Here is a 60,948-nt window from a genome sequence, read left to right on the forward strand (position 1 = left end):
TGCACCGTGTGCCCGTCAGCTAACAGCAGTCGTTTTACTGCTTGGTCAGAGAAGAAATAATTTCATCTATCGAATTCTTGCCGCACGAACTGGCAGAAAGACCGTATTACAGGAGAGCATGCTGGTCAGGCGCAGATACGAGGTCAATATGGACAAGACTTCCTGGTCTTTTCTATAAAGCTATAATTTCTTTTCAGCCAGGAAATGAAAACTGTTGAAAGATTCAATGTTGTCCTGTCTTTTAAGGCTGGAATCTCCTTTCAGCCAAAATAATTTATTCCATTTGTCAAAGCTCATCAGACTCTCAGCGTGAGTCTTGCATAAATGGATTCATTCCTGGCTGTTTCATTTGCACACTCCATGAAATTTTTTTCCACCTATTTAATTTCATCAAGACTTTCTTCACAGAGACTAGTAAACTTGCTGCAAGGGCACTTAATGTAAAAGACACTGTCTCTTTCTTATATTCCTGTGGAAAAAAATAGGATAAACCACAATACGCTTTAATAATTCATATACTTAGAAAAATTCCCATTTTAAGATGCTGTTCCTGAAATGGGAACAATATGGAAGCATATGATAAATAAAGCAATAAAGCCATGCTTATGGGTAACAGATAATAAAGTGCTGCCAACTTGGATACGCATTTTCTGTTTAAAATCTCCCATGGTGAAATTCGTAATATTCCGTATTCTACAGTAGTGGTGTAAAATCCTCCCATGAAACTGCAGTGTCTGGGAACATTACTACGGCATCGTTGTTGTTATTTTTCTAAATAAAGTGCCTCTCTGTTGCAAGAAAACTCATCAAGTGGAAAATGTGATGAACACGTTATTGCAAAGGCACAGGGTTTGGGAAACCTAGCTGTGTTTTCCTTTGCCTAGTTTGCATTGAACGCAGCTGTATAGGGCAGGTCCTACGCAGGGGGTCTGGTCTTTGTCCACGCTTCTGTAGGGCAGCCGTAACAATGTAAGCAGCAGTAGATCCTCCGAAGCCTACTTGGCTTTAAGACCTCAGCAAGGGAAGAGCTTTAAGTCCAGAGAAAACAAGCAGCACCAATGGGATCCTCTCCTGCCGTTACGCACATTTGTTTATTCATTTAAGAAATTTATTTATTTAAGAAGTTTTCACCTTGGGGAAACAACCAACGAGAAAATATGAAGAATTAGTGAATAAAGACTAAAGTTTAATTCCATGAAGTAGATTATAGCTCACGGCGGATGCTGTATATCATTTCTATTTGCTTGAAAAAAGAAGATTGTTTTTGTAATAGCCTGATCCTGAAGCACATCCAGGAGGGGAATGGAAGCAAAGCTGCCTCAGAAGCTGACACGATCAGACAGATATTTTAAAAAGCCTACTAAGATTTTACACCCTCCAGTAGGCTGAGGCTAAACAGGATTTGTCAGAAGCGGGAGCAGGTAGCAAGATAGGCTTTGTCAAAAGCAGAAACTGCTGCCAGAGCGGTATTGGTGAAAACCGTTAGTCTTTACAGTCAGTTCCTGTCAGTATTATGCATTTGAAATAGCCGGTCTTCAAATTAATATTTTCCAATGAGCTGGCCTTTAGGAGTCAAAGAAACAAACAAATTAATCTGAAAGAATGAGTCTGCCTGAGACACTGATAAATCTGTTATGACAATGTAAGGCTTATTAAACACTGAGAAATGTATTTCCCTAGCCTCTGGGTCAAATGCAAGTTTTAAGGTTAATGGAGGAAATCAACATTTAAAAAAATGTCACATGGACTACTTTTTTTGTGTTCTGCTTTTGACAAGAAATTCAGGATTCAATACACTTAACTCAAACATATAATGCATGTAGTGATGTATCACCCAAGTAACACAATATTCTGAGTTACAGGGACATAACTGAAGTAGGATAACATAGATGATGTTACAATTTGAGAAACAAAGGGGAGTCCCAGGTCTTCTCATATATTACCATTCATCTGTTCTTTAACATCAGCACGGGCTTGCCTTCATGAACTCTGTCAGAGTCACACGCATGATCTTTGCTCTGACTGTACGGAGATGAAATGTAGGCTAGCTGAAGCGTACTGCCGAGGAAATAACTCAGTCTTGATAAAAGGAATGCTTTGCAGAACAGAAAAGCTAAACAGTGCTATTGATTATCATGATGTATGCTACAGTGAAAGAAGGTGGAAACACAGGGGCTGCCTACACACAGCTTTTCCTCTCAGCAGCAGCTGCAGTTTCAGCAGGGGTTTTTCTTGCCATTTATGACGTTAAAGAAGGATTCCTCTGAGTTGAAAGGTGGTACAGCAACTTGACCTGCTATACTCAGGAGGGTTTCTTGGGCCCAAAAAGCTCTTGAGTTTGCTTCCTCAAGTGAAAAATGACCCCCACTGTGGATATTCATAGAAAGAAACTGACATACACAGATATATATCTGAAAAAAACCCACACTATCCCCTGCCACAGCCTGAAGAACTCATCAGGTGGAGCACAGTTATCCAAAACCTTATCTTTTCTAGTCCACAGTCCCCATACTTCTTCCTTTCAAAGCATGTTATGTGGCTTAAGCAACTGCCTGGTGGGATAGAAACTCTTAGTAACCCATGTTGCCCTACTGGTTGTTTTCCGTCACTGTAAACCATACTTTCAGGCAATAAGGGGAAAGACTGTAAATTTTCTTGTACTAAAAGACATGTGCTTAATGTACCTGCTCTCTCTGTGTGATAGCTAATGGTGCCAGGCAGACTTTAGATTTACCTCAATACTCCAAAGAAGAGTTGACTAGCAAGCTTGAAGGCCCTTCAAATACCTTCCTTGTTTGGAGGGAGTCAGTCGATGCCGTTCTCCAGAACCCTGGTAGGTACTGACGTGTTGAGAAACACCATGCTGAAAAGCCGCCAGTGGCCCTCAAAACCAGGGTTGACCTCCATGGACAACCTGGAAGTCAAAAAAGATTTTATAAACTTAGTCTCATTAGTCTCACTAGTCTCTTTAGTCTCGTTATTAATTTAAAAGGTTATGATCCAATACCCACCATTAGAGTTAGGGACTTTAAACAGAATGGGTCTTTTAATGTGCAAAAGAGATAGTCTTATGACCTAGACTCAGCAGGCAACCTCATTCATGCTCCAGTGGGCGAATCCAGCTCATTCTTTTACACGTGCATTGGTTCGGGAAAATGAGTTTCATTCTTGGCACTACCGGTGAACACTTTTGTCCGTACACAAAATTAAGTATGGCAGAAATCCTGTATGTCATCAAAACCCATAGAGAGATTATGTTACAGTGGCATCTTTCACATCACCAGTGGGAAAAAATAATTCAGTTCTAGCACACAGTGCGTCATACAACGTACATCTACATTTCGCAGACATGGGCTGATAAACACCCACACGAGCTAACTTTAAACCAACTGTTTGAGCATAATAGCCAAGGCAGCATAGAGCTTTGTGGGGGTTAACACCAAAGTATATTATTTTTTCATTTCTTACGCCAGCAGGTAGGCTTCCCAGCCGGAGCTCACCGTTACCATGGCTACGTTGCCAGCCGTCTCCAAGTCAGATAGTTTAAAGCTAATTTGGATAAGCCTGCATTAGCTGCAGACATTTTAGTGACTGCAGTGTAGACATATTCATAGCAATGAAGGGTTTTCAGAAAGATTTCAAAATAGCCATGTAATTTTTTTTTTTAAATGTCTGCTGACACTGTTACCACTGATGGAATGAGGACGGGTGCTGGGAGGTAGATGGGCGGGCGACTTTCCCGAGTAAGTCAAAATGCAAGGGAGTGCTGCAAGCAGCCCAGATTGTTTGTGATTTATTTGATACAATGGTATAGACAAAACCACAATGAGAATTTTATGCCTTTAAAACTGCATTTTGTTTTCTGTATGTTCCATTGTTTATTCAAGTGTACAGCTTCCTATGAAAAGAACTAGTTTCTGTATCTATCTGGCACCGCAGATGAGCTTAAGTTTTCTTTTTTTTAGCAATTCTTTATATTTATATAAAAAGAAGGTAACTTATAGCATATCATTACTATATGGAGCAATTAAATTGTAAGACAATTAAATTAAATTGTAGACACAAACAAAGGTATTATTCAATCTCTCTATCTGAATTTCTTCTTCTTTCCGCATTATCTTCTCTAATCCCAGGATTAGTACACCAAAGCATCAAGTAACGGTGTCCTATCATTCCCTTATCTGCTACGCACCACATTTGTACTCATTTCAGCACTAAGCTATCTCTATAGCCTGAAAATCACTTGACATCGCATATATTCAGGTTGCGCTGCCTTGGAAAGAAATAATTTATTGTTACCTATTCTATAAATATCCTCAGCACAAGTCATCCAATAACCATAACGGTAAGCTGCTTTAATTGAAGAAGAGACCAATGGTCTCAGCTGTATTATAACGTCTCTTAATAGATTACCTTAACAGCTCTGACAGACTGCTTAAATAAGTTATTGTCCCTCTTCAGAGTGAAATATTTTCAAATAAAGATTACTTGTAAGTGCATTTCCTTCAAAATGATTATGCAGCCAGATCAATCTCTGTGGGTCATGCTCACTGAAACTACCCCAAAAGGCAGCGTTACTACTTTCTCTTCAATGGGTAATAGGGCACGGAAGATGCTCTCTCTTTACCGACACATTTCCTGTTACCAAGCCCAAATTAATTTGAAGACTTTGAAGAATGAAAGCTGCTTGGCAATGTTTCCAAGTGGTCAGTCTTCTGCACGCTGCACTTACAGAAATAAACTCCCTTCCTCACTGAAAAGACAGACTGCTCACAGACACCATCTCAGCTAGAATTAACGTGAGACTGAAAAAAGAGGAGGTGCCAAAACCCACTACAGAGCTGCTCCTAAAACTGAGTGTCAAACATGAGTAGAACCAGCATGAGAAAGTAAGGTGTGGATTACTCCACACGGTACATTTCACACATCCTAACAGGGAATTAACGCATAGCAGCTGATATACTTTTCAGTTCACATCCTTACTTATTGTACAGGTTAAATTTGTGGATGCAGCCAAGCAATGAATTAATTCATCTCCATGGAAATTCCTGATGCAGTGTTTGAATGTGTTCTAAAATCCTGAAACAGAAAGATATCTAAAGGGTCTTGAAGGAACGGAATGAACTATTTGGATACTACCCCTCAATGCTTAAGAGACAAGAAAATATTGAGGTATACGTTAAGGGTAGAACAAAAATTTGTAACCCCCCTACCAGTAAACAGTAGAAATTAAAGTAAATGTCAACTGAAACACAGATGGTCTCTCCCTCAGAAACAGATTTTGCTGTCATGCAGTTTGTTCAGACATCATGACTAGTTAATCTAGTTACTAATGTGTACTTCATGAGCCTCACCTTTGCTACTGCTTGAATGTCTTCATTTCTACAATTTAAAATTCATACTGCATGGCAAGTTTCTATAGCTCTCCATTGATTTTATGTCCATTTATTTTTAATTTATTAATATTTTTTTCCCTTCATATTATCACTATCAATAACATTCTATACTCCCTATACAGTTTTATATTTGCACCTCATTCTGGAAATAAGTCAACAGGCAGAATTTTACAACTAGAGGGTGCTGGAGGACCATAATGTGCTATGGTATGCAAAACTCTCAATGACCTTTAGTGTAAAGAAGAAAAATAAAATAAATCAATTATTACTGCTCAGTAGGACAAGTTAATATATTCCGAGGTAATACAAATACTGCAATATTATCTAGTGTAAGTGAAAAGAAAATTAATACTTCATAGCTGATACTGGTTTATTTTAAATTTTGTTTCGAATTTGCTGTTAAACTTTGCTTCTGTCCTTAGTTTTTGTGCTGTAATGAACGAAAAGCCTTTATCTTAACAATATACATTCCTTTTGCTTCCTTTCGTGTGAGTTGGAAAGCAATTACAGTGTATTATTGATTAAATGTTTTATGATAAAACACAAAAGCTGTCAAGTAAGCAGGAAAGCAAGAAGGAAAAAGATTAATTTAACAATAAAATCTATAACTGAGATTATACAGATAGAATGTGGACATTAATTACAGATAAATCATTTAATAAGAGTTCTAACAAGAAAATTATCTTCCAAAATTCATATAATTTCCAACACAGGGTAATTATTTTCTTGCCTTCCAGTACTGCAAGAAAAAATACAAGTATGAGAATAAATAATGTCTATAAATATAGCACTCTGATTGTATATAGAAAAATTACCCCTCCCTTCCTTCCTCTCTTTGAATTATCCTTACTGCTTCTCAGAGTCTCTGACAATTCTGTAAATACCTTCAACAGACAGAAATATTGAAACTTTGAACTGGACCTTAAAGATATATATATTTTTTTTCCTCTGATTCAACACGGTTCAGTAACATTTGGGATTTCCCTTCCATTTCCTCTGATTGAAAAGAAATCCAAAGGACAAACGGTGGCCGCCTGGTAAAGTGGCTTCCTGAAACCTCCACGAGGAAGTGGCCGGGAAGCTGGCGGAAAGCGCATGACCATATTCTGAAGAGCAGATCTCTTCAACCCAAACATGAATCGTTGCAACCAGGGTGTTGACCACAAAGTGGCAGTGGTTACAAAAAACCCTGGGCACGTGCAGATCCGCCAGATGCCCAGTGAAGCCAGCATAGCATGCTTCGCTCTTTTTATGTTCCCACTTTTGACCTTCTGGGTTGTGCAGGCTCGCCATATGTGGACGACATTCACGTGGGGGGCAATACCCAAGTGATCCAACAGTCCACTTGTGGTCTGCATTGGCTCAGCGCATCCTGGATGAGCTGGAAATGTAGCACAACAGTGTGATTGTGTCTGTTTCCTCACTATGGAAGGCTTCAGGTCTTTAACTCAGTTCCCTTCCTCGCCCATGAGGAGCCAATAATCCATATTTCCTTTTATGAATTGCCAAGTTAGTGAGAACTGTCTTATTTTAATATTTTAACTAACTGTGTTGCCCCAGCTTTACAAGAGACATGGTTTCCTATGGCACACTCACAAGGGCTGAGGCACAGTCCCTGTGTGCTCCCGGGGAACACACGCTACTCAGATGCCTACATACAAGCAGCTTTCTTTTGGTTGCGTTTCACCTCATGACTTGCCCTTAGGAAGGGGTGCACCCTGGCACCCACGGGAGACCACAGGTCCTGCCCTGCGCACCCTGGGGAGATCATGTTTCTGTAGTCTCCATGTCACGGGGTTTCCTCTGGAAAATGGAGAGCAGTCTCCTATCAGAGCAGATTCACGCATAGGACCTTATTCTCCAAAAAGTAGCAGCCGAATCAATGAGTTGGTGAGGGCAGCCATTAATTAACACATAGGCACAAGGACTCATGATGTATGTAAGAGTCTCAGCCCTTTAGACACTTCTTCACTTCTGCTGGTGGCTAGGTGCTAGCTTTGGTCATCTGTGCTACAACAGGCAAACAAAAAAAGTATAACTAGTGGTAAAAATGGGATTTCATCTTGACAACAACTGGTTTGTTTAAACTGAAAGCTTTCAAGGGGATAAACAAAACAAATTGAGTAAGATGTATCCGATGCAACAACAAAAAAATTGTGACATATACTGCAGGCTTGCCAGATGCTACAGAAGATGAGTCAGAGGACAGAGTAATGCAAAAAAGTGTAACAACCTGACACTGAACTGCATCTTGTGATGTTTCTCCAAAACTCCTGATACCTTTAGTCTAGAAAGCGGCCTGTTTGTTTTTGACATATCGTATCTAGTTTGTGCCTAAGAAAACAGCAGTCAAAATTTGGCCCAATGTTTTATTGTCAGCATATTCTCACACACTTAAGTGTGCCTGCTTGATGGATACAATTGTTGGTTTTTTTTTTCTAAATGAGCTGATTTTACAAAATTAGTAATTCTCTGATCTTTATTTTTCCACATAGACAAGATCAGCGTATTGAATGCTGCCTTCACTTACAAAGTCTAAATAATATGAATTACAACTTAGCTTTTCCTTCACCAGTGCCATCTAAAATGAGACAAGAACAAGATGTTTGTTTTTTTTTCCCTCTGGAAATTAGCAGAAAAGCTGTTAAATACTACATATACTAGAATACTGATTTTAATAATACTCAACGTGCACATCAGTTTCATGGTCAGAAACACTTTAAATCTCTGTATGTTACTACTAACTGAAAAGTGTTATTCAGCTTTATAATGTAGTATGCATCGTCCTTCATATATATGCCTAAAGCAGGATGTATGCTGTACATTTATATACAAGGTTGGTTGGAGCACAGACATTGCAGTGTCATGCTTTCATTCAAATTTCAGATGCCATATGTTCAGTACAATCGCATGGCATCAAAATGCAACATATTGCTTTGCAAATGCAAATAATTTCACACAGTGGCCTTCATGACTGGGAAGGGGTAATGAAATGGGATATATTTTACACATATGAAAAAAATAAATAAAAGATTTATCATAAATATATGGACCAGTATATGACGTTGAAGAACAAGAAGCAAAAAGGGAACAGTGCTCTTGCATAAAGATCGATTCTCTTTGCGGCTGATGGAATGACAGGCTTGGGAGGAGGAGGCTTCTTGTTGTTCTTGGCTTGAGATTTCCCGAGCCCATTGTTGACTTCAATGGGCTTCCCATAACAGTCATAATTCGATAATTCAAAATCCCTTGGCAAGCTTCCAACAATGCTGAAATCATTGGATCTCAGATCAGATTTCGAAGTACAAACTTTTTTGCATCTGGTCTCACCAACCTATGAAATAAAGAGTGAGGGGAATCATGATCTACTCACCATATTTCATTAACAAACTTAATGCAGCTGCTAGAGAACACCACAAACAAACATATAGGAAATTACTTGTTGATAGGGATACATTACATCAGCCTAATTTGCTGAATGGTTGCGTTAGAAAGTACTTAAGGATGATCAGTCAATCATATAAACTAATCCAAACATTCATAATTGTGTAATTTTTCATGCACAAGATGCCTCATGCTGTGCAACCTGCTATAGTTAGACTCCTTCATTTTAAGACGACAGAAGGGGAGAGAATATTTCTGTAGAGTATTTTTGGAAATCGGTTCTGTGCTGATGAACCTGCAGGACAGATACTATTCGATACTTACATTTTTCTGAGGCCTGGAAGCTACAGTCAGAATTAACCCTAAAATTCACTCTTTGATGCAACAATTAAAGTCTATTCTGGTTCTACATAGTAGCCAGCTCAAGATCCTATATCTCATCCTAGGGTGACCACCTTGCATGGCCAGAAGGCACTTTCTTTGTACCTGCAGTCCTTGGTGCCTCTCTAAAGACAGGTAACAAAGATGCTGATACCGTTCTCAGCGCTTCCCATCGGTACACTGGAGAACCGTGTATCTGGGAAATCTAAATCCAGCAACTGAATACCTGTCTTTCCTACAGCTCCATCAGTGCTCTTGGGGATCAGGTACTACTGTGCTATGGGGTAGCCCCAGGTGAATGATTCTCTTTCACAGACCAGGCAATCGCACTGGCACATACAATGAACATTTAAAAGAAAAAAAGTATTCGGTGCCCTTCAAACGAAAGTGTTTTTTGGGGAAAAAAAGAGTGTTCCTACATTTGCTTCCTTGGATTTTATAAAGTTTGTATTTCAGGTACAACAAATCTCTAGAAGGACCACCCACACACTGTTCAGGGAGCTTGAGGAGACCACTTGCAAGGTGCTGTGCTTTGCGACTTGGGTAAATCTCTCCCAAAGTTTCATTTCAATTGGCCTATACAGTAAAGCAGGAAAAAAAAAGAAAAAAAAAAAAAAGAAAAAAAAAGAATACAGGTTATGAACTTAACTGCATTATTAATAATGCCATTTGTTCACATATATAACCTGAGAGTTAGTTGGAAAAAATGCTGCTTTACAAATCAGGTTATACACGTGGGCAACTGACATTATCATAAGTTTCCTTAGGGCTTCCTGGAGCCACAGACACACTAAAACTTGGTTCTTCCAAAAGCTGCCTCTCTCTCCTCCACAAAGCCTTCAGGCATTTTACTCTCAGCTCTTTCCACCTCTGAGTTTTCTGTAGTCTTAGGCTGATGGTTCGGGATATTTGCATCGTCACATTTTGTAATTAAAGTAATAATAGTGAAATACAGTACCAGACTTATGGATGAATGAAAAACATTCTGGAGAACATTATTAGCTTCTCTAGGACAACTGTCAAGGTACCCTGGACGAAAAGAACTGTGGTAGTCAGGAAGAGACCTAAACTTCAACTGGGGCTTTTACTCCTGCTACTGACAAGGCTGATTCTGGTGCAAGGTGGAAGAGAAGCACGGCACTGTTCCCTCAGCCAGGAGTTGCCAGACTCATATTTCTCAGGAAAACAGTAAATTTTGAAACCAATGCACTAAAACTGAGGTGCAGGTTACATAACAAAACCAAGATTACAGGTTATAAAAAAGAAAAACAAGATAGGTGTTCCACGATGGTAAGGCAAAACTATATTTATAAATTTCCTGCAACTGCTTCCCAGTCATCAAAGAGCTGACAGTCTGGGACGGTATTCAATATTGGAGTAGCAGGGGCAAACTGTCTAGTAAGGTGGTGACTGAGACATGTATGATTATGTGACCCTGGGTGACATGGGGGCTGTCACTCAGTGATCCGAGAGGTTCCTTCCAATCAGATCATAGCCAACAATATGGGTAATAAAGACAGAAAGCAGACCCTTGTGCAGTGAAAGGGGAATTTGCAGGACTGGGGTGCATGTTGACTGAAGAGTCACAGGAATATGACATTTTTTTCATGGTCAAAACTAGCAAGATTTAGTAAAGCCATTACAAGAAATAGAATCACGTATGAAATTATAAGCCTTCTTTTGGATTTGCAAACTTGTAGTCCATTCCTCATACTACCAGCGATATATTGTAAAACTCAGTGACACTAATTGTAGCCTAAGCGCTCTCATTTACAATACAGAATATTCCTGTTCCAACTGCAGTATCTAGAGGGTGCTCCCCTAAAAGCTGTTACAAGTCAGTTCTCATTCACCTGCGGGACAGAGAACTGAGGGAATGGCTTCTAGGTCACCTGTGCCTTACAAGCGGAGGACTGTTCGCAGCATGTTCACGCAGAGCTCTGCTTAGTTTAGTGTCAGCTGTAGTACTGATTTATCAGGGTGACACAATTTCCCTTGTAAGAGCAACCTGGCCCAAATTTTTCTTCAGTAAGTATATGTTAATTTAAAAAATAATTTCTTTCATTTCCCTGGCTTTACAAATCTAATGTGCTTCTATTTTCTGCATTCAGTCACTGCCTAGACATATTTTTAAATTTCTTCTCGTACATCTCTTCAACTCTCCAATATTTCTGTTGTTTTAATCTAAATTTGCTTCAGTTGACCTACAGCTTTCCCTAAACAAAGTGAGATAATATATATTAAAAGTAGTTTATCTGCTTTTTATTCACCCTGTCTTGGTTTGTGCTAGAAGTGTAACGATATTCCTGACACTTACCAAAGGCTGCAGGAACCATTTCTGTGGAAAATGATACCGCAGGACTTGATTTTAGAGCACTACACTGAAGACTTGTAAAGAAAGTAAAACATTGTTAAATATTAATATCCTTTTGACTTCATCCTGACACAGAACTTGGCCCTGGAAAATATTGGATATCATTTGCCTTATCCTGCCTCAGCATCATGACCCGTGGGCCAGACCCAGCCTGCAGGATGCTTCCGTCAGATCGATGGCTTTTCCCCTGCAGGGGATGGGGAGCAGCTGTTTGGGAAGGGAAGGCTGCTGTAATAGCGCAGGGCCTCCCCACACCCCCGATGGAGCCGGGCAGCTGCTCCTCGTTCCTCCAGCATGGAGGCGGAGGGGCTGAGGAGGGCATGGGAAGGTGACGTGGCTCTGAGGGCTTGGCCCAAAACACAGACCTAGTTCCCGTTTCTCCCAGGACTGGGCCACCTTGTCTAGGTTTGGTATGTTGGACAGGACACCTGCCTTTTGATGAAGAGCTCGGAAATACCTAAAAATGACTCCTAGAAGCCAGAAGGTCCCTTGCGATGATCCTTTCTCACCTTTTACAAAATTCAGGCTGATGGGTGCCCACTGCCAAGCTCAGCACCTGCCACTGCCCTGGATGCTGTGGCGTTCAGAGCTGCGCCGTGCGTGCCACTGCGGCAGGGCCATACCTGGCTCAGAAAGCCTTTGCTTGTGGAGTTAGGGGAATAATGTGATAAGAAAGTGGGGAAAGAGAAGAAGAAAGAAGCGCTGCCTGTGCACGCAGCCTGGCAGAGAGGGGGAACTAGCTCTCCATCACTGCCTCTGCTGCTTCTGGCGCTCCTCATCACTCTCCACATTCACAGCCCAAACTACTTATACCAGATTTTCCTTTAAAAAATCCAGAATGAAGAATTTTTTCCATGACCTTGTTTCTCACAAACATATGTACCTTATTTCTAACCTGAATTTATTTGGCTTCAATTTTCAGTCACAAGGCATGACTGTAGTTAGTCTGATTAACTGCTGGTACTTACAGATGGTAACAAATCTAACCTTGATTTTGCATAATTCAGATGATGTAACCAGGCTGACATATGAAGCCAAGTCAAATGTTCTTCAGAGTTTCTTACCTCCACATCATTACCTCTGTCAACTGAATTGACGATCTTTTAAAAAATTATATTCAGTTTGATTAAATCAATAAACACACAGATCAGCTTTAATTTCACTGACCCATTTAAATTTATTAGCTAACGTGGGGCTGAATTATGAATAATATTAATTATAATTAATAATTATGAATAATAATTATTAGTCAGCCCACTGTTAGCTATGCAATATTTTCCACTGATTGATGTCAGGCTTATAATTATTCATGTTATGCCACTTAGCCTTTAAAAGTACTGGCACGATGTTAGCTTCTTGCTGTCTTTTGGAACCCTCCCAGTTTTAAGGGATTTATAAAAAATCAACATTAATGTTCCACAGCACTCAGGGACCAGCTCTTTAAAAAATCCTAGATGCAACTTAAGCTGAAATCTCAACTGTAAAATGTCTAACTTTAATAGCTACTGTTTAATATCCTCATTAGCTACTGTCAATGAAAGCTATTCCATCATCTGATTGAATATATCTGGCTTTTCCCCAAACACAGAGCAGAATATTTGTTCAACACTTTTGCCTTTTCTGCTAATTCTTGATACTTACGGCATCTCTACCTAGTATTGGACCAATACTCGTTACTGGTTTTTGAATTCTTGCTATACATGCAAAGTAACTTCCTATTGCCCTCAATTATGCTAACCATACATCCCTTTTGTTATCGACACCTATTGTCTGGATTTCAACTTGTATTAATTGCTATCAACTTCGCCATTTGCTAGTGAGAAGAAAAGAGAAATGCTTGAAGCTGAGTTAGTTTTCAAACTTTGGGGAGTTCGTTTTCAATTGTGCTGTTTGTTGGGTTTTTTTAAATTAGTATAGCTTCCCTTCTGGTCTGTAGCTGTTTTGAATCTTGTTAGATAGCTCACCAGCATCATTCATATTTTTTTGTTTAAATTCTTCCACCCAGATGAGAAAAAATAGTTTTCAAATTTGTGAAATCTGTCCTTTCACAGCACCAAAAATACCAGGACTTGACTAAATTTGTTTTGTGCAAATAGAATAAAGATCCTTTTCAATTGACTCTTCATCCTGTGATCATATCCTCTTTATCTGTCAGGATGAAGTGTAATATAAAATGCCATCATTTTGGATTCAAGAATTTTTGAGAGCAGACGTGTATTGTCCAAAATTTCTAGCAAAGCTTCAAACATGCTACAGCACTGGCAGCCTCTCAAGCTCAGCATGCGTCCCTCAGGCTGAAGTGCCTCCCTACTGTAATGCAGCATTCTCTGCCCTACACAGCACCTCTTCTCTGCCATAAAATCATTTCTCCTGCTGCACCCAACCTCTCTTGGCATGCAGGTCTGTCACTAGTGCTGCCATTTGTGTAAGAGTCTTCCATCAAGATGAAGGAGTAGTTCTAACAAACTCTGTCATTAATCTTTCTTCTACTTGTTTTGTGCTCTTCTCTTGCTCTTGCCATAAAGATAGACGCAGATCATCAATAAAGTAATGATTTTTTAGCATTAGTGTGTATTCAGACTGAATATGTTTTCTGGTGCAGCTCAGCAGGAATTTGCTATCACATTCCAAATATTATGTTCCTTGCAAATTCTCATTACCCCACTAATGGCAAAGTACAGCACAAAAAAAATTTACACATAAAATATCACAGAATCACAGCATAGCTGAGGTTGGCAGGGACCTCTGGAGATCATCTAGTCCAACCCAGACTCAAAGCGGATTGCTTGGGGCCTTTTTGCAGTCATGTTCTGAATTATCTCCAAGGATGGATACGTGAGTCACTAGAGCAGAAAGTACCTACCCTGTACCTGAAATGCTGTCAGAACTATTAAAATAGATTGCAGCCTGTGGTTTTGTGTACAAGATAAAATGTAAACTGGGTTTCTGGTGGTTCTACAAGAAAAGTCTGAGTCTGGAGTGTCACTTGAGGGGAAAAGACAATATGGGAGGATCACGTCACCACAGGTCACCACCAGTGGTCAGGTATATTATAAATCAGTAGAGATGAACATAACCCATATCAGGTTTCAGCGCCTAGATGCAGCTCTGACAAGGTAAGACAAGCAATAGCACTACTCCTCTTTAAAAATAACTGGGTTTAGAGCTATTACCACTTGCATAGCACCATCCATCATCTGCCAGAACCATTTTTTTAGCAAATGTTCTCTCCAGTCATCAGCACATTATCTGTGGGGGACAGCTTCTATAAATGGGCTTGATGAAAATGTGACTTTTCAAATCGAGGGGTGTTGTTATAGTTAACAGTGCAATCTCTCCCTGTAATCACGCCACCAGTGAAAGCAAAAAGAAACTGATTCATCTTCAAAACATTTCCCTTGTTGCTTGTTTTTCTCACTGTATGATGTTACATTGCTAGGAAACACACGCAAACTCCTACTGAGGATTCCCAATAAAAAGCCAGTGCCAGCAGTTACCCCCAGGTTGCATAATTTTCCTCTCTGCTTAGAACAGCGTCTACTTGCAGCCACTATGAACTAAGGGAGCGAAACTGTTCTTTCTCATGGCTTCTTGCCTGTAAATGCATAGCCATTGTAGCTCCTAGCAAACACAGCAGAAGTGCTTATGTTGAATTTTCTCTTTTTTCTACAGATTCAGGTTGATCTTGCCAGGTGGACCACTCGACTTTAATCAGACAGTCGTATCGATAAACCTGTGGGCTTAAAATGGCACTGACATTTCAAGGGTTTTTGTTGGTGGGGGCATGACTCATAAAGCATGAACTCATGCGTTTGGCGTATGCTGGCAACATACAGCTTTTACGTCAGCCAGTACGCAGGATTTGGTGGAGAGGAGAAGTAGCTATGCATCCACGGAAGGCTTTCTCCATCTTTGGCTGATCTCAGATTGTGAGCATTGTTTTCATCCTGCCATCTTCTCTGTTGCTGTTGGTGACTATCGGTCGTGATCACTGACTTTACTGACACAGCATGCTTCCTACTGAAAACTTGCAGGTGGACCCTCTTCTTCCAGGGGATCTCTTCTCCTCACCTTCAATTACGAATGGCATCAAGCTTTTAATTTTTCAGATATGCTGAAAAGTTTATCCTTTTACCCAATTTCTTGTCATAAAAAAGGAACAACGGCCGCTTGTATTTTTAAGTATGATCACCTGTTTTTGTTATGGCTTGTTTTTTACTAATATCAAACATGCCAAGTCTCCAGACCAGCTGACATTTTTATCTTTCACAAATGGAGCGAGCACATGAAAGCAAGTTGTTCCATGAGGGCTGGAACCAGGGATGTCTGACCACCCCACTTGCTTCCCTGCGCTCCCTTCGATCCTCCCCACGCCCGGGACCTTCCCACCCCAACAACCGCGCTGTACTGGCCCCTTCCCCAAATCTCCTGCAGAGACATCACTGCTGCAATGCTGCATGGCTGTGAGAGGCAGCAAGAGCGCAACTTGCTGCTCGGGAAACGCTCGCAAACTGGCCTGGCATCGGGATCAGGGGCATTTTAAAGTGAAATAAAGCACTTTCTCTTTTTAAACTTGATTCCCCTCTAATAACTTACAGATATGTATCAGCACCATTCAGTTAATGTCTCATAATAAATAAGTGCTTCATTTAAGCTGGAGAAACATTTATAAATGCAATTATTCATGCTCTCTGTTTTTCCCCACTTGGAGTCTTCTGCTTCCAGGTCTTTCCTGCTGGCTTTACCTTTGAGCCCCATCTGGTCTATCTACTGCTTCAAGCCTAGCTATGGTGAGATTTCCAGCTACACCCTCAGTCACTTTTGCCTTACTGTCACTTCCTACGTGGAAAGAGGACATCCTCCAACATTTCTATAGGATGCACACTCATGTCAGGGATGCAGTTCCAAGTTGTCCTCCTTTTCTCCTAAAGCTATACATTGGTTCACCTAAGTCTTTCCAGACATTTAGCACAGTATTTGCTCTCTCCTCACACACAATCCCACACAACCCTGATGAGAAACAGCTCCTGAAGTTATGGGACAGCACTCTGGCCTCTTTTTGTTTCGTATTCTTTATGCCTTTCAACATACAGGTTTTTTCCATTACCTGTTTCTCTAATGTTTCCCTCCCTCGCATATTTGCCGTATGACAAATGCATTTTCTACTTGATCATTACTAGGTCTGCATGGGAGCGATCCGAATTTTGTGGGGCAGGCCTAGCTTTGGATTAGGAGCCAAAGCTACTGAAAGATTTAGACCTGTTCTGACTTAGGAGTTTAGTACAGGCTTCTCCAGGGCTAAGAACTTTCAAAGTACTCCTATGCGGTAGCTGGTTCAGAGAGGGAGTTTTCAGCTAGGTAGATTTATAGCATTCAAATACATAGAATCTAGCATCACTGTCCTACCACATCCTGATGTCAAATGACTCATCCGTCTGAGAGCTTTTTCTGTCTCAGCCTGGTGATCTTCCCAGAAATTACCAGCCCAGGGCACCTTTCCTCAGGTAGGCTATATTTCAAAGCAGGTGGCTGGATACAAGCTGGATCACTAACCATGAGGGGAGGTGACCACTCAGCCACATGACCAGCTTTTACAGCAATGAATACGTATTTCCAATACGTCCAATATCTTCCAAATGTTTTGTAACTCTGTATAAAGATCATCAGAAGCTACGCATGCCCAAGACTCTATATAAAACCAACAGATAATTGTTGCAGAGATATAGAAATTGAAATGTTAAAGGTCTCTGATAACAAATTGGGAAGACCCTGAAAAATGCAGGTCAAACATGAGATTCTGGAGCTGACACTGCAAGATCTTGGAGGGCAGACTGAGGTCTGAATCTTAAAAACCTTCGGCCTACTGCTAGACACCATTCATGGGGAATGTTGCTTAATTTTTGTGGACAATGACTCCCCTTCCTCTAAGTCTTAAAATGCACTGTACAGCCAAACTTGCCTTCTTGAAAAAACTTATTAAAAGATGAAAGGATAGCATAGGTGATAAAAGTTATCATTTTATTCTCCTTATGGCTATGGCAATGGCAAGCACCTTAAACAGTGTATACACCGAGGAGAGTCAGTAATTTAGCAATTTGGTTTTGTTCACACTACTGAAAAACTGTAGTTTTTTGTTAATCTTGTAATTGATCAAGCTGTACACTTACACTTGTTAAGTACTTGAAATAGGAATAAATAGATTTTATGCTGCTCTGCTGGACTGTTGCAACTATTCTGTCACAAGAAACAGCTGAATTTGGGACCTGCAAATTGCTGAACACAAAAATATCACATTCCGTTCAGGGGAAGCAAAACTATAGCGGACCCATCTTTCCTTCTACTCAGTTCCCACGTTGCCTCGGCTTGGGGAATTACTTGTGACCCAAGTGAAAGCAGACATGGGGTTGCGCTAAGCTGAGCCTGGTTGCCTGCCAAAACAGTTCCCAGGAGACTCTTCTACCAGATATGAATTATAGTAGTCAAGTGCACCACTCTGCAATACCTGCAGTTCCTCTGGACTGGAGGTAATTTGTTATGGGGCAATGCCAGCTTGATACTAGGACAGGGTTGCTGCCATTCTGACATAAACGACTCCCTCCTTAAAGAAGCTTTACAGTCACATTACACACTCCCAATAAAGCCTAATAGCTTTATTTTACACATCTAAATTGCTGAGTCATTGAAAACTATAAGCCAAATTCATATTTCATATATTGTAGCATAATGTATTTTCTTCTGTAGAATAAATGTCATTTAAATATCACTCAGGACTGAGGGCAGTTGGCCTGGGATGTCTGATAACTCTTGGAGCACAAAGGGGGAGTTATACAACACCGGGAAGCTACCATTATGATGGAAAACTGGCCTGAGCTAAGACGTACATCTCATCTTTATCCATATAATGAGATCTGGTCACAATTTACCCATAAACTCTATCTGGCAACACAAGAAATGCAGGAACTGTTTGACAGACAGAGAGACCTGTCTTTTGTTTACAAATGCCAAGACTTCTGGATCCCTGGCTTCAGAGATGCTTGACATGCAATGCGGTGCAGCTGTGGCCATCCCGGGGAAAGCAATGAGACGGGTGTTATTTGAGTATGCTCTCAGCAAATACTGACTGAGAGTCCTGTCCTCTGAATAGTTACAGCTTGACAGCTGCTATTTATTATGAGAAAAATAGCAACTGTAAAGCTGCTTGCTACTTTATTTACCTGAAGCTCAGCAGCAACCATGGCGCTAGGATATTAAAAGACAAATTTTTCATTTAGTACCTCTGACCCCAAATCTCTAGGGACCAATTGGTCAGATTGCTAGCCATTAATGACCAGCATGTTTTTAACGTCTTGGCAACTTCTAAGATTAAGCAGTATCCAAAACTATTACGACAGTATATTCCTGGAATCGCGTTAACAGAGGATAATGCTGATTTTGCGTACACAGCTTCGCAGCTCCTACCTGTAAAGTGCTGATATGGACAGGAGTCCCTGTGCCATTCACAGTGTTCTTCTTGGCAGCATTTCCACCCTTCCCTTCCACTTGCTCTGCCTTGGCAATCTTTGCTTTTTCAGCTTCAATTCTCTTTGGATTGTTTAGCATTACCTGGACCACCGCATACTCCACCAGGGATGCAAACCCAAAGAGAAGGCAAACAATCAGCCAGACATCTAAGGCCTTCACATAAGACACTTTGGGAAGTTCAGCGGCAAGAGTGGTACATTCAGATGCCAAGCTGAGCACTGAGAAAATACCTACGGAAAGAAAAACAATATATTGATTAAAGAAGACTTACCCTTACTGACGCTGGCTGTGCTCTTCCTCTGAAACAGACAACACTGAATGATGTTTTGTAACGGTGAATGGGACTTCACAATGCGGTCGGTGTATTTTGCAGCAGGTAGACAAAGTGCACATGCCTTCAGTTAATGAACAAGTTAAACTGAATACTCATGTAGGATATTGCAGTTAGTGATGAATTATTAGTAATGAGTACCTTCATTTTATAAATGGAGAAAGAAATAAGTGAGGCTAAACTGGTTGCTGTGGTTTTCCTGCTTCATCACACGTCACACAACTGGGAAATGGCCTTTCCAGAGCCTTATCCTACAATGTGCAACTAAGTCCGGCAAGATGGAAGAGAAATATATGATACTTAAATCAAAAGACTCCAAGTCCTTTAAATTAGACTTGAAGAGCTACTGTTGTCCCAGAAATCTGAACTGTGCTACAGCAGGGGCAATTCTCTGAATGACCTGTCCACAAGTGTGATATGCAAAACTTAGGCTGAAAGGGAACTTTTTGCTAAAGAGCAAAACTGTACCAGCACATTAAAAAGTCTGTGTTCCCAACTGACTGTGAAGATGAAAACACTGAGGTGACTGAGGGTCTACAATCATGCCCTATTTCAGCTTCCAGGATCTAGAGGAAGATTTCTAGATAAAGGGCTTTTCAGGAAACCCTTATCATGAAAAAAAAATACATCTGCAAAGGCTGTTGAAAGGTCACACTCATCATCAAACTAGGTTCCAACAAGCACTGCTCCTTACAAGGCTTCCAAACGTCACCATCAACACAGGGCTCACATTGCAAGAGACAAAATACAAGCCTGATCTCAAAAAGGCTCCTATGAAATGGCAAATGTAGCATGAACAGCTACATTTGGAAAAAGCGAACTTCAGAAATGGCTGTCATGTGGGGAAAACTTATTTCACCCTCCCAGTCAGAATGTCCCGTTTTGGTTTTGTGAACGCTAATGATAAAAATCTTCTTTAGTTATGAGTGGGTAGCTTCATGAAATGTAATGATGTCTATAGAAAATGTTGGCCAAAAGGAGATAGTTAGTCTTGACTATGTTTCTTATATTGGTCACGTGTGCTATCCAAAGCATGAAAAAAACCTGTAAATCATAGAGAGATAATTTTCTTCAGATCCATTTTAAGTAACTGAGGATGTGAAATTGTTAATAAAACTGAAAGTATCTGTATTGGCATATGAAAGTATTAAATTCTAGTTAATCATAAATAACATATCATTATTTTGCTGCTGTTCCCATTTGGATTTCAATAAGATTGATATGATAATTTATTTGGTGTTTGTTAATCTCAAATGGGCAACTTACTAGCCGTATCGTGAAACTATACTTTCACTGAAGAGAAACTATAAAGAAATCATTACAGTCATATAATTTTAAAATACAGAATCTTATGATGTTTTATTTTGAAATGTGTAATAACAATGTATCATTGCAAAGCTGGATTTTTTTGTCCACTGGGATAATACAGGATGGCCAGATGTGCTATGTCAGATCATAAAGACATGGCAAGTACTGAACAAACAAACCTCAGTGCCCACCTGGTTTATTTTTGATCTACTGTATCTGACGCATTCAAGTATAAACATGCCCATAAGGATATGTTAAGGATCTATATAAGGAAAGTCAGCATAGAATAGTCTTCTTTTTAATAAATTTATTTTCACTGACCAACACCAGCTGTCTTGGGCTGAACACTAATTATGGATCGTAATGAACTGCAATAACAAGTACAAATAAGGCTGTACTGCCTCTTAACATATAAAGGCCACCTCTGCCTATGCCCAGCTTTCTATTCGTTCTCTAACAGTGTACTGTATCAAGTACCATGCCATGTCTATGCTAGGCTTCTGAAAGGCAGCCTCTACCCTTACCATGAATAACCAAATTAACCAATGATATGGACTGGCTCAACATCTTGGATATTGTAATTTTTTTCCTACTAACTTTTAAAGTGTTTACCATCTTAATATGCGAGTATTATTATCATGCCTGCTGCTTAAAACATTTGTACAACCACTTTGTAGAGCTTAAAATACTAGATCTTACAATCTTGGATTTAATTCTACAAAACTAACTTGTAAATTCTGCTAGCTGAAAAATTTTAGTGGCGCTTTCATCAGTTTGTTCAGTAGAGCAATTGAGGTCATGGTGACCTGCCGCTAATTTCCATTTGCCTGGATTCCTAGGATGAAAAGTTCGTTTTCAGACTCTGAGAAACTTCTAGGTTTTCAAGGTAACAATGAAGTGAGATAGAAGCACAGCAATATTCTATTAAGCAACCATTTGCTGCCAGATCAGAGTTGGCATGGCCTTGGAGACCCTAGCACCAGAGTTGTAAGTTGCACCTCTGGCAGCAGCTGCACTAGGTACTTACCTAACACAGTCCAAAGCCCAGGCTCAAACTGAGTGAGGAGAATGAATAAATAAACTGCAAGATTAATTATTAAAAAAAAAAAAGGGAAACAAAAAAATCCCCCTTTTCTTCTCAGGAAGCACTAAAGAGAAGGGACAGAGCTCCTTCCTCTACACTTGGAAAGTAAAGGGAAAGTTGGCCTTTCTAGGAAATACCTCTGCAGTTTTGCCCCTAGTGTGGCATCCCTCTTGATGGCAAAGTTTACCTTATCAGTAAGGTTAGTTAGCTCCCAGCCTAAAGCATGATTGTACAGAGCTACTATTTTAAAAATACTGCCTAAGGTTACACGTGGATAGTATCAGAAAATGCCAATCCAGCAAAGCACTTCAGCACGTGGTGCCAGATAAATAAATCTCCCTTTTTTGAATCCATCAAACTTACTGGCCTCAGCACTATCTCCTGGCAGTGAATTCCACAGGTTAATTATATGCTGTATAAAACAGTATTTTCTGGTTTATATTACTGCTTTAAAAATGTCTGGCTTCATCTCACTAATGTTATTGAAAAAGGTAATATTCCATCTTCCTTCCTTATAATTTGATATCTCTAATACATTCTCTTCTCTCATTAAACTTCATAAACTAAAAGACATACTCTTGCCAATCCTTCTTCGTGCTACAGTTCTAACATATATCTTTACATCTTCCTCTGAGACCCTACATTTTTTACAATTTTATGACTAAGTTCCTAAGACAGATCTTAGGACAGGAGTGACGGGGCGGGGGCATGCCTGGCCTCAGATCTAGCTGTCCTTTGTACGTGTGGAATATATCATCACTACGCCAAGCCTTCAGTTACCCTGTTGTACTCCCACCTGCACTCTGGACTAATGCTCCACGCTGTCAGGCCGCTGCGCGTGGAGAGAAGTCCGACGTCCCTCAGATCCCTACAGCTCCAGGAAAGATCTCACTCCCTTTGGGGATCACGGCAGTGAAGGAAAGAAAGGGATTTTTTAAACAGATGCTGGCACACTGTCCACCTGTAAAGAACTGGAGAGCCCTCTGTGGGGCTCATCAGAAAGTGAAACACCAGCATTTAATTAGAAAGAAGCATTCAGTGACATCAGCCTTTATGTTGCTCAGCCACAGCTGTCCAGGTACCAGTCCTTTGTGGACTTCCCTACCACCAGATGTTCCAACCGGGTGAAATGTTACAGAGCTTGCAACTTATTTAGTTCCTGCATGGACAAAGGCTTTTTCTTCAAACAAACATACATCCTTCTCCCAGAACATTAATCAGCCCACAAAAACATATTCTGCTTACTGGTTTGCAAAGTATCTTGTATCCCTAAAACACCTGGAAGCTTCTGAGATGCCTAGCCATGGGAGCAGTAGCCCACTGTACTTAATTCTAAGGAAGACTGTATTAAGATATTCGTAAGTAAATCTGAAGTAGCTTCTCATCTGATGAGATCTGTATCTAGCTATTGAGAGTGTAGTGGCCATTGGTAACACTTTTTTGGGATTGGATGTCATCCACTTGACAAAGAAATATTAATCTTGTTAGATTTCAAGGTCAACTATCTTCAAGGATGTAGCTAGAAGAGTTAGTTTGTCACCCCCTTGCAAAATAGAGAAACATAAAACTTACCCCAGTGACAGTGCTATCAACTTGCGTTACTAAATACTGACTCATGACTAAAGGATGGTCAGATTTAGTGGGTTTCGCTTCTCCGGGGAGTCAGGAAAAGTCACGTAAGCAGGCCAATGGTTAGTATCTTTGAAAATGCCTTATTTCATAAATGCTAATACATAAAGGAGCCGATAAACACTTATAATAAATGAAAAAAAACCCAACAATAAATAAGCATGCATGTTCAGTCACAAAGACATCCATGTCACATAAATCAGCACTATACCTCTTACAAATCTAATATATAATTACTAATCCTGTCCGGTCAGCTATTTGAAGTGCAGGATTATAAAAGTAGAAATACAGCTCAGGTTTTGATCATATTGGAGCTCACTACCTGAAAAATATTTCCAGTTCTTGTTTCTATCTTTTTAATTTAAGGCACGCTACATGTTCCTCACACTTTTTTTTTTTCCTTAAAATGTCTTATGTTTCGCATTATGGAATGCATCCTTGCTACTTTTCAAGGTAAGAGATTATATTTGTTACTTGCTATCAAACAGATACACATTGTGACTCCTCCCCAAGTAACTATTAATATTTTTAAAGGTCAAGAAAAATAAAGCTGATTTGTATTCTGAAACAGAACCCTAGAAAAAAGATACAATAAATGTAATGAAACAGTGGTTTTGTTACATTTAATTAGAGCAAGGTAGCCAGCATTGACTCAGAAGCCAGAAGTAGCACTCCAGTCATGGTTCTCCAAATTTTTTAGAGCACTTACTTACTTACTTACTTTATTTTGCCCATCATATCACTGGAGGAGGAAAAGGCATGGTAGATGACCTGAGATGGGAGAAGTGGGGCTCAGGCCAGCGGGTATGTGGACGCTTTTCCACCTAACAAAACTCAGCAGGCACCCTTCCTGCTCCAGCTGGCTCTTAACACAGGGATTTCAGCTACCTACTACTGCAAGACTCTACTGACCACAGACACGGGCTGGTAAGGTGATGTGGCAGATCCTGACTCCAAGGGTCTCCAGTGCTTATCGACACACCTGAGGCTGCACAGGACTCATGTCCTGGGGGGCTGTGGAGGTTCAAGTGTGGGTGAGAGGTTTCTGAGGAAGGCAGGGGGCTGGAGGGATTCTGCAACTTCACCCATGGGGTCTTGAAAACAGGTGCGCTGAACCTCCTGGGACACGGACAAGATTTGGAAAATAAGGGGTATGGACTTGTGGAGGAGTGCCAGGGAAAATGGGAGCATGAGGAGGCCAGAGCATGGGGAAGGAGAGGTCATGGCATGGGGATGGGAATCCAAATAGGAGAAGTGTCAGGATGCAAGAGCCCGGCTCTGCATTTCATTGAGCTCTTGGGGTCAGCAGGTTTGGCCACCCCAGACCCGGAGTCCCATGTAAAACCCAATTAGTCAAGATAATATTGTTTTGATTAACTCTGTGTCCTACTATCTCATAATAAATGAAGGGCCTGCCTACTGTGTTGTGCTGAGCAGCATGAAAGTATGAGCCTGAAGTACTCTCATGAACTGAGTCTCTAATGAAATAAAACTAATCAGGTAACAAGGATGCTAATTCTCTTCCAGACATCATTCTGTTTCTATTACTCTTCAGAAAAACTGCTCCAAGAGGTAGCTATTTAGAGCCTTACTCATCTTCCTGCTTTCTTACGGATTATTCAGATGTTCAAATTCCTATGAACTGCATATGGCCACAGTGTCTGCAGCATCACCCGTGCATGGATAAGATCAGATTTGTCTGGGTTGAGAGGAGCAGAGACAGTGTGCTTATCACATAAGTCCTGGAACCATTATCAAGCGAAGTCTCAATGTGAAGGTGGATTTTACAGGACTAGGAATGAGGAGGTTTCAGTGAAAATGATGAGCGGATAATGGAAGTGAAGTTGCTTTCAGTGTCCAGTGTCATGTTGTCAAAGCAACTGAGGGTGGCTCAATGGCGTTAAAGTGGATTGTGATGGTACGTGTAAACGCAGGTTACCCAGTGGGACTCTTGCAGCACTTGCATCGGGATTGATCCAAAATGACAGCCAGGATAGAACAACAATTAGCAGTGTAGGAGCATAAACACCCATCATGTAAAATCCAACTTGTCTTCTTAAAGTGAAGATTACTTCTACACAAGTGTAATAACCTTTAAAGAAATAAATGCATTCATGTTTAATGTGCTTTGCAGGTCAACCTCTTCAGATCCGTATCTTCTAGGCCTTTTTCTATTTAGGTTAAGAGCAAAAGTTATAGAATCATAGAATCATAGAATAGTTTGGGTTGGAAGGGACCTTTAAAGTTCAATGATTTGATTTTCTTTATAAAGGCAAAGAGTTCAGTTTGAAAAAAAAATGTTCAAAACACAGAACTATGTCACTGCCAAGTGTGGTCAGGCATATGACACTCTCTGTGCTCTATAAGGCACCCTCCGTCTTTTCACAGCGCATCAGCAACAGGCAGTTGAAGTGACTCTCACCTTGGTGCTGGCTTCAAGGTGCAGTCCAGATAAAACCAATGGGGTCTAGCAGTCATACTAGCTTACGCTCATCTGAAAATCCTACTTAGTATTAATTTGTGCAAAAGATGGAATTAAGAAATATGTGCAGAAAGTTTAGAATGCAGAGGTGATCTGAATGTGACTCTAAGCAGAGATTCCCCCAGTACTGAAAGCTGGTACAGGTGACTTCTGAAATTGGTACAGACTTTTTAAAAAAGACTCTAAAAACACTGTACATTTTGAAAAAAGGAATACTGCCTCAAATCTTTTAAAATGAGGATCTAAATCACCCAAACATTTAAGATATCTGTTAAGATGAATTCAATAAAAAATAAAGCTGCAGATACTAGAGGTTTTGCTGGAGATAACAGATGGATCAGGAAGTCTGATAACCAGAAAACAAATTCTGTCCATATTTCATATTCATTCTGTTCACTCAATTAGCAGAACTGGCATTTTTATGTTAATATTAACACAATAGCATTGTAAAAACAACTTCATAAACTATTCTATCACAAGGAAAAGGCATTCCTATGTTATATTACAGCAATTTCAAAATTCAGATCAGTCTGTATCTATAAATAAAGTTAGTGCAAAGCTGATTTAGAAGACAGAATCTGTCAAAAATATATGTATTTATCGCTATATTTTATCAATTAAGTGCCATAGAATGATAAGTCATCTTAAAAGTGCTGTTTGGGTATGCAATAACCAAAACAACGAAAAACCAAAACATTAAGGAAAATTTTCCTTACGTAGAAGACACTATACGTTATTTCATAGTTCATTCTATCCTCTTCAATGATCTTTTGTCTGACAAATTTCCCCTCTATAATTTCTGAATAGTTTCCAGATAGTTTTAAGTTTTATTTTCAAATGAGGGATGACCTTGAAAATCATTATTTGTTTGCTTTATGCCAGAAATGCATTCTGTATGGCTTGGTATCATCTTTCATCAGGCAGAGAATAGTATCTATTGCCCTCACCATTCAGCTCGCGAGGACATACTTGGATCTATCATACATTTTGATAAACAAAGAGTAGGCAATTTGCAAATTTAAATATTCAATTTATTGCCACAAAAAGTCACCCCAAATTTGTTTACCCTCTTTCTACTTAGGTAGGTATGATAAAACATCAGTTGACGTAAATAGACAGTAAAGATTAAGTTCTTTGCAATTGGCAAGAATTTTGAAATAATTTGAAATAATGAAACATAAGCCATAATTTTGAAAATTTGCTTGTACATGTAACACTGCCTCTTGATTACCTGACAAAATCCTTAAGTGAATTAATTTTAACTATGTGTGCAAAATCTGCTTTTTTAAATACCTTCAGTATAAGAATTTAAAGTAAATCAAACAACTACTGATTACTGAAAAGAATCTTTAAAAATACTTCAGAGTACTGAAATATTCCATTCACATTAATGAAGTATTAATTCCAGTCTTGGTTATGAGATTAACATGGATGTTCTTAATTTTCAAACAAAAAGCATTTGCAATAAAAGAATTATGAAAACTTTTAAAAATTTCATGTTGTCACTCCACCCACTGACAGTACTCTAATGTTCTTTCTTTAATGTTCAAGTCACATACACACGCACAAAATGTGCCCATTTTACTGAGCACTTTGCACAGTGTCATTTCAATTTGTGGTCACAAGGTGCTGAAACTTGAGAGAACACTACCGATTTTTGTTCCTGTTTAATGGTAAAGTGTACAATTCTTAGATTTTTCTTTAAGGTTCCTAAAAATACCGAAAATATCTAAACATTTTTTAGACATTTAATTTTAAATTTACAGCAAAACTCAAAATGATCATGATAACTTCAATAACAAGATAGCAATCTTGAGTAAGTATTTCCTTTTTCCCTCAAATAGAATGTAAGTCTTCCAATTTTCCCATTTGTATGAATGTTATTTGGGAATTGCAAGATCCATCCCTTTAACTTTTCATTGCTTTATAGCCTATTTTTTTCAGTAAATTCATTACTTAATTAAGAATAAAATATTTTTTTCACTTCTAAGTAAACTTCTACCATATCAAGACTTAGATTTGAATGCAATCACTGCCAGTTTGTTGTGCTTTCACAAATGCAGAATTTTCCTGAGGGGAGCTAATTTCATATTATTTACAAATGGTAAATCGCCTGAGATACTGAATTACGTAGTTAGGCTAAGAACTCACTCATTTTGCAGTGAAAAAACAAACCTCATCTCAATTTTCATTACCTTTTTCAAGTTAAATTCCTTAACTCTGAGATCTACTAAGGTTACCTGAGATCTCTTCAGACTTGGAATCTAGCTCAGGAGCAACTGCAAGTAACAGACCCTTGACTTCAGCTGAACAGTCAACAAGAAACTTGCAGAAGATCCTTAGAAGCTGCAGTGCCACAGCCATCCTCGTTGAGTTTTAATGGGAGATTTATTCATATGATGCAAGAGCACTGGCTAAAATATACCATCCTGACTTCTGGAACAAAAGTTGAACCAGAAAACCAAAATTATCCTACTTTGGTGCAACTGGCATAATTCTACGTGAACATCCTATCAGGAAAGATAGGCATTTACATGCATAAAAAGGTATTACGACTATAGAAACAAAATGGTGATAATAAGATCAGAAGACATGTAAGCAAAACCAAGAAAAACATTTAATCTCATCTTCAACCTAGATGTTTCTATATTTGAATTAGTTTGCAGTAATTATATGTGATAGTTACTATTATATGGACTACTGGTTTGTTAAAAGTAATCTATTTTCTCCCATAGAACGTAAGACGAACTGGAGTATTAACCATTAACCTTAAACAGTAATTGAAGGAAGCTTAAAGTTTTTGAACAAGAAAATCACTTATGTCACCTACCTGTGCCTTTATAATACTTGGTACAGTTACCATATTCAATATCCTCCTTTTTAATATCAAACTGAGGCAGAGCAATTTTCTCCAGCTGTACAGGATCTCCAGACTGCCAGATAAACCGTAAGTCATCAGTTGTGTAACCAACTACAAGAACAAAATAATAATTGTTTAAAGAACCATCTCAATCAGAGTAAACTCTGCAAGAAAACCTAGCATATATGTATCGCACTTCTTTCACTCTTTTTCTTTCTATTTCCTATTCAAAGAATTAAATATAAAGATGAAATAATCCACAACTGAATTTTTATGTAGGCCTGAACTAGGACTTGGTGGGTGGAACATTACATTATCAGCAGTACTACACTGATTAAGAGGTGTTTGTTACACCGCTTACTGTTTAAACAAAGAAAGCAAAGCTCTGTTCTCCACAGCTTTGAAGCCTCCATATTCATTCATGCTCTACTTCAGCAAAGCATGAAAAACATACCGAACTTTAACTGCACTCAGAAGTCCTAGTAGCTTCAAAAGAATTTAACAACTCAATTACTGTGATGAATCTCGGCTTTTGTGTAAAACAACCTTTCTGCTTAGTTGTTCAGATTAAAGGCCCTGATTCATGAAAGCACTGACGTTCAGGAAATACTTGACCAGAAATTTAAGTAGAGTTTAGTCCTACTGAAATCAATTCAGTGTCTTCATGATCTCCTGAGTATGGACAGACTTCAGTATACATCTGAGTGTCTAAATCATTATATATACAACACCACCAAGTGAGAGGCAGTGAAAGTTAGGCTCACAATATTAAAGCATAAAGAAATATTAATTAAATATGCAGCCATAATCATGAATTTACATGCCATTTTTCTGCTACCTTCTGTTTATTAAGGATTAACTTAATTCAAACAGAGAATGTGTGTGAAATGGGAACAGAGATGGGGAAACAAAAAAGATGGAGTTGGAATGCAGCGTTTTGCAATTCAAAACCTCTGAAAAATGGTTAAAGAACTGTTCTTTTTCTGGGCGCATTAGACAGATTTTTTTTATAACTTTGAAAAACAGCTGTGATTAAAAAAGGTAAATTGTTCATAAGCTAACTTCTCTAAGATTCACAACAACTTAATAAAAATCACAATGTCTCAAAGCTCCATGATGGAAGATAATATAAAAAAAAAGTTAGTTGTTCTAATGCTTCTTTCATAAAATCAGTCTCACCCCCTTACAGCATACAGCAAATCACAAAACTGCCCAGATCCTTTATGATAACAATTACTGGACAGTGAAAATGTTGTCTATAGGGAATGTGTAGAACTGGGGATCATAACTTAGTAAAAACTGGTGGCCTTCTTTGTTTTGGAAATCTAGCAACTAGAAACAAAATATTGATGTGAAAATAACTTAAGTAGAATAAAACTGCCAATGGCTAACAGGGAAAGCAAGCCCACTGTTGGAACTGGAGGGACAGACTGGAGGTCATGGGTACCATTCTCACTTTTGACAACTGAATTAAAAGGTAGAAGAAAGTTGAGTGCACACTGTCTTTCCAAAGGAGCAATTTCCTCCTGAATTTGAATATTTCAACTTAGCATGGAGAGAGACAATAAGGTTGTTTAAATAAAGTTATTGAGAATTTTTTTATGAGTAGTTCTTCCTTGAATACCTATACCTTGCAATGCTTGTAAAGCAACCCAGACTGAGAAAGCTTGAGCAAACTTCCATTAATATTACTGTCTAATTCTAGTTTAACCCCAAACTGATTTGGGTTTACCCTAAGAGTTTACTTCAGCTAATGTATATACATAGTAGTGACGGGCAAAACTACTATGGGCGTACTACAATTCTAAAGGTAAATGCTGGCAATCAAAAACTAAATTGTAAAGCTCTGATATCATTACTATTATTACCCTTGTCCCCACTGGGATGGCCTGCTCAGCTTTGATTAACTTTGCTCTTTCTTTGCTTTTGTCTTCCCTTCCCTAACCCCACCTTCCCCACTAGACCTGGTGGAGTAACAACTGGACAAAATTTTTGTATTATAGCAGGAACGGGCTGGAGCAAGCCACCTTCCTTCCCTCTGCTTCATGCTTGTTCTTACTCAGCAAAACAGATTGTCATGAAAGTGGGATCACCAAGGGTTGGAGTATTGGGAAAAGGCTGTGCTGGAGTAGACACCCTTGTACTTGGGGAGAAGGAAAGAAGATAGGTTTCAGAAAGATTTTGGCTGCAACTTCCAGCATGGCACGAAGCCCTTCGGAGATGAGACCTGGCTGCCCTTTCATAAGATCAAATCACCTAGAGACCAGGGAAGGATTGGCAAAGGAGAGATGCCTGACTACATCCACAACACATCTTGAAACCACTTTCAAAAGGTTTCATACTAAATGCTCTCAATGCATTGGCATCAAATAATTTTTCTTCGGCACTGTATCAAAAGAGATTCAAACAATACCATGCATCATCAATGCAAGGGGATAAACTGGACCTCAATAACCTACAAAGCAGCAAAGGTTGTGGAAGTTAAAACTACCTGGGGAAACCATGGATTCTTTTTTCCAAATTATACGTGTTTCCACTTTACTAAATTTATTGTAAATGATTTTATAAAACTCATCAGTTGTCATTATGTTTGATAGCAAAAGCTAAAAACAGAGTGCAGAGTGCCATAACTGGAAGAAACATTTTTGACAGGGCAATGTATGTTGGTAGGAACCAGTGAATATTAATTTCAAGATTCATTAAAAATGTTGACATGAACAATACAGAATTGATCATTTTTTGTTTGATTCTCAGGCATGCCTAGAAGGCAACTATTTTTATGCACAGACTGATTTACATACAGCTTTCCAATTGCATCTTGCAGCGCTGCGTATCCATAGGAAACAAGGTCAAGTCCAAAGGGCACGACAGAGTAATAGACAATCTGAAAATACAGAAATGAAATTTATAAACAGTGTGAGCTGCCAAGTAAGCAGTAGACTGCAATAAGAAAAAAAATTCATAGGTATTTGATTTTCAGCTTCTAAAATAGCAGAAAAAATTAATTAAAGTTATAATAAGTAGCAGTTTGAGCGATCTCTAGTAGTCGAAGTATTAAACATAGTTCGCAAATTAGAGACCTACTAATACATGACAAAATACATATCGGTCATAAGAACAACCAAACCAAAGGTCCATACAGAAGAGAGTCCTGTCTCCAGCAGTGGCCAATGGCATATTCTTCTTCTCCTGAAGAAGAATATGAGACTACAGCAACCAGGAAACGGTATTTCGCCAGATATCCAGCAGCCTCCCAAAAGTTGCACCTCAAGGACTTCCTAAACCAGACGTGGTGCTTCAGTATTTAAGGGACCTTGACAGATTTTTTTTTTCCCTCCAAGAAGCTCCTTTACTTCCAGTTGCCTTCTGGAATCCATGCAAACTTTAAACATGCACAGCATCCTGCAGCAAGGAATGCCATAGCTAAGCTGCACACACTCTAATCATCTCCTGCAGCAAGGAATGCCATAGCTAAGCTGCACACACTCTAATCATCTCCTTTTATCTATCTTGAGCCTGTCTCATAGTTCTTTTACTGGAAAAGCAGGTGAAAAATCAATGTCCATCCATTCTCTCTGTGCCTTTCATGATTTAGAGACCTCCATGCCACCACCTCAATTATCTTGTTTTTTCCACTGTGAAAACTTCTGTCTTGCTTAGCTGTTCTTTGTAAAGGATGCTGTTCCGTGCCTTTGACCATCCTTGCCTCCCTTCTTGCAGTGGGAAGACCAGAACTGTGCCTTGTATTCAAGATGCAAGGATAGCATGAATTTATACAGTGGCATGATGTTCTCTTTAATCCCTAATACTTCCTAAAATTCAATTCACTTTCTCCACCAGTACTGAGCCGTTAGCTGACATTTTCAGAGAACTAGCCCTTATTACCCAAAGGTCGTTTTCCTAGCTGGTAATAACCACCTCAAATCCAATCAGTTTTTATGTAAAGTTAAAATCATTTTTTCCCACGTGCATAATTTTCAGTTTTTTACACTGAATTTCATCTCACATTTTGCTGCCTAGTCATTAGATTAATTTGTAATTCTCACTGTTGTCTCTTATCTTTACTATCCTGAATATTTTGGCATCATCAAAAGCACTTGCCAGTTCACAGTTTTCCAGATAATTTATGTTGAACAGTACAGGACCCAGAAGAGAGGGACTCTACTGCTTACTTCCCCTCATGCGAGCACTGGCTGTTTATTCCTACATTCAGTTTCCTAATTCTTAACTATTTATGCAGGCAAGAGCTTTCTTTCACATGCATTTTGTCATTCATGTATTTTGATAACTGGAGATTCTTCAATTAATATGTGATAATGTCCCTGTAAACTAAAAATACAAGGCATAGCAACTATATCTTTTAAAAAATTGAAATCTTAGTAGCATGTCACCAAACCACAGTGCCTCAAAAAATTAATCTTACCTGCATACATATCATTTATGAACATACAGTATTATTAAAATCAACAGAATATTTTTAGAGGGTGACATTGATTTCAAACTTTATTGAATTTGGTTTTGTTATTTGGAAGTTTTCAGAGAAGAATTTTTCCGTCAGAAACACTTCTGTTAGTATTCACTCAATATTCACTATTCGCTAACCTAACCTATTGACTGAAATAAGCTCATTTATGACTAGCTGCAACCTGGAAAGATATTTGAAAAAAGTTCAAATGTTTCATTTAACATTTGCTATTTCAAATGGGAAGTTTCTTTTATAGCTGAAAGTGATTTTCTATTTTGAAATATTAATTTCTATAGACTTCAAAACCTGCTACGTAAACAACTGAAATCAGAACCAGGACCTTCAGAGTAAGCCAAATGAAATGGTTTGATTGCCCAATATATTTTCTTTTCTGATCACTGTCGGCAAAAGTCTTGAGATTGAGTTTCCTCATCCTGATTTGCAATGGGCAAAAAAAGCCCCAGACTCTCCCATCTTCTTTCTTTTTTCTAGCCACTTCTACTCCACGAAGAAATAGCTCACGTGACCATAATTTCAGAAGTGGTTCCCTCTTAACGGTAAAGTTGCAGTATATTCAGATAATCATTTTTTCCTCTATCAGGGCAATATGTTCCAGTTCACACCAGAAGAAAATTCACTCACTGTTAGGAAATTGAGCCTAATCTCTACAAATCATTGTGTCTGTAAACTCTCCAGAGCTGTAATTCACTACGAGATCCTTTTTAATCAATCAATTTGCTATTTTCAGTGGATGATTATTTTTATGGCATGGTGTATACCTTTGATAAACCAAGTCAAACCACAAAAAAGTATGCATTAATTGCAATGAAATTAAACAATATTTTTGGGTCTTCTGAAAAAATCTAAATCCAGTAAGGCATAGAACTTAATCACGATTGTGTTCCAGCACTTTTACAAAACATATACATTCACAAATTTTGTAATTTCTGCCTTTCCCTATATCATTAGTAAGTAATCATAATTTTCTTTAGTTGATGTAGAAATTCAAGTGGTGTGCAAATTATATTGTTTTGCTGAAGGCTTTACTTCAGATAACTTATCCATTTCATTATTCTTCCAGGAATCCAAGCAATTATCAAAATGGTTTAAATTTTGTTTCCAGCAATACTAGTTTACTTCATGTGTTAGCTTAACATGATGTACAAATGTACATACACTTCAAATTTCTACTACTTGCTGTGTTATCAGCTGACATGCTTTAAAACATCTTAATCTGATTTCTTTACACACATTTAATTTATTGTAGTATTGTTTACAAACTGTCATATGAATTTAAATATTAGTCATAAACTGTATTACGTGACTAAGTCTAACACAGCATATATATCTCATATCAAGTAATCTAAAAAAAAAAGTAGAAATATATCAATAAAATACCTCATGCTGACTAGGACGTCTCCATCCCGAAATATAAAAAGAAGGATATTTTCTTGTGTGACATCATGGAAGTTAGCATTTTTTTCATTTGCAAAGAATAAGTCCGGCTTCCAAAGACATTTAAACATTGTTGGGTCCACTGTCAGCGTATCTGAACCTCTCCAGTCATTGGGCAGTTTGAGTCTGGGGTCATTCCACTTCTGTCTTAGAAAGATGTTGACTCTATAATCCTGATGGGAAGAATACATAAATATTAGATGAGCCAAAAGTCTAGCCAAAAACCCACGGAGAAAGAAAACCATTCTATCAGACTGAAGAGAAAAGCAATTTATGCCCTGATTTTTTTATCGCAAAGATAGTAATCACTATTCAAATGACATTGGTGTTAAGTTTACCACAAATTGGTAGATGATGTCTCACTCATGTTTTGAATACGGTAACTTTTTTTTTTTAAAAAGCCAAATTCTTCCCCTGGGATCATTTTTCTGTCTCCTTGATATTAGTCCTCTGTTACCTAGGCATAGAGAAAAGCATGCAGCAGGACAGAGGGAGGCCATAGCTTGACTACACTAAATCGCTGCAGGCAGCAGGCACGATATCGCTTCTATCAGGATATCCTGTGAGTGTAAATTCCAGCTTAGTCTCCATTTGGTTAACTGGCACACTGATGGCAAAATATCACACTATAAAAGCAGAAACAGACCAGGTAGATAACAGATTTTGCACTACACACCCAGAATACGGCCTCAGACCTTGTAACAATGATTTGGGACTGTTTTAGTAACTGAGGAAAACTGATGCCAGCTTGCAACACAAGTACTGAGGTAGCACGTATGAAAGCAGAAACTGAGTAGGTCTCAAAGAGACAAAATCAAGACTTTACACAGAGGAAGCTTCCCTCTGAATTCAGCAGGACTCTAGCTCAAGGATGGACAGTAGTAGAGCCATGCTCAATGAGAACCTAATTTTGCCTTCGGGAATTGGAGTAGCATGTGTCTCAGGGCAAAACGATACCCGCATGCGTTCTGTCCTTAGTGAAAGCTGTGTGCATCCAAAGGAAAAATCTGACCCAGTGTGTCAGTTATGATTTTTCAGTCTTACCTCTAAGTCTTTTTGCTTTTTACATTTACATTTAAGCCAGTGCCTCTTTTTTATGTATATGTAAACTAGGCAGATCACATACAGAAAAAGAATAAAGGTATTGTTGAAATAAAGTAAAAAAAAAACTGAAATAAACCAAAATTCTGTGTGTAAGATAACTTCTATCTCCAGTCTTCCTAGTTGTCTTCTATGGTGCGTTTTGTTTTTTCATAATTGTTTATTAGGTACAAAGCATCCTGAGATAAGGGCTGTGTCTTTTAGAGCAGTGAAAACACTGCTACTGCTTTACAGTTATAGCAAAATGCTAGAAATCTGTGAGTGAAAGTTCTCAACATATTTTTGGTTTGTCAATGTATTCTGCATAACAAACTAATTTTATAAAGTTGTTTATTTTACACGTTAATGCCCTCTTACACATTTTTCTGTTGATACAGTGTGAGTTCTCTTCTGTTGTACTTATAATGTATACATTTACAGTCCAAAGCAAGTGCCATGTTGAGACAGTCATGCTAACTCCAACAGGAAGGAGTTCACTTGGCTAAGACCTCATGCAGAATAATGTGCCCTGTTGATTTACCCTGTTAACTGGAATACAGTGCCCACTTTCCCATGTCCAGCCCACCAGTCAGGTCAGCCCAGGTATTTCTTTATCACACTATACTGTATAATATTTTTCCTTACTGCATTGTAAGGAAAAGCAAAGCATCAAACCTAAGTAGGAAGAACCTAGGCAATATTTATTAATATGCATAGTTCTGAGAGATATGTTACTTGCTGGCAGTCCATTTTTGAAAAAAATATATGTAGTCTGGCTCTTATTTATACAAAGACCTACATTATCTTGTCAAAGTAAAGAAGAAATGTAAAATAATAGTTGATATGAAGTGACTTTGTACTGGAAGGCTCTCATAGAGAAGCTTCAAAACAGGAGGGAATTCAGGTCATTATCTCAGAAAGCATTTTTTCAATTATACGTATATAATTGAAAATTTACTTGCTTCTTGCTGAAGTTCCTATTCCATATGCACTTCTTGTCTCAGTGAAAAAAATTACTTTTAACCATGAGATAAATACTGCATACCATTCATGCTCACAAGCATTACACTATTCATTACACCAAAATTAATTTCCCCATAAACAAGTGCATTGCCCTAATTTTAACAAAATAAAATGCCTTCCCAAAGCCATAGGCAAATGACAAGCAGTGTCCAATGCTTGCCTTCAGCTTACCCATTCAGAAGAAGGAGATGTTTACATCACTGAAAAGCAGAATGCACTGGCAAAATAAGAATTGGAAGTAAGATCAGGTCGATGCTATTTTATTTCCTTCCTTGCTCTACTACAAATGAACTTAAATATACCAAACAATGGGATGTTGTGACATTTTAAGAACTTGATTCTCTTCCCATTTAAGTCAATGGAAGAAAAATTCTGTTAACCTAAAATAGGTAGGTTCAGACCTACCTAAACGACTAGAAACTTGTGACAGGGTGAATTTGGAGAGGAAGGCCACCAACATACTTGAGGCAATATAGAAAATGTAGAAGGAAGCAAAGAGATGTCAGGATACAAAACTGTGGCTAGCCAGACAATTAAGTGCAGAAGGGCTTCTTTTTAGAAGAATATGAACTATTACAGCATCTGGCAGCAGTATACACTATGATCTAGTATAAATTTGTTTTGAAAGAAGTCTGCAACCAGTCCTCTCAAATTTGGCCAATGAATTTTAAGATTCAGTATGTGCACTACAATTAGGTTCAATAGGGGCTGGAGAAGTCGTCTGAATGAAGCACATGGTCTTCCTCCTATACATTTTACAAACATTCTTTGAATATTGCAGAATGATCGGCATTTTATAATAAAGGAGAGTCAAATAGCAATTAAAAAGCCTGAAACTAGGGGTGGGGTGGAAGAGATATTCATCAGCATTAGAGCCAGGAGGACCCGGTAGGTAAAAAGAATCACAGAAGTATTCTACAGGGCTTTGTTTTCCCATGAAACTCCAACAGAAGGCAAGTTGTTTTCAGGGAGGTTGAAAGGGGAGGCATTCTAGGAAATATTTCAGATGCAACCTACTAAACTGGGCATGTGGCCAGAAAACTCCTCAGGCCAGAAACAAGGCATAGCCAATACATCTCCTTCTGCAAACTGGAGCACACAGAAGATCATGAAAGGCTTTTTCTACATGAGCTGCCCTCATACAAAGAAAGGAAGCATAATAGCACTGTCTGTTAATACAGTAGAAAATGGTGTTTTTGAGATTAAAATAAGGAAACTGAATTTTCTTTTATATACATAAATATTAAAAAGACCTTTCTGCAAGGTTTTAAAGTAAAGGAGAAGGAGGAAGTGGTGTTTTGCCATTTGAGTCAGTGAAGAAAGGTTACACTGCAAGTACAAACCTTGAATATAGATGCTGTAGACAGAGGGTTAGATCATCAGCACAGCTGAAGTATTATAGCCCTATGGGTATTTATACCAGAAAGGATCTATCCCTAGGAATCCTTGACTGGTCATCCAGTCTATAACAGTTTCTAAATGTGACATAATCACCATATTATCCCACAAATCTGCAGTCTAACAAACATCTGCAAAATCAGAAGCAGAGTTAGCATGGGGATCCTAGACAAGTAGTCTAATGAGCTAGAAGGAAACAAGTTACAGGATTCCAGATAAAGGGACCTTACTGGAAGGTAGCAGCTCTGGTATAAGCTCTCCTCCATTTTAGCTGTGCAAATTCTTACTCACTCTGCAGTTAAGTAATTTTTTGTTTAGTTTTTCCCAATAACTTTTTTGATACATGTGTGAAAATGTCGCAATTCTCTCAAGTATTCAACAACACAACATGGACACTACCTTTTCTAGACACAGAGCAAACATTTGCCCTTCAGTTTCTTCACAAGGGCTTGATTAAAGCAATACAGGCTTCTGGGCATAGGATCCACACTATGGGTCCTATCTTGCTTCAAACCAATATTACTTCAAACCTGTTGATGCTTTTCTACAAAGAAATTCCCTTCTCTTTTAAAACTAGGTAGACTCTACCTCAGTGGGAGGTAATCTCTACTCTTTTTTATTGAGGATGAGCCAACTGCATAGCTAAGAATGCAATCGTCATAGGACCAGAAGGACAGCAAGCAAAAAATAATTGAAAATAATTTTGTGGGATTCCTGCAATATGTGAGGAACCATCAGAAGCAGCCACCATGATGTCAAAGCGAGGGACACCGTGAGACCCTGTTGACTAATTAGAAGTTCCAGACATTAAGCCCAGAGTTGGCTATTTCAGAGAGGGGTCTAAGAGTGGGATACAGGACATCTTGTTGAAGATATTTCCTTCTGCATCTCTTTTAACATCCTTCTGAATGAAAGATCAGCCTGTCGAATGGCCTTTTCTCACTGGCACTCTACACATTTGTTTGTTGAGCCTTCTACCATCACCTCACTTACAATCACCTGACACCATTATTTTTCCCCACCCTTCCATCACCCAAAAGAAGGAATCGTCCCTTTAGCATGGCTAAAACAGGACCCTTTACTCCCACATAGATTTTGTGAAAACATATGAATTCAGCTATTACAGCCAGAAGTGGCTACAGAGCCAAGAATCACCATGATAGTTCATTGACTGAAATACTTAGAAATATATTATTTCACAGATTTTGGCATCAGTAATGATACCACTCCAACCAGTTTAGTAGCTTCTGGTAACTTTAGAGACAGTCAAGAAATCAATATTCCTCGCGATTCACACCAACGCCTGAGACAGGAGAGATGCAGACAGCCACTCTCTTCTCCAAGGCTTTTGGGGAGGAACTTTTTTTAGCAGCTCTGTTACTGACTGCAAATGTCTCTCCTTTCTGGATGCAAAAGACCCCTCTGGTCCTTCACAGAGTTGGTGCCTCAGCTCCAGGAAACACTTTTCCTGTGATTCTGGAGGTACAATTTTTTTCCTAGTCTAAGGGACTTGCTTCTACTGTCTGGTGCATTACCCAGACCATCTGAAGACAAGTACCAGGCTCTCCCCAAGAGAGCAGTGGTTCCTGAATGTCCACAGGACCCAATCCCCACTGCAGCAGGAAGAGTTTCCCAAGTGATATGTGGAAGAACAGACTGACTGTTTCTTTTGTCAGTGCTTCCTGTGATACATTAAGGCAACCAAGAAATAATCCAAACTTCACATAAACATGCTTAGCTATCATGGTGATCGGCTGGATGTAGAAATCTAAATAAAAGCATAAATTAAGGTAAGGATGGTGTCTGAAGTTCTGAAATATGGAGGAGAGCATCACTTATCTTATAGAACATCCTAGTAAATTTGTGAGTAACCATATCAGGAATTCACAGACAGGCATACATGCATTGCCACAGAGAGCATACTTAATTTGGGGGGCAGGGGGGGCAGGAGCAGACCCCTTACATTCATGTTTTGTTACTATTTGTATCTGGGTGAATTGTGAAAAAGCCTCTGTAAAAGTCATTTTTTAAAGCATGCAATAAATTTCAGAAACTTGAAAGGGCCATCTGGCCTAATATACCTGCCATCTTAGACACTTATCTCACTCCTACTTTCCTGCTCTTCCTCCCTGCCCCTCTTTAAACTTTTTGTTTTCAGGAGATAAATCTCGAGGTGTCTTCAGCATACTTACATTCTTTGTTTTAATATCACTTCCCACTAATGCTATTAGTTGACTTACTATCATTTGCAATCAAATCTAAATCTTTATTCACTCCTAGTTAAAGAAACAGAAATTTCTGGCCAAGCTGTTCAAAAGCTGTTTCAGCCACCACATATGTTTAACTTTGAGTGGCTCTGCAGTCCTATTGAAATGTCATTAGGGTATCGCATAAGCCGGTTCTGAATTTTAAGTGCGTACTTTACGTCCACCGACAACAAAAGGTGTTTTATTATTTATTAGCCATATTATGGTTTATTGCTTCTGTGCCATTATGAGTAGGAATGCTGCCTTAGTCACAGCATTAAAAAGAGCATCCTGGTTTTGGAAACTGCCTCAATGCTTCAGATGCAGCAGAGCACCAAAGTTATTTCTAAATGGGATGCTCAGGGAGCTTCTCAGAACTCCCACGCTGAGTGCATGCCCTGGCTGTGGCTTCCCACTGGCAAGACACAGTATGCTCCCCTCTTTCTTACATAAAAGAAAAACCTGATCAGGTCAGAACATCTTCAACAATGAAATGTCATTTTTTTGCAATATTTTTGACAGTATTTATTGGAAATGCCATGGCAAAAAAGATCTTCAAGTCCCAAAATATTTGGAATGGCTTTGCTGAAATGACTTTTTATTTTGAAATTGATATTATTTCCTATAGAAACAAAAAAGTCAAAACTGTAACGAGGATTTTTTGGTGCTGTTATCGACATGTTGAAATTTTCTGACTGAACTGGAAATACATTTTTAGAAACTTCACTCCTCAGTTCATCTCTCTCACACAGGAAATAAACAGGAGTAAGAGCATGGCCATTGACGATCTACTCCTTTACTCCTTCTCTTTCTATTCCTCCACAATTTACTCCTATCCTCAGAACTACATAAAACAGAGAACCTGTAAGCTTCAGCCTTAGGCATGTATGTTCTTTCTCTCTCATATACAGTCCTAGTATTTTCTTTAGTAATACACCAACCAACGTATATATTAACTCTCAGAAAGATTACTTAATTTACCTGAACATAATAATTTATGGAAATAAGTGTATTTCTTGCATCTTAGCAACAGTGGATTTCCTTTTATGTACATCAGATTCTAAAAGCTATGACAATGTGTGGACAAATACAGAGTGAAACAGATTAATAGGTTTATGACATAAAGCGCAGTCAGTCTATCACTAACCCCATTAACTCAGTTCTCAGTGTCTACAATCATAACAATTATTTCTACTTTATAGTTCATAATCCTCAGCCTGAAATTTAATTTAATAAGAAAATCTCCAAGTGTGCTATATTAATTTCATTTCAGTCTTACCATAGTTGTCTCTTGAATTGACCCAAAGCTGTTAATGAAGATATTGACTGCAACATCGACTGGAATTCCTTTAAAAAAAAAAAAAAGATTTCTAGTGAACCGCACAATCCTGTAAAGGTACGTTATCCTTCATTTGAAGTTCCTTTATACCGGTATCACAATGTGAAATGTTTTTTTATAGAGTCATACAACTTTATCTTTTCAAGTTAGTATATAGAGAGTTTTCAAAACCTGTGGTTTAACCTATTTCCATTGAAAGCCAACAGAAATCACAAAAACTCTTTTCAACCTAGTGATAAGAAAACAGAAAAAAAAAAATCCTTAGTCCAGAGCGCTAAGCTTAAAGCATTTCACAGATCATCAATTTGAATAATTTTCAAATTCCATGATTTTCTGTTATCACAGAATGCACAATCCAGTATTACTTTTGCACGCAGTGTTAATGGATAGAGGCAATTCACATTTCTAGCAGCGGACGCTTTTAACTCTCAAGGTCATAATGATGATCTACCATCCCAAATTACCTGTTTATGATTTATGATGACACATTTACCTATACTGTAAGAGGATACTTCTTTGTGCAAGTCAAGTACATAACTGTAAAGTATGAATACAGGCAGATAAAAATTGCTGCATGCAGCTTTCACAGCTACCTAGCCTTGGTGCAAGAGAAAGCTGCTCCATTTTACAATGGTTACCAATTTGCCAAGAAAATTTCTAGAAGCCAGCAGCTGTGAAGATATTAAGACGGACTGGATTTTTTCCTCTTTTCCACAGCCAGGATTCCTGTAGTTGAAGAGGGATAGTGTGACAGCTGCTACATCTGCCCTCTGTCACACTGCGGGAACTGATTGGCAGTCATTTAATCTGGTGTTAACAGAGAGTTATCACGAAGCAGGGAGAAGTGGCCTGATGGTTGTGAGAACTAATTATGGTCCACTGGTTTTATTTAGCACCTATATGCTGAGAGTGTCAGTATGTACACTAGACGCATATATATGATCTCTTTGACACTGTTACAAGTACTTAATTCAGTGGAATTCTTCCTATTTTCAGCAATAAGAGATATAACAATATATAAAGACGATTTTGACAAAGTAAGCAAATACAAAGTAATATATATGCCTCATCTAATAGTTTGCTTGTCTGCATACAATATTTCAGTGTACATTTAATACATAAATTCAAACTTGTTCTCTTGGTTCACCAGAAAATCACTAAGATAAGATTTCACTTTTTTCAGTTAAACCAGTTTGTTGTTTTTCTTTTTAAAATCAGACCAGTTAAACGTGGTGCTTTTGGTTATGCAATAACCATAATACTTTGTTTAGGGCCTGATGCACGTGACAGAGAACCCGCCACACCACTAGTAGCCAAGAGTGTACTATCTCTTCCAGATTTGAATAGGAAGTGCCGTCCAAGAAAATCACTCATGGGTGAGGAACATTTTAACATGGGCAAACCACTTGTCAGAAAATGTTCTTTTTCTTCCACCTCCCTGTAAGTTAGCATTGCACGTCCTCCCTTTTCCTTCCATCTCGATTCTTACCAGACTGCCAGGAGAGTTATCAAAAATATAAAGAAATCTGTAATATGCTTTGTGATTTATCATGCTGAAGAACAGGTAGAACAGAGCCTGGACATTTATTCTTTGTGACAAGGCTCAGTGCTGGAAACATATAAATAACATTTTACAGAGAATAAGGAAAAAGCAGGTCACTTGCTGAGAACTGAGTTTAATACATTTATAAAACTTAGTTAAACAGAACATCTGAAAATGGTCTCTTCAAAAGCATGATAAAGATTATAGATTTCCAAATTTATCATACTATTGATGTGCATGTTAAAATATCTCTTAATGTACGTATAATTAAATACAAGTTTTAAAAAGAAAGAACTGACTTATATAAACTTCAGTGTCTGTAATGTAACAAAATTGTCTATGTCTTTTTCCAGCAGGGAAATAATCTAATTCCTAGAAAGTGTAACTTAAGAGTTATTACAGGTTTTGCAGAAAATATGTATTCCAACCTTTTCTGCATATGTAAGGAAATGACATTTGCCTATATGGAAGATTCCTACAACATTTGACTACCAGGGAGATGTTTTAAAGTCAGAGAATGTGTTTAAATTCATTACCTATTTGAAATCCCAAAGTGTGTAAGCTGTATTACTAACATATCTTTAAAGGGTTTAATAACTGTATGGTTTCCGAGTAGTGATACTGCTGATCCCAAGTTTTATAGTCATCTTAAAGGATCTCTGTAGAGAATTTTGGTGTTTTAAAATACTGTAAAGGGGAGATACTACTAAAGTCTAACTAAAATGTAGGGATAAAAAGACATTTAAAAAACTTATTCTATAAAATCTAATTCTACTTTAAAAAAAACTTTTATAAAATAATAAAAATAATAATAATAATAATAATAATACTATTAAAGCATCACATACTAGTATGATCATGAAATCCTAACATATTACCTTTCAGCTCAAAAGGGTAACTATCTCCTGCAGTTTCACACTATCTAGGGAAATTGCCATTTAAAAACAAAACAAAACAAAACAGAAATTTAGGTTGTGAATATTATCTCTACATGAATTTTCTATGCGTGAAAAGAGCAAAAGTTAAATTCCAAAGACTAAAAAAAAGGCTGAAATATCTGACAAACCTTTGAAATTAGGCCTTATCCTGGGATCATAACTGAGCAATAGCCTATTCAAGATATTGCTGGTAGAATTAACTGGTACTCTGGCAAGGTCTTCAGCTGATTGCTGGCTGTAAAGAAAAGTGCATTAGTTACTATTAAGACAGAAACAACCGTGTGCTTTAAACTTAAGTCATTTTAAAGTCATGCCATAAATGCCATTTCATGAGCAAAATGTGTTCAGCATTTTCAGGTTCCATAGGGTATAGTCTTCCTGTCTTTGTGATGTTTCAGTATTTTTCAAGAAACTATACAAAAGTCAAAGCTCTTCTATATACTCTTAACTGTAAACTTGAGAGAATAAATAAACTGCAATTCACTAATTCTTCACTTCTCTCCTAATACAGATATCCAGAGGGACATGATTTCTTCCTTAGTAGAAAGCAGCCACCTGAACTATTTTTAGTGACTGACAGATTAGGAACATACGTAAACTGACAGGCACTTTGTAGGTGCGAAACCGTGCACAGGCTTTTGGCAGTCTCCTGCTCTGGCGTGCCAGCACCAGCTACTCCACCGAGAGCTGGAGCCATTGCATAATCTCCTTGTCAAGTGCTAATAAAAGCTTTGTTATGGAAAACGAGACCTTGGACTCTCCTCTGGTTTTGCAGGGGAAATTTAATTATCTCCATTTACCTTGCTGTTATTGTGTTGCGTGTTAAATTAAAACTATCGCTAAAATTAAAAAGAACCTGTAACAGGTAAATGTAGCTACAAGAGTAACATGAAATTGAGTGTAATAAAAAGCAATGAGGGTGCATCGGTCCCCACCCCATGTACTTTATGCACCTAGCAGGCTAATAACGTCACGTAAATGAATTTATACATCGTCTCTAGAACCTGTCCTGTGATGTTTTCCAATTTTGAATCCTGTCTTGTAATCACTTTGCTATCCATTTTATGACGACTACTCTGCTGACTTTCTGTCATTGAAATTTAGTAACCAAGATGCCATGTAACAGTAAGACACCCTACAGAGGCATGTCATATACATCAACACTATTACCTCTAGCAAACAACTGTATGAACATATTTTTTAAAATGATCCAGTTTATTTCCTAAATGTTTTCCATAATCAGTATCAGCTGCCGTTGCCTCCTTTACTCTGCTTAATTTTTTTTTTCATTATTCTTTCCCATATCAATGTCAGCTTGACAGACCTACGGGTTATTCATTGTAACATCTCAGTTCACTGCTAGTTTTCTTCTCATCCCTCAGCTTCCTTCATGTCCTCTGGGACTTCTGCATTATTCAAACATTTATTGAAGAAAATATTAACTCGCCAAAAGACTTTTGGCCAGTTTTAAAAAAAAAAAGTTGCATGAATATATCAGACCTCGTGATTTTAAGATGTCCATTTATAGGAGCTCCTGTTCAGCATCTTCCTTAATGACTACGGGAAATTAATTAATTAATAAATAACTATCACCATTGCATGATATCACTATTTGATTGAAAACTGGAGATGAGACCAGATCCTGGCCCTTGCAGAGCTTTTATGAATAACCTCACCTTTAAAATCAACTGTTTTAACTCAAACCTAAGGGAAACGGTTTCAAAGAGCAATTGAACAAGACCTGCTGACTTGGTAGCACTTACTATGCCTTTACAATGAGATTTAATCTCCTCAGTTAACATTTAACAGCTAAAATGTTTATAAATAGAACTATGAAGGGGTTCTCTATTATTAAAAACATTAACCATTTATGATAACATAACTGCATTTTATTCTATCATAGTCTCCTTGATACCCTTTGAGCGTTTTATCCTTCAGAAACAAAACAATCAGATTTCTGTTTTCCCTATTGTACTCAGGATATTTCTGAAACCTAGAGCTGCATAACTGTTTAACTACTTGCTTGTATTTGTTTGACGTTATACATGAGGGAGAAAAAAGTACACCAACTCAGCTAAGACAGCAAATATCCACCCAATTGTCCTTGAAAATTCAGACTACTCCCCAGTCGCTAACAGGATTAGTATGAATTCTGAAGGCTACCAAAGATGTAGCTACCAAAAAGTGTGTATCCATGAGTACAGCTTAAACTGTAACATACAGGACGAGAAAAAATTGTGGAGCAGCTTTAAGTGGCTGCAGTATATAACTCCCCACCCATCTCTTGCAAACACACTAAAACTGCTGCCACATTGAACAACCGCACAGGTGAACTACTTGTTCTATCAGCACTTACCCAGAGATAAATGGTCCACTAATAAAACTAGGAACTTTTTACTTTGAGTATCACATGTTAACTTCCACTAGTATGTCCTTATTCTGTGTACAATAAACCTCTGCTAATTTACTATTAGAGCAATTAAATAGCAATAGGTGTTCTAACCCCTTTGAATATTTGATAAATTAACTTTCAAACAATTCTCCCGGGGTTGTGTTTATGGTTTTTTATATTTGATTTGGATTTGGACCATTATGCAAGAGAACTAATTTATTTCTGTCATTTTGAGATTTGTGTTCAGTTTTCAGTGATGACCTTTACCAATGAACAGGTTGCTACAGAAATATCATAAACCAGCTTTGTATGCTTTTTTTGCAGTTGCTACTAATTGGACGATAGGAAAACATAAAGTTAAATGTTAAGATTATTTTCCATTTTGTAGCAGGAACAAGACAGAAAAGAATGCTCATTTAACTATTTAAAAGGCAGGTAAACTCTCTGTACACTGTATTCTATCTGATACGAAAAGGTTCACAGCATTGCTTCCCTGCAAGTCACGCACCTTAATATTTAAAACATCTACATCAGATGCTTACAGAAATTATATTTATAAAAGGAGGGTCTCCTTAACACAAGCAATAAGATTTCTTTCTAAATCATATATGCCTGGTATTAATGAAATGTCAAAACAAAAACAAACAACAAGTAATGAACAAACTTAAATTTTTTTTTTTTTTTAATTTCTGCTATGGATTATACAAAGAAGTTCATTAAATAGTGATGATGGTAATCCTACACAGGATAACATGAACACATAAATTAAATACAGATGCTCATAAAATGCAATGAGAAAAAGAGGAAAAAAGTCTGAGAAATTAAATGAGTGAGCATCTAACAGCAAAAGAAAGCCAAATACAGCTGACAGGTTTATTTGTCTCTTCAAGTAAGAGGAATAAGGTGGTAGTTTTGTGAGATCTGAGTTGCACTGCAGAAGTACGTTAATACAAATATCTGTTCAGGCTCTTTGTTCAAAGGTCTACCATGAATTAGGCAAAGGAGATTTACTGCACTGGGAAGATAGCGATGGGATGAAGAACGGGTGGCAGCACTGCTTTCTGGTAAAGAACATCATGATGACATCTTCCGTAAGTTGTTGGGTAGTGTTTTGAACTTATACAAGCGTAATGCGCACACATTTATCCTCATTTATATAAGAACCCAGTGAAATACAACAGCATTGGCTGTTCTGAGTTGGGAGAAGAAGCACAGAGAGTCAGTAATTGCTATTTTTTAAAGGTGACTTTGAATGAAGTGGTTGGAATAGCTACGGGGAAAAAAGCTCTGCTGAGTATCAGTTATATTTTCACTGTGGTCATTTACAGCATGCTGTCATTGAACTACCATCACTGAATAGCATTCATGCGACTAAATATTGTCACAAGGACAGGATTTCCTTCAGAGAGCCTTGCTGATCAAAATGCCAAAATTTCACCTGCAAATCAGTAAGTCATATGTGTAGCTTTTGGTGAGTTAAGAGGTTATGCCACTTTCAGAGTGATAGATGAGCAAAGTGACTTAACAAAACAGCAAATGGGATGGGTTAGGTGCTTGGAGAAACAGGCTGGGACTATTCATGCCACTAAGATATTTACCTAAAGCCACTACCACCCCTGCTTAATTGGCCATTCTGGAATGAATTAATGATAGGCCAATGTGTAGACTACATAAGAGAAAAAGAATTTGAGCTGAGATTTCCCTTCCTAAAAGAAGCAGTACTTTAATTTGCTAAAGGCTGTCTGATTCCCATATAACAACACTCCCCAACTGAGAAGTTACTACTTTTTCTTATTCAACCTACAATTTTCACATTTGTGAAAAGTCAATAACTAGCCTAAGATTTCCCTTAGATTTCCACCAGTTGTAGCATGCATTGTAATTTTAATACATTTATTTCAACTTGTGTTGAATGTATGTGGAGCTGCTGGAAAGCATTAGGAAATGGAAATAAAGCAGCATTCTTCACAGTAATTGATGAGTTCTAATCAAGATATGGTAAATACCAAGCAAAGGGTAAGGCAACAAAAGTCTCACAGTTGCTATAAAGGGAATTTAAAAGCAAGTAATAGTAAAGCTAGAAATTGCCTTAACAAGAATTTTGACTAAATAACGATTAAAAAAAAAAAACACAAAAACCCCAAACCCAAAGTATGTTTTCCCCTTTTCTGCAAAACAAAGAGAAAACAAACAGTATTCTCGAAAGTGTTCTCACTTCTACAAACAGTGCCCTCAAAAGCCAGAAAGAAAACAAAGTACAGTTAGTCTTTCGTCATAGCATCTCTGTGTGATATGACTGGCCTCTCTCCAGTCTTTGGGATGTTACTTCTGGTATCATTGATGAATAAAAGCATGACTTTAAATACTGTGTTTCACAGGATATGGTGTAAGTAAGTAAGTAAGGTGTCCATCTCCTCTTCCACTGCAGCTCTACACATTTTATCTGTGAAGAACACGATTGACATTTTCAGTTGATGGCAACGGACAATTATTTTCGTAATTCACTAATCAAAATCCGCAAATTTAGATAAGCAGATATGCATAGCAAAAGGAACCATCTATTACACTTGGTTTGAAATTTATATAGCTCCCTTATGTTTGTGTTAAGCAAATGTGTCAGAAGACATTAGATCTCTACGGGTTATCATGACATTTAGTCTCTCAGAGCTCACTGAAGTTACAAGAAGTCCTTATCACATGCAGTGCTACAGGAGGATGACTGGAGAAATGAGTATAAACAATATTCTATACAAGTGGAAAGGAGAACCTTTGCTGTTGTATTAATTCACCTATTGCCCTGATCCCTAGCCTTAACATCCCATTAAGCTGAAGAACCTCTAACTTTAGAAGAGAACACGGATATACTTTTTACTTATGGCATGACAATCAGGGGGAAAAAAAAAAAAGACCTGTCACAAGGACGTATTCACACAGCATCTTTCAATACACTGCAGTCCAGACAGTCAGGTAGCATGCTTATTCTATTGCTGGTGTTTGCTTAGAGTGCATAGCTGGGATAATCTAGCATTAAACTTTGCCTTTGCATAGTTCTAGATTACTGTCTGACAGATAAAAACATATATTCCAACTCACACTGTTCAGTTATCTCCAGAAAAATTTCCTATATAATGCTGAAACAACAGATTTTAGTACATTTTATCTAATGTATGTGATGGAAACTGACATTTTAGTCATATAACATGGCAGTGTATATCTGAGAATGATAAAAATAAGTTTTGGGAGACACAAAATCTGTCATCTCACCATATATTGTAAGTATTATTTCCCTGATATAAACCAGCAGTGTTCTGATTTGCAGGCATTTGATTTTCTGAGTGCAATAACTTGAAGCATAAAAACAGGTTAATACAAATCAACGAGATACTATATAATTCTTCTGAGTGATCTCTATGATCTCTAGTATGCTTAATAGCTACATTTTCAAACTCTACCGGGTAACATCTCTGTTACTAGGAAGAATAATTACGATGCCTCCGATGCAAAGAAATACCACTCAAATGACATTAAAACTATGGAACTCTGAATAACTGTTTATGTGTCCTCACAAATGCAGTTGACAGCTAAACACCTAAAATTAGGTATGTAACTTCAGTACCTAAATTTGGAGGTAATGCAGTGTGGTGAACAAAGAGAAAGGTTCCTTCATAGTGGAATTTAAAACAGAAACCCAGATTGGGCACCCCGAATTGGGCACCCTGAATTGTGGGGTGAAATAACTCATCTTTCATTGTAGATAGACTAAAGAGCATAGTCTCCTAATGTGGGCATGTAAGCAATCTTCCTGAAGTTGGGTGGTGTGAAGAGCTCAGCTAGTGTCACTACTTCAGTCCTTGTCTATCAGAAACCTCTAAGTCCAGCTTTGGTTTCACATTCAACGTTGCCAGGGTTGGACACCTTAAGGAGTGTTTACATGGCAATCTGAAGTGCTTTCTTACTATTCCTTAAGCTTGAGAAAAGCAGGCAGATTCACCTGTCTGCCACAGAGATGACAGCCCCCAAACCGGTAGAACCAGGTCAGTATGGTACTTCATCCAGCCTGACTAGTACTGCTCACAGCAAGCTAACCATGCTTCCATTTCTTAAAATTAGCTTGTTTGTGCCTAGCTTAGGCATCTCTGCATCCTACTGAAGTTACCACCTAAGCGACCCTTGCGCCTAACAGGCGTCCTGTTGTGTCCTGATATCGCATGCAGGCGTGAAACATGATCAGCACCCAGATGTTTAAGCAGAACTACAGACATTTTAAAAATAATTTATCCACATCAGTTCCTTGTCCCAGTCTTTTTTCCAAATGCGGTAAGTACTGAGACAACACATGGATCTTGGTAAAATCTAACCACCTTGTATGGTGGCATAAGTGGAGATACATTCTATGTAATTTGTCTTTCAAAGATCCATTTGGTGGAGCTGAGAACAGAATTCAGTCCTACGGTTTTCCTTGCGCTTAGGTTTAGGGGGTGTAATTTAACCTGCAGATACAAGTAATTTCTCAGTCTGGCAGTTGCATATGAAATACAAAGTCTGCAACTTTACTGCACGACTGTAGTGTCTCATCACTACAGTGTTCAGAATAGAGTAAATGCTGCTCACTGAGAGGGACAATTACTGAACGAGAACCAGCCTACCATGTTTAATTACTGTTTTACAAGAGAACTTAGGTTTTGCTTATATAGCTTTATCTTTTACTCCCCAGCGCGTTTATCCACTCTGAAAACAAATTCCCAAATCTCCTGGAATGTGGTCCTATCTGTCCGGGATCACGGCTTTCCATGAGAGTTACATGCTACAGAATAATTAAACCATTGCCCAACTGCTGTTACTGTGGGGCAAAAGAATTTTTATAGGAACCAGACCTGGGCTCTGCAATATACTTCTTTTCAGAATGACTGTGAGACGTAACTGCCTCCACAACCAAATTCAGGCTTTTCAACTTCATTCCATCTTCTCCCACAAACTGTATCAACCTGTCCATCATACCTACAAATGAAAATGTTCACAAACTATCAACAGTGCCTTCTACAAGATGGGAATGAAGACAGAGATGATTCCACTTTCCCACCATTGACATTTTGGGGATGATCACATACTACAGATAGAGAGGCCATGTATACCCAAACGCTTGACATCATAATTCAAAAAAGTCCTTGTCCATGGGACGGTGGAGAAGATCCAAGATGAAAGATACACTTTGAACTTCTACTTTAGTCTTTATGGGAAGAGCATGTCAGAAGCTGACAGTTAACCAAGAGAAATTTTAGGACAGACTTTCATACAACTCTGTTTTAAACACATCAAAGGCTTTTTTCCCTAGTTCCACTGTCTTTTGCTGTTATTTTTTAAAAGAAGCTGTTTATTGAACCTTGGCGTCTGTGACCTTTCTAAGCTTCTGCCCTGGCAGATGGCACAAGCCATGTTTTCTGGAAGGCTTAGAGGGCCATTTCACAGTTTCTGCAGTAGCTGATACGCTTTATTGAATACAAGCCAAAATATGATTTGTACTCCTGCTTTGTGGGTAAAAAAGTCTCTATAGATATCATACAGTATTTAGTTAATCATCTACATGGATATAAATCTCCACATGGAAAAATGCATAAAGGTGAGGAGGGACGCCATTTTAAAAGCACAGTCTTGACATCCAGACAAAAGAATGAGATTTAGTGATTGAGGTTATACTCTTAGCATTGCCGTAGGATTAGAGACGCTGTGGGGTCTTCAGAAATGAACATTGTGCAAGTGAACAGCTGAGTCATACTAAAACTATAATTAACAGGGATAGTTGTGATTACGAGCACAGTCGTAACTGATTTCGTTAGCTGCTATTTGACACTTACATCTATCTCTATGCCTTCTGTAACACTGTCATAAGCAAACTTCCCTTTCCTTATAATTTCATTTGTCTAGAGATCTTGCAAGTAGTTTTGAGGAGAGACTGTCTGGGCTACTAAGGATTGTGGGGATAAAGGCAGCAGCTTGAACATCATAAAATAACTGAAGTACTTATCGTGACATAACAAAAGGAAAAACATTTTTCAGCAGTGCTCTTAGAAAAGCTCACAGTTAAGTGTTCAACATGTTTACCAGAAAGTGGTATTATGAGGAATTATGAGGAAGTTAATAAGAATTAAGCAACAGAGGTAATACAGCTGATGGGTAGTCTACGATCAAGAAAGAGATCAAGTGACTAAATCCATCTGTGGCTATACTGAAATCATCTGTATTCAGTAGAGTGAATTTCAAAATAAGCTTTGTAAACAGAATACTGTAATCCACAAAATTCTTAATTTTTTTCTTGAAGAGGTGGACCCGTTTCTTTTTTTTTTTTTAATATTTTTCATGGAGACAAAAGGTGAGAGGTTTTTTTACACTAAAGCTTTATATTTTATTGCACAATGCATCTGCGGAAGCCAGCTTCTCAGATTTATGCTGCAAAACATAAGTCCCTATTATAGGACTTTAGGCCTAATATATTTCTTCGTTAATCAACAAACGTTCAGGTATCAGACACAAGTATAATTGCTCTATGTTTCATTTAGAAAGCCTGAGGTAAGAAGGAAGATGATCTAAATGTAAGATGTGAAATCTTTCATCTGTTCTGAGCAAGCATTAAATCAAAATAAGAACCAAGTGATTAATCATCAGCTTCATGAAACCCCTCAATAAAAAAGCTGGGAAAAACAGTTTCAGAACTAAATGAAAATAACATGGCCAATCAAGCCACTATCACACAATGCACTGAGAAGTACAGCATTATGAATAATCACAAGTAAGAGTTTTGCTCTAAGATGCAAAATAGAATTTTCCTAATTGAAGGAAGCAAATACCTGTTTATGAGACAATAATGAACTTTTTATGGGGTTTCTAATCAACTTGTTTTCAGCTTATTCTAATAGTAGTTAATTTCATGCCAGAGGGGCGCATTTGGTGAAAGGCTTGTATTCTGGAGAGCCACAAAAGGAAAAGTTCAAGTATGCTCAGTTTTCATACAAACAACTTCATGCGGAAGTCCCAAACCAGTCTTATAACCATCCATTTCTTAACATCAAACTAAGGAACTCAAGCAGTAATGTTAGGTTCAGCATAAATCTTTCCTGGAAAATCATTTGCATACCTTTGAATTTCATTATAAAGTTTGTAAAGAGAAGACTGTTCCTTATAGAATTACTAGCGTGTTTTTTTGTTCTCTTGAGGAGGTAAAATTTAGCTTTTCACATGTTGTAAGGAAACAAAAGGCAGTAATTTGTTACAATTAAGCTTTAAACTTTATTACACCAGTAACCAACGTAAATTGAAGGTAGATTAAGACTTTAACTTATAAATGTATGTTTTCATTAGGAATTTGTACCACTCACTTTTGTAAATGATGTAAAATCCTATTTATTTTCTTTAAAAAAGATACAATGCATTCTTCTAAAAGATTTCTTTTGTGCTTTACTAGTAAATTTTTCATTCAACCACTTCCTTTGAGACTATTTTTGGTCAACCCTTATGGTGTCACTTAATTCCCACTCCACTGCATTGTGTTTTGGTTTGTTTCTGAGGAAAAATTCCTTACTTTTTTTTCACACGAAAAAATTATTAAGAGTAGGCAGCCTTTTTTATAACACAGAGTGTCACCAAGTAAGGAAGTTTTGTGAAAGATTATAGAAAACATGCTGATGATTGAAATTTTGCCATCAGTAGCCCGAGTTAAGAGAGCATTAGATAATTTCTCCACAAGACAGAACTGACTTTCATTGCTCATTCACATGAGAGGTCTTCTAGGTGTCAGCCACAAAAACAGCAGTGCCACAACTCTGCTATTACAAGTGGTTGTCTCTCAGGCTGTGAACTTCAGCCAAGTAAGACACAGACAACTTGTTCATTATTCAGAAAATCTGACAGGGCTCAGTGCTACAGCAATTAATTCTAGCTAGCAACACTGCACACGTCATACATCTGACAAATACTGGATTCCGCTAGCATTTTTGCAGAAAGCTTCAACTGGCTGGACTGTAGAAGTTTCACTTCGAAAATTATAGCATTTATTCAATGCTTTTCAAGTATATTGGTGACAAATGACATCGTATTTAATGGTTGTAACATCAACCGGTATCAAAAAGAACAGGATACCAAGAAATACTGTGCTTAACAGAAAAACAAACAAAAAAACCCCACCCACTTAGCAAGATAAAATGACATCAATGTTTTGAATTCTAATTAAAGCCAAGTCAAGAACAGAGGGGAAAAGCTGGCTGCTTCAATGAGACCACAGAAGATCTGGATTCAGTTCACAGCTGTGTAACTCACTTTCTGAGGACTTCAGTGCTTACTCCTATCCTGGGAACGATGACATTTCTCTCCTTGCCACAAATCCTCATGGCAGCTCAGACCAAAAGCTCCATACAGAGCTCAACTTAACTATTCAAAGGAGATAGAATGGGTAGGGGTCATTTCAGATGACTCATGATCACATTTGCGACTTGTATCTTAACGTATTCAAATCCAAAGATACAACTCATTTTTCAGGTTTGATATTAAAAAAGAATGAAAACACTCACCATATGTAGAAACTTTCTAAAAATTTGGGGTTACAAATAAACATCACTGTCAATATTTAAAAAGAGTGGGAACTTTAAAAAGTATTATTCAAACATTGCTTCTGTCTGGTTATTTTACTTATTTTTTTCTCTTCTTTGGAAAAAGTCTGTTAATGTTAAATAGCGGTCTCATCTTCCAGCCTTCTTCTTTTATGGTCAAAGAAGAAATGTGTTTTAAATTTATCTAAACAATTTTATAATTTCAGGCATAGTTATATATGATATATATTATTTATTATAGTCTATCTATCTTTTCCTCGGACATTTACACCATAACACTAAAAAGATGAGCAAGGCTGGCCAAGAAAATGACAAAAGAGGCCCTCACAAATAAAACTTTTGTATTGTCCTATGGATCATAACCTAAAACGTGGTAGGCATTAGAAAGAGGGAGTATTTTTAATATCAAGTAATCATAAGTGTCCAGAATACATTCTCTATTCAGCTGGGCAATCACAGATTTTGATTTCTGTATTTTTACAGAGAGATTACTCCATAAGGGCACGCTTTATAGCAACAATCAATCCACCTCCATAAAAGTTATAGTACTGTAAATCATTGATGGAAGATGCTGAAGACCTTAGTTCTATCCAACATGCAGTAAGGTTATGCGTAGGACAAGCCTTCTCTTACAGAAACTGAATTTCAGTACAACAGTTTTGCATCCCCTTTGCTTTTCTCAGTATACCTGCAACACGATGCTAGACAGCATAGCACTATAACGTTACTATGTCCCCATAAATAGCAAGACACTGGGTTGGAATCCCCCACAAAGACAGACACGATTTACTATAGCTTAGATTTTTCCTTTCATTAAAACAGAGGACCTGCTGCAGAAGAAACACACCCATTGACAGAACTTAGCTATGATGCTGATCAAACCTTCCTCCTCCCATTCCCACCTCAAACCCCATTCTCTCGGCAGAAAGCATCACCTTCTACTTCAATTGTCATGTAATTTTCCCTGTTAAAAATACAGCAGGATCGCCATCATACAAAAGCATAAAAGAAACAAGGAACATACGATGGACATAGATATTGCTTCTTTTTCCCCTTTCCTTTCTTTGAAGACTTTTCTTTGGAATAGACTTCCTCGACCCATAAGGAAAATGAGACGAACAAGAAAACCGCTAGTAAGAACTTCATCTTGAAGATTAAGCTTCAGAGAAACCTTCAGTCTGTGGCAAAAGAAAAGAAAAGAAAAGAAAAGAAAAGAAAAGGAAAAGAAAAGAAAAGAAAAGAAAAGAAAAGAAAAGAAAAGAAAAGAAAAGAAAAGAAAAGAAAAGAAAAGAAAAGAAAAGAAAAGAAAAGAAAAGAAAAGAAAAGAAAAGAAAAGAAAAGAAAAGAAAAGAAAAGAAAAGAAAAGGAAAAGAAAAGAGAAGAAAAGAAAAGAAAAGAAAAGAAAAGAAAAGAAAAGAAAAGAAAAGAAAAGAAAAGAAAAGAAAAGAAAAGAAAAGAAAAGAAAAGAAAAGAAAAGAAAAGAAAAGAAAAGAAAAGAAAAAAAGAAAAGAAAAGAAAAGAAAAGAAAAGAAAAGAAAAGAAAAGAAAAGAAAAGAAAAGAAAAGAAAAGAAAAGAAAAGAAAAGAAAAGAAAAGAAAAGAAAAGAAAAGAAAAGAAAGAGGTTTATGTTAGTAGGGTCAGATATGGCACATGGGAACACATACCTACAAAATGTAAACAAATGTTTTTGGTTTTTTTAAAAAAGTTTGATCTTAGTTGCCTTGGGAGAGGGAGTCTGTTGAGGTGTACCCCTGATACGGAACCAACTTAGGCAATTTTCTGAGAGTCAAGTAGCTTCCCAAAGTTAAGAGGATGACAGTGAGGAACAGATTTAAGTGCAAATTTCCTCCAGTGTGTTTAAGAAATAAATGTGATGTCCTTCAAAGGCTGTCTAACTCAAAATCCTCAGAAACTTGGAAACAGAATTCCTCACCAAATATGTCATGTATCAACTGCATTAAATATGGTTAAATGTGACTAAGCAGTCATCTAGCAAGGCAGAGAACTGCCAGCCCTCTATGACCTTGCACAGATAAAATAGTAATCATTTCAATGCTAGTTAAGAGAAAGGGTTGCAAGTTTAATTTTATGTACAGAATGTAAACATAAACGACTATTCTGCACAAAGTATTCTCGCTGTGGAACCAGCACTGAAAAGGCTTTGCAAAGATGACTAAACACAACCTGCAATACTGTGCTTTATTACATGGCGTTCAGTTTACTATTTTAACTTCTCACGGGCAAAAGCGCATACCCCAAAGGCCAGGAGCTGGGTTTGTGCTCAGCCAGAGACGGCCCCACCTGTCCCTGGTCGCAGCCGCACGACACCCCGGGCGTTTCCCATTCGTTTCCGATCCCACAGATACTTCCCAGGCGGTTTCCTGAGGCCCGCGGAAACCTCGCGGACGCCTCAGCGCCAGCTGCTTTTTCCATTTTCATGTTATTTATTTTTAATTCTTCTTAAGGAGCAGTGGCTGCCTCTCCCTCCCTCCCCCCCACCTCCGGGAGGCACCGGGATGCTTCAGTCCACCCTGGGAGCTGCAGCCCCCCCACCCCCCGACCGGTAGCGGTCGCGGAGCTGCCCCCGCCGCCCCCTACCCCTCGCCCAACCTCCTCGCCTCCCCGGCCCGGCCCGAGGCCTCCCGCCGGCCCCAGCACCGGGGAAACAGCGGCCTCCGTGCTGCCGAGGGCCGCCGGGGCACCTGGGGGGAGCGCGAGGCGGCGGCAGGAGGGAACGAGCGGGGCTCCCCGCACGGCCCGCTTCCCCTCGCAGCGGCGGGACGGGCCCGGCGCTGCCCCGGCTCCACCGCCGCGGCCCGGCCCCGCCGCCACCGGCGCTGGCCGAGGTGCTGACGGGGCCTCGGAGGCTGCCGCCCCGCGGGGACGGGGCTCTCGGGCCGGACCCTCGCTCCTCCGTGGCCCCTTCCCCCGCCCGCCCCACCGGGGACACGGGCCCCGCGCACACACGCAGCCCCGCCACCGCCACGGCCCTCACCGCCGGTGCCCAGGGCTCACCGCCAGACGCTCCGCCGCGGCCCCCCCGCGACTAGGGCCGGCGGCGACCGGGGAACCGGCGGCGGGCCATGTCGCGGCCCGGTCGGAGCGAAAGCGCGGCTCCTCCGGCGGCGGAGCGAGCCCCTACCTCCGACGGTGCCCTCCGCGGCCAGTGAGCATGTGCGGTAGCCGCGGCGCGGCCCGGCGCCCTCCCAGTGAGCATGTCCCGGCCGCCCGCCCGCACATGGGCACTGGGCGAGCGGCGCCGCCGGCGGCCGGAGGGCCGGGGGGGGGAGCAGGAGGGGGGAACCCCCCCTCTTCCCCCCGCTCCGGTCCTCCCGCTGCCGGAGACGGGGCACTGACGGGGCGGCGGGAGGCGCGGAAGAGAGGCGGGGGGGCGGGGGGGGGGGCGCGTCCTGCGGTCTCCGGCGGGAGGAGGACGCATTCAATGGTGTTGCCGAAAGATGTCTAATAGAGTTGGCAGGAACCAGGGAATATTAGCCGAGAGGAGCTGAGTAGGATGGGAGGAAGACGGAGTTCAGTGCTGCATAGATTTTATGTATATATACGCATTTAGTCAATAGTTATCGTTGCTTCATTTAAAATGGCAGACTTTCCCTGTGAAAAAGCACGAAGGTTCGCTTTGGGGATAGACGCGTATCCTTGTTACAAAGGAGGTTGGTTTTCCAATTGCTACAGACTTTAACTGCATTATAAATAGAGACCTAATGGAATGGAAATTTCATACACAGAATTCTTTCTGGAGCTCCTTGTACCTCACACTTACAGAAATAAAGGTACGTGCTGAACTTCTTGCTTACATCAGCTATTTGGCCTAAATTTTGGAAATGGACAGACTTCATTATACAGCCAAGTAGTCTTAGGTTAGCAAATGCTCACCCTCCCATTATAGTTCAAAGGCTTCATCACCCATTTGTCTCACATTCTTTTTAGCGACCAAGTCACTGAAAATCATGACCGTTCCCAAGTCTTCTTTATCTTCCAGCCTTATTTCTTATCACTCCTCGTATACACTGCCAGAGCCTCAGCCTGCAGTATGATAAAAGAGGAGCATCACCTGTACCATGCTTTTTATTCTTCAGAATGGATCCCATGAGTAAGTGTAATACACCAATGGACACTTTCTGCAACGTCCTGTAATCCTCATCACGCTTCTTTGTAAAGCTCTGTTGGGGTTTGGACTATAACATAATGACAGATAAAAAGTGAAGAAAGTCACCTGTTTGGTGAGGACAGACGTGTCCCCTGTTTGTGTTAAGAAATCCTTAACACAGTAGAGCAGAATAAGCATCTACGCTGCCGTAGTAGCGGCAGCAGAGGAAGAAACAACTGCCAGCACCAGCAGCCTGAGCTACTGCAGCCACAGCAGGCTCCGCTTTCTGCATGCTGCTTCCTGCAGCCACCGAGCCCGGCTGCTTGTTACCTCCTCTTGTACGCAAAGCACCGAATTGCCTCCTTTGGGCTGTTGGCAAACCCACTGGTATTTGCAAGTGCTTCCTGATGCAGTAAACACCTAAGGACAGATGAATATTTGTGGTAACTCAACAGGACAATGCATAAAATAGAAATGAATACCATCCACCCCTCAGGTTCACATTAAATAAGAGCATACGGCTAATATCGTTCTATAGCTAATAAAAGTGAGATATATGTGACAAAGACAAGAAAAGGGAGCTGCTTCGGTAAGATATCTATGTAGTATCTTTAAGTGTCTTACACCTTACAAATAACATCAAATATTACAATAAATATTTCAACAACCCTTGATTTTTTTTTTAGTGCACTTAAATGGAATAGGTGTCAGTTCTCAAGCAAGTGCCGGCAGTGAAGGGTCTGTGGAAAAAGGCCTCTTCTCCCCCCTCTCACCATATAAAAGCTGGCCAAGGTCACAGACAGCTGTTTTCTTACCTGGCAGCACCTTCTTGGCAGGCCAGCAGGGAGAGAATAATCACGCTGCTCATGCCACCCCCTCGCTCGACACTTGCCAGAAGAAGCCAGAGCTGTCACGTGCGCAGGACTTAGAAGGACAGCCCGCATGCCATCCAGATGTCCTATTGCAGTGCCGGCCGACCTAGCAATGCCCGAATGGGAAGGACTGGGAAAAAAAAGCCTCCTATAAAAGCCTTGTGCCAGCAAACTGGTTGATCATGAGTAATGGGCCAGGTTCTGCTGATTGGTTTTAGTGGTGTTTTGTATTTCAGAGATCCTCTTACTACTAAATGGATGTATAAGGGCAGACCTACCCCTGTCTCAGCATTCATTGTATCTCAGAGTGCAGGAGTGGACTTAGGGATCTTTCCGCTATTTGCAACTGCTGCTGTGTCCACTGTTGGGAATATCTGACCATGTTCGTTTCTCTGACTTGGGAATAATTCCCAGGAATTCCTGAGCTTAGACGTTATCCTGATCACTAGAAAATAGTTGTGTAAGCCATAGGCAAAATGTAACAAGACATTTCCTAATGATCAGCCCAGGGACATTAGTCCTTTCTTTAGTTTGCAGTAGTGGAATGTGGAGATCTCAAGATCCAGCAGTCTAGCTCCGCTGTTCAATCACACAAAAAATACTTCATAGCTGTATAAGATAGAATTTCTTTGGGTTTATTGCTCCTTTTAGTCGACTTTCTTAAGGTAATGAGTTTTGTGTAATAACATTCTGTATGTGTGCATGTTTCAAACAACTTGTTGCAAACTTTTGATTTTTTTCA

The 60,948-nt window shown here is 38.9% G+C and overlaps 1 protein-coding gene across 3 annotated transcripts; it reads right to left on the minus strand.

Moving 5' to 3' along the window:
• Window positions 1-5,748: 5,748 nt before the first annotated feature.
• GLRB (glycine receptor beta) lies at window positions 5,749-58,570 on the minus strand. Of its 3 annotated transcripts, none has more exons than XM_076336631.1 (10): window positions 58,369-58,570; window positions 56,251-56,404; window positions 44,366-44,472; window positions 41,697-41,764; window positions 34,614-34,843; window positions 31,552-31,634; window positions 28,721-28,861; window positions 25,348-25,500; window positions 18,994-19,286; window positions 5,749-8,730 (listed from the first exon to the last, which is right to left on the minus strand). In XM_076336631.1, the coding sequence occupies exons 2-10, from the start codon at window positions 56,370-56,372 to the stop codon at window positions 8,434-8,436; spliced, it is 1,494 nt and encodes a 497-aa protein (XP_076192746.1). In that variant the 5' UTR covers window positions 56,373-56,404; window positions 58,369-58,570; the 3' UTR covers window positions 5,749-8,433. The 3 variants fall into 3 exon arrangements, with proteins under 3 accessions (XP_076192746.1, XP_076192747.1, XP_076192748.1); XM_076336632.1 differs by lacking the exon at window positions 58,369-58,570 and adding an exon at window positions 58,242-58,319; XM_076336633.1 differs by lacking the exon at window positions 58,369-58,570 and adding an exon at window positions 58,222-58,306.
• Between the last annotated feature and the right edge of the window lie 2,378 nt (window positions 58,571-60,948).

The sequence above is a fragment of the Aptenodytes patagonicus genome, chromosome 4, assembly GCF_965638725.1.
Source record: "Aptenodytes patagonicus chromosome 4, bAptPat1.pri.cur, whole genome shotgun sequence".
In the NCBI taxonomy this organism is placed as follows: Eukaryota; Metazoa; Chordata; class Aves; order Sphenisciformes; family Spheniscidae; genus Aptenodytes; species Aptenodytes patagonicus.

Excerpts from the sequence above, each read along its gene's own strand:
- GLRB (XM_076336631.1), bottom strand. The coding sequence starts at position 56,372 with ATGAAGTTCTTACTAGCGGTTTTCTTGTTCGTCTCATTTTCCTTATGG. Across the intron at positions 34,844-41,696 it reads CAATTCAAGAGACAACTATG|GATTATAGAGTCAACATCTT; the intron begins GTAAGACTGAAA and ends TCTTCCCATCAG. Across the intron at positions 28,862-31,551 it reads CAAGATGCAATTGGAAAGCT|TTGGTTACACAACTGATGAC; the intron begins GTATGTAAATCA and ends TTGTTCTTGTAG.